We start from the raw sequence: 65,439 nt of genomic DNA, 5'->3' as shown, positions 1-65,439 counted from the left end.
GAACCACTCAGTAGAGTAGATCCTGTGCAGTGTTCTTATGTCAACGCCGTTGAACGATTTGTTATCATATTAAGCAAGCATCATCTACCATGTGTTTTACATGTTTTCATTCATTTTGAGTATGATACAATGAAATTTGTTAAAGTTATAAGGGAAATTGTGAACTTGTATTTTATGTTACCACCAGAAGGCGCTGTTTTCAAAATGTACAGTTTTTGCATAAGCATCTTCAGCAAGATCCCATCATCGGTCGTCACGAGTTTGGTTAAGATCTGACCTTCCATCGCAAAGTTATAAGAGTTTGTTGTTGTAGCCAAATACCAGACGTCATATTGTCTGCCGTCAACAGGGGGCACTGTTTTTGAAAATGAATATTTTCATATAGGCATCTTCAGGGATTGACTATCATCAATCCTAGCAAGTTTGGTTCAGATTGGAATAGCATTCGCAAAGTGGTAGCAGTTTGTTTTTTGTCGCAAATATCTGACTTTGTAGTGTTGTCATGGCAACACTGTTTAACAATTTGTTATCATATTAGGCACACATCATCTACCATGTGTTTGGAATGTTTTCCCAAATTTTGAGTTTGATACAAGGACATTTGTTAAAGTTATAAGGGAAATTGTGAACTTGTACTTTCTGTTACCACCAGGTGGCGCTGTTTCAAAAATTTACAATTTTTGCATAGGCATCTTCAGCAAAAGCCCATCATCGATCATCACAAGTTTGGTTAAGATCTGACCTTCAATCGCAAAGTTATAAGAGTTTGTTGTGTGTTGCGAAATACCAGACTTCCTAGTGTTTGCCACCACCAGGAGGCGATGTTTTCAAAATTTACAGTTTTTGCATAGACATCTTTAGCAAGGGCCCATCATCGATTGTCACTTGTTTGGTTACTATCTGACCTTCCATGGCAAAGTTATAAGAGATTGTTGTGTGTTGCGAGGAATCGTGATTTTCGCCAACTTTCCTGACCTTCTTCTTGTTCTCCGTGATACTTAATGAAAAGATTTTGATACCTTTGGATCCTCAACTTGTTCACAGTGACCTCACAAAGTTTCAAGGTGATCCCATGAAAGCTCTATGACAAGTGCGTTCACATACCATTGGTGCTAAATGGCCAAAATCTGCAAAAATGTACTTTCAATCCAAGATGGCGGCTTTCCCGTTCGTTTTAGAGCATAGGCTGCTTTGAATTTTTTGACCGTCCTGACCTAAGGAACGCGGGAGTACCAAGTTTAGTGCATGTACATTAAACGTGCTCCTCAGGAGGACAAGTTTTACGGGTTGTAAGAGTTTCGCCTTTTGTTGTGAAAAATATGAATGAACGCCAACTTTGGCGCCCCCTATCTCAAAAACCATGTGACATTTTAAAAACCTTTTAATAACTTTAGATCCTCAACTTATTCACAGTGACCTCAACCAGTTTGAAGGTGATCGAATTAAAGCTCTATGACAAGTGCGTTCACATACCATTGGTGCGAAATGGCCAAAATCTGCGAAAAATGTACTTTCAATCCAAAATGGCGGCTTTCCTGTTCGTTTTAGAGGTTCGGCTACGCTGACTTTTTTGACCGTCTGGACCTAACGAACGCGTGAGTACCAAGTTTCGTGCATGTACATTCAACGTGCTCCTCAGGAGGACAAGTTTTACGGGTTGTAAGAGTTTTGCCTTTTGTTGTGAAAAATATGAATGAACACCAACTTTGGCGCCCCCTATCTCGTACACCGAGCGACATTTTAAAAAGCTTTCAGTAACTTATGCTCGGCAACTTGTTCACAGTGACCTCACTAATTTTCAAGGTGATCGCACAAAAACTCTAGGACAAGTTCATTCAAATATCAGGTGTCATAGTGGCTGCTGTCACAAGGGGGCGCTGTTTTTGAAAGTGAATATTTTCAAATAGGTGTCTTCAGGGCCAGACTATCATCAATCCTAGCAAGTTTGGTTCAGATTGGACTCAGTTTCGCAAAGTTGTAGCAGTTTTTTTTTTTGTCACAAATATCTGACTTTGCAGTGTTGCTATGGCAACACCGTTGCGCCATTTGTTATCATAATAAGCACGCATCATCTTTCATGTGTTTAAAATGTTGTCACAAATTTTGAGTTTGATACGATTAAATATGTAAAAGTTATTACCGAAATTGTGTATTTGTTGTATTTTCTGTTACCACAAGGAGGCGCTGTGCTAAAAATGTACAGTTTTTCCACAGACTTCTTCAGCAATGGTCCATCATCAACCCTAGGTAATTTGGTTGGGAAGTGACCTTCTATCGCAAAGTTATAAGAGTTTTGTTGCCTGTGGCTAAAAATAAAAATTTTCACCAACTTTGCCGGCCCCTTTCTCGTACACCATGATACTTATTAAAAAGTTTTTAGCAACTTTAGATCCTCAACTTGTCCAAAGTGACCTCACCAAGTTTGAACGTGATCCCATGTAAGCTCTAGGACAAGTTCGTTCAAATACCGATGGTGCGATATGGCCAAAATCGGCAAAAAATGAATTTTCAATCCAAGATGGCGGCTTTCCTGTTCGTTTTAGAGCATAGGCTACGCTGACTTTTTTGACCATCCCGACCTAAAGAACGCGTGTACCAAGTTTCGTGCATGTACATTAAACGTGCTCCTCAGGCCCACAAGTTTTAGGGGGTGGAGCAGTTATTTGCCCCGCCCACTTTCATTTTTTAACGCACATTCCCCGAAACATTAATAAACGCAAATTTACACCAGGTCTGATGCACTTGCAAAGAATGGTGAGTTTTGGGGCATGTTCAGGGCCTCAAAAACGCGATTTATTTGGAAGGCGGAAGAATAAGAAGAATAACTCTTACGATTACAATAGGGTTCTTGCAACCTTGTTGCTCGAACCCTAATAATAATAATAATAATCCTTCCAGTTTCAATAGGGTTCTTGCAACCTTGTTGCTCGAACCCTAATAATGAAAGACTGGAATCTCAACAGATATTTTGGTCCAATCCACTGAAAGTGAACATGCAAATTGTAGCTATTCTGATTTAAATCACTGAAAATGAAAGTCCCCTCCAAAATGACCATTTCTACATTTGTTTTGTGTGTATATATATATATATATATATATATATATATATATATATACATATACATATATGTGTGTATCTTGTATATACAAACCCAAAGGACAAAAAACAAAACTAAGTTTGACCAAATTTCACGTAACTTGGTGGAAACATGTCGCAGCCCAAGACGAACAAAAAAGTCCATTAGGACCATGGGCTCTCTTCAACAGTGAGTCGTCCATTTTGAATTTAGCACCCAAACTGACAAACGATGTCTGATTGCGTCGATCGTACCAGCAAACAATCAAAAAAGGAATCGATTTGTACTGGACATGTCCAAGATGGAAAGTTACCGAAAGGTCTCGCAGAGTCAAAAGGGCGTGGCCACAGCAACCCTGAAACAGGAAGTGACCTGTAACCTAAATAAAATTAAATGTAAAAAATAACTTTTTTTTCCATGCATGTTCTGGATGTGCCTCACCTCTATCATTTACAATACAATATAAAACTTTGGAAATGGATTTCAGGTAATAATGATAAAAGACAATCAAATGAACTCTGGGAAAAAAAAAGAAATCTCAGTTTGTGCTTCTTCATCTTCAATCAGCAAATGAAAAGAAAAAAAAAATGGGGGAAAATTATAAAGACTTCCTGTAATTAACAGCACAACAAGAGATAACAAGAACTACAAGCCGTTCAATTAAAAGTTATATTAATTTTAAATTAGCTCCAATTAGGCCAGCAGTGAAAACGAAGGTGATAAGATGAATGAGTAATTATGAGTTTTCACCCCTCAAATATTGACACTGCGTTAATTGGAGGTGGAGAAGAATGGATGCAATCTCTGCTAATGTGTTGATTTTTTTTTCACGTTCATGTGTCACTCAAAAGCGTTTGTTATTTGCGTTTATCCAAAAAAGAATCTCTGACCAATGTCTCATCTTGAAACGCTTTGTCTACATATAAATACACAGTTATAAATGAATATACATTCAAAATAAATTACATCATTTTTGACAAACTTGTAATTGACATGGAAACAGATCTGAGTTGCCATGGTTACCGTGGTGAGATAGCCAAAAATAGCCAAGATGAACGACTTCCTGTCGGACTTACAATGCTCTTACTAACCTGATACATGTGCCTACAAAATGTAATATCTCGAGGTCTAACAGATTCCGGTCGCTGACTTTAGGGGGCGCTGTTCAGCCATTTTGGCAAAGGTTTGGTGAAATGTTGAGGGTTAAAAACAATAGAATATAAATCGTTTCATGACATCTGAAACCTGAAACCTGCTGATGCTTCCACTGACATCAGAAGTTGGAGTAATGGTTAGGGTTAGGGTTCCTTCGTGGATGTTGAACACTACGCACTATGTGGACAATTGATTTACTTAACTAAAGTAGCCGCATGGAACACCATGTACCCTCAACTTGGAAATTCCTAATTCTGGCTACAACTGCTTTGGGCAGTTACAATTGGGCAAAGTGTAATTCTTTATTTTCAAGTCACGAAAAAAGACGAATTTTCATTTTGGGTAAGGCCTTTGGTTTATCTTGTAGGCCATGTTTATATGTAAATATATACGAAATCAAAAATAAAATATTTAAAAGAAAACATCAGTGCCCACTTCACTATGTGCCCTTACTTTGTTTATTCAACTCCAACTCTGAACAAAACCAACAAACTTGACATCGTGTCCCATTGAAAAAGGGCTGAAACTGGTGATTGACACCATTAACTCAATCGCCCCCTAGTGGCTACTCAATATATTCTCATTTCCTGGATGGCTTCAGAAGAGATAGAAGGATGAAAGGTAGGTATGTACGTACATAGATAGATAAGTACTTTATTGATGCCGAAGGCCTGAAATCTTCATCAGTATTTTTCTATACGTTTGTTGCACAACTAAATACAGTGTATAGTGTCAGGTCAAGTTGATTCATAGGTGCATACATCACTAAAGGACAGGAGACACAGGCAGAACATGGTAAGTGGTCAGTATTTATATAGCACCACTTAAAGCACTTTGCAGCGCAGCTTTTGCCATTCATCGACCACCCGTTGAAGCCTCGACCTTCTGGTTTGTGAAAAATCCCATTGCGTGCTCTCGGCCACAGATGTCACATACAGTGCGTGTCTATTCACCGGGGTTTGGACTCTCACCTTGTCTGTTGTAATCCTCCTGTTCACGGTGAACCATGTCCTTGTGTCCCTTGGTCGTCCCGTACAATAACCTGTCAATCACAGAGGGCAGAGGTCACCAGTTTTGTGATTACAAAAAAAAAGAAAAAAAAAAGTCACATGACCACTCAGGTCTGTGCTGATGCAAACAGGAAGCAGATTCTTTCCTCTCTGGTTATTTGCTCCGTTATCCATAAATATGGATCTTTTTGTTTTTTACGGAAACCCAATATGACTGATCTGAGGAATGAGCTCATGCTCTTCAATCATTTATAAACCTGGTCAAAGGCAAATCAAACCTACTAGTTTGAGAAAACCTTGCAATTTATTTATTTTTTATGGCCTTATTTGTGTATTTAAAAAATACAGCTTGTAGGATTTGGCCTTCAGATTTCATTAAAGTCAAAAAAGTGTTCATTAAAAACCAAAATGGCAGCAGGAAACTGCATAATGGTTTCAAAATATCTGCTCATCTAGACTAAAATACTGCATTTTAAATCCTCAAACTCATCCTCTATTTTCAAGGCTCTAAAGTACCGCAGTACTGCAGCTGGAAGACGCATCTGGAGCAGAGTTTGTGTTTTTAAACTACAATCGAGAAGCCTGATTTCGACTGGATATGTCAGGATCGTTGTGATCCAGTTCTGACCTGGTCTGGTCTTGGTGCTGATCGAAGGCCTTGAGTGTTTCACTGGACGAGTAGGACTTCTGCGTGGGGACGCGGAGTCCGTGAGAGCCAATGACGCAATCTTCGCTGTCCCCTGATGAACCTAGCATATCACACATATTGTAATTCTTTGAACACAGCACAGCACAAAATATTACAAGAAACTGACCTGAAGACATAGCAATTGCACTAACCCAGATTTCCATACAGCGTATTTGCCAATAAACAATGAAGCTAACTTACTAAAAGTACCTTTAACGTTTTGACACTATTTTAAGCTAGCAGGGTTGTGGCTCACTACGTAGCAAGAGTTGTTAATGTTGCTAAAGTGACGTCTGCCATTTACGCCACTAGTTTGTCAGAAAAAACATCGGCAACAAGGAGAACAACGTTTTCAAAGAGGTCGGTTTGGGCTACGTAGCCGTTAAGCTAAATGCATAATTAGCTGGCACCGTGTTTTGACAGGCTAACACTCGAGCTGCTTCTGTGTGATTACTGAGGGACAAGAGCTGCCGCAGTTTACACTGTAAATGCCATCTCTGAATATTTCATCTTTTCAATGATAAATACAGAGTACCACCACCTGCTGGTTAGGAGAGTCATTACCTCTCACAGAGTTGGAGAAAATACTTGCAAGCATTTGATTGCATTTGATGTGTTCAGGCACTTATTATGCGCAGCAGTCAGTATATTTATGTCTTCCAAAATGTATGGACAGGACAATTTGGTTGACATCAAATTCAAGGAATTTCCAGGACTAATTCCCATCAAAAACAAGGACTGTCCATGATGGCGTCCACTTTTATTGATTTGCAGCACGCTCTGCATCTGGACAAGTGATGTCCCTGGGATCTTGGTCAAAGTCAGTCTTTGTAAATGTGTCTCTTCATTTACGTTTTGTAAACGTGATCTTTGGGAATTTTCATTTCCCAGACATCACGTCGTCATTTACTCTCTCTTGTTTTAATTTTACTGCACGGAATCTGGGAGATTAGTGGAGAGAGAGAGACAGTGGACAGTGTCCACAACACCGCTTGTGATTATGACTTCATACAAACACTAGGTGGCACAAACAAGGACGACATTTACCTAAATATCACTTCTTTCCTGAACAAAATTTAAGCACTTAAACTGTTAAGGACCCGTGGGAAACAGAATGAGTGATTTTTACTTTTGTATTCACTAAAAAGTCTGAGCTCTCTGACCAGTGTACGGTCCTTCCTTGTCCTTGCGGCTCTTGGTGAGTGAGCAGTACGGGCGTCGCTCTTTCACTTCCATAATGCTTCTTCTTGTGTTGGTGGCAAACATACAGGCATGCTGCTGCACAGCTGCATAGACAGAGGGACAGATGCACAGAGACGAGGACAGATGGAGAGAAGAGAGAGAGTCAGGCAGAGAGAGAGAGAGACGGGTAGTGGGACTCCACCTGCAAGAGACAAGAAAACGAAGAAGTTAATGTCTTCAATCTACATCTCGTCCCCAAAAAGGTGGCAACAAGATGACACACACAAAACTGATGCTTTGAGAAGGTAGAAAAGTTTCTCTGAATGTTTCACAGAAGGGAGGGAAATTAGACCAAACACTGGAGGACATTTATAAAGAGACAGTGTTGTCCCCTGTGCTGACGCAGCCGTCCACACTGTGACTGCAATGTGCACTCAAGCTCAGCTGCTGTGTCCACTCCCATCGCTTAAAGAATGAAGAAAGACTTTCTCGCACGTATCTGTTCATTACCACTTTGACACAAAGACGCAGAGAGGTCCATTCATGTGCGGCTCAGAAGAGGAATATTGATTTTCATACGCGTTTAATGAACAAAGACATTTCTTTCATTCACGCTTCTCTTATAAATTGATTCCTTATTCAAACAATTTAATGTGTTTCCCTCCTCTATTGAATAGCAATTCCACCTTGACAATTTTAATTAGTGCAGAGGTTACAGAGCTGCCCCTGTGCCCTTCAGTGTAATTACCATGTACCAGACATATGTTTCTGTTAAATGCTTTCAATGTATCATGTTAAAAAAAAGGTGAACCCTCTGTTAGAGCAGTAGCCTATTTTATGCCTCATTTCAACCCGGGTTTAAGAAGTCAGGATCGTCACTAAACCGGCTCGATAACGGACTAATGAAGGTACAAGTTTCTGGTTTGAGGGTCGACTGCGGTTGGAAAAGTCAAAGTCAAATGCCAGAATCCCTTAGCAGTTAGTTAGCTTTGTATGACAGTCAGTGGAAGTTAATTTCCCCCCAAAATTCCACACACCTACATGGAATAAAAGAATAAGTCGAATGTAAAGTACATTTTTCACGTACCAATAAAACAGCTTAAGGGTTGAGGGCATAGGGTCAATCAGTTATCATGAAACTTAGCATGGGTAGTATTGGCAAAATAAATGCTGTCAGCTTGCCACCGAGGCAAATAACATGGCTACTTAACGAGCTAACATCGGCTGGTTTCCCCCTTAAGTTGAGGTCGACCAATATTGTTTTCTTTTCTGATATGATGACGCTAATCTTTAGAAATTCATGAAACCAATGGCTGGGTTGATGCCATTGTTTTCCCTCCATTTTTGTAATTCCCTCCATCAGATAAAAGTCTTTTAATAGTAACAAATACAAACAAACATTTGCTTGACTTTAGCAGGTATTTACAGCAAAATTGGTACCTTCAATTAGTCAGTTTACTCTATGTGAATGTAGCTGATACGGCTATGTATGAACGGCAGCACAAAAAACAGTCTTTTGCCAAATTCAAGGTAAATCTATGAGGAATTAAACGTCTGCAACCAGCTACTAGAGTTAGCATGTGTAGCACTGGTGACATAACAAAGGCAGATGACTAATTAAAAAGCTAACGTCAGCTAGTTTCCCCCTTATGTAGAGGTCGACCAATACTGTTTTTTTCAGTATTTTTCTGATATGATGACGCTAATCTTTAGAAACTAGTGGAAACCAACGGTCGATATGATGCTGCTATTCTTGCCAAATTTTCCTTTTCCCCCTCTTTCCCACCGTCAGATACGATCATTTAACTGTAACAAATGTGTACGTGAGCAAAAGTCGTTTCAAATGAACACATTTTAGAGCTGTGATTTCAATAACGTTACGGTTATGAGTCCATCGGAATTTCAAATACGGAGCAGTAGAGCCGCCTACGGTGTCTGTCGACAATGACAACTAGTAAACACAGTGACACAGTGTTATTTATAGTAGCACTTAATTGTTATACAGTTGTAGCGATGTAATGATAAAGGCCGCTCACATGTAAGCAAGGTTGATGCTGGACAATTCATCTTAGTTCTTTATTTCCACTGATAAAGTGTGAAAAACGACTTCCCTATCTGCCTCGCTCCATCTGCCTGTCGTAGCTGTTTACCCCCCGATCTTATACCTGTGTTATGTTAAAGCACTTGCAGAGGTGGAACTAATTACCGCCGCACTTGGGTTCCGCACTAATTATTTACAAGAAAACACCATGTAAGAAAAAAACACTCACTCACAGGAAGCTTTAGTCCCGAGTTAAACACATTGAATTCGAGAAAGAAAACAACCAAATAAAGAGCGAGACTTAAATTTAAAGTTTAATATTGAGGCTGTAATTTGACGTGATGTGCGACTACAAATGGGAGTGTATGCAGTGTTTACGTTTCATAATGAAGTCATTAAAATCAAAGTTGGGCCTCTGGTTTTGCTGTGATATGTGGGTTACCTTATTCTGTCACATGCTGCCTGGTTTGTCACTGTGGGTGTATACATAAAACATTTGTATGCAAATGTGTTCACCACGTCTCTTATTACCTCCGTCGAGGAGGTTGTGATTTCATTAGCGTGGGTTTATCTATGCGTTAGTCCTTATGTTAGCGACTTCCTGTCGACAAGTTTTTGGACGGATCACTCTGAACTTTTTGTGACGGGTAGGTGATAAACCAGAGGTGGAACGAGTACTGAAATATTCGACTCAAGTAAAAGTAAATTTTACTTCAGTACAAGTAAAAGTAGTGGACTAAAAATGTACTCAAGTTAAAGTAAACAAGGCTATTTCTGCTTACAAAAGAGCTGACAAAATAAAATATGTAAACACATAATGTCCCCATCATTCACATGTCCTCATCGTTCACCTGTCCCCATCATTCACATGTCCTCATCATTCAGCTGTCCTCATCATATTCACATGTCCTCATCTTTCACCTGTCCTCATAATTCACATGTCCTCATCATATTCACCTGTCCCCATCATTCACCTGTCCTCATCATTCACATGTCTAATATTCACCATTTTTGTAACGTCACAAGAACGTTTGACCACAAAACTTTAAAAAAAATACTAATTCATATCTCGAATCTGATTAACAGATCTGATCCAGATTACAGCAGATTTGGTGGTAATTTGAATTTAACAGGGTTCAGATGTGTTTATCTCAGCGACATTTTAAGAGTACAGGATTAACTTTGTAATGTTTATGTCAGATGGTAAAAGCTATGAGCAGGTAAAGTTCTGTACAGATTCAAAAAGTTCTTCTGGATCCAGTGGATCAAAAACGTAAACATGTCCAGGTGCTGGTTCCTAAAATGCAGTTTATGAGCGTTGGTGGAGGTCTTTGCTCATTTTGTGGTCAGTCCTCACATGTTGGTTCTGTTTTGAATCAAACACCATTTTCATCATGACGACACACCGATTGCTAATTTTTTGGATGGAGCCACAGCTTCTCTCTCAGTTTCAGTGGACACTCAGATATGCATCACGTTTTCCTTTCAACACAGCTTAAAACAGATGAAAACAGAACATAATTGATCCATGTGAATTTGTACAATTTCAGTCCGAAAGTGGGCTTTGAATTACGACGTCGCAGCCTTCACTCAGAATTGCTAATGTTTATGTAACGACTGATCCCAAAGTGCGTAAGCTGCTGCTGGGTTGGATTCAAAGGCTGTCAGCACTTCTTCAAGTCATTTATGTGTGTCCGTGTGGTTTCAGTGTGGAGTTACACAACCTCAGCCTTGGGATGAAGGACAGAAAAATCACCACTGAGCAGCTTTAAAAACAACAACAAAAAAAATTATTCAAGTATTGGCCTTCAAAAGGGGGCTGTAGCTTTACATTTGGAGAGGGAGTTAGAGGTGCGGCTTCACAAAGACATGGGAGAGAGAGACAGAGAGAGCGACAGAGAGAGAGACAGCGAGAGAGAGTGGCTTTGAAGAGACAGGTGTGACAAAATTATGTGACTTTTTTAACATCGTGTTTGGCCAAGAAAGAGACAAAAAGCGAGACTAAGTGAAGCTGAGAGCGAAGCAAAGACAGTCAGGAGGGTTTTAGACAGTTTTATAAGCCTTCAACTTAATCTGAGACACTGAATCCTTAATCTTATACCTTCTGGACTTGCATTCGTGTGTGTGTGTGTGTTCGTGCGGTTGGCTTGTACTCAGATTTGTGCCTCCTCTCCCCCGTACTCCTCTCCGTGTTTAACTAAAACTTATAGAAATTAATCTCATCATGTATAAGCACATCTTTAATAAGGCCACAGCTGTTTTGGAGTAAAAGTGACTAATTATTCATCGGCTAATTTTTCAAATTAATCTGTCTATGCAAACAGAAAGATAACACGACCACCCTTTAATCACTAAATTCTGCCGTATGATGTCATGCTTTTATAAGTCCTTGTAAAAAATACTCCAAACTAGCTTGTCTCGTCTTATACCTGTCAACACCATCATTCACATGTCCTCATCATCATTCACATGTCCTCATCAACATTCACCTGTCCTCATCATCATTCCCCTGTCTTCATCATTCACCTGTCCTCATCAACATTCACCGGTCCTCATCATCATTCACATGTCCTCATAATCATTCACCTGTCCTCATCATCATTCACCTGTCGACATCATCATTCACATGTCCTCATCAACATTCACCTGTCCTCATCATCATTCACATGTCCTCATCAACATTCACCTGTCCTCATCATCATTCACCTGTCTTCATCATTCACCTGTCCTCATCATTCACCTGTCCTCATCATCATTCACATGTCCTCATCATCATTCACCTGTCCACATCATCATCCACATGTCCTCATCAACATGCACCTGTCCTCATCATCATTCACATGTCCTCATCAACATTCACATGTCCTCATCAACATTCACCTGTCCTCATCATCATTCACATGTCCTCATCATCATTCACCTGTCTTCATCATTCACCTGTCCTCATCATCATTTGCCTGTCCTAAAATGCGTACGATGTCATGCTTTAATAAAATCCCTGCTGGAAAATAAGCCAAATATTCTTAAATGTATTAAAATCTTCTTGGATTTAGAAAGAATCATCTGCCACTGGGTTAAAGCAAAACTTGCTTGGCGAGAAACCAAGAAAACCAAAGAGAAAACAAACTGAAAACTAGAGAAAACTTTGACTTTTCAAGTGCAATCGACCTCTCGATCTTTGGGACTTTTCCCCGTGGATCTTGATAAGTAATATGAAAATGGTGTGACGATGCAGGATTCAATGCATCAGTGTGGTGGTTAAATGTCTGGTTGTGCAGGTTTTAATAACAGCGTGTGCACCCGCAACCCTTTTTATGAAAGATTGTTGGTCGGCTGTTCCTCCATTGGCCGAGATTTGTTTTTTACGACAGTGAAGATGTCCAGACTTGTTAAGTTTGACTTTCAAACAAAGGCTGAAAACCAAATTTTTATGCCAGGGTTTGCTTAAATAAAAGCATAACATAGACTTGAACCTCCATGTTCACGGTTTTCAAGAACAAAAATACATGGAAAAAACAAACAATTAGACGTCCATCTGTGGACATGAGCGGCGTGGAAGTGGGAGCTTTCAGAGGCAAAGTGGAGATGCGCCTCTGCTCCCGTTAACCACCGCTCTCTCCATTGTTGTGTTGAGTGAACTGTCTCTTTTCAAGGACTCCTGAGAAAACATGTAACGAACCCAGTGACGTCCCTTTCGCTCCTCTCCCTCTCCTTTTTTCTTTTCTTAATTAAAATCCCCCATCTCTCTCTCCATCTCTCTGTTGTCCACCTCTCTTCCTACATCACAAATGATAACTGCAAATTGGAAAGTCACAGACAGACATGAAGGGTTTGTCTTTAACAACCAAGTCCTCTGTTCTCGTGAATTTACCCCCCGCATCAAATCCTGGAGTGAATGGACAGGAAATCCATTCAAGGAGAAATGAATCAACCTAAATTTCTTTGGTTTGGTTCTTGTGTCGGCAGGGATTCGTCGTCAGTCCTGGCAGGAAGCTCAGCTTCATCCTGCCTGACATATGCATGTACATGCTGTGATTATGTACCAGCAATAACAAAAATAATAATGATAATAATAATAATAATCCTGGAGTATATAGAGCAGAGGCAGGTGTTGCTATATATATGTATATATATATATATATACATGTATACATATATATACACATATATATGTATATATATATATATATATAGTCATATTCATACATTATTAAAATGTTTCCTGTAAACTCTGCATTGTTTCGCAACATTTAGAAAAAGTTCCCTGTGCTGTGAAGTTAGCAGATTTTTTTTCTTTATAACTTCTACACTGTGGTGCAATTATAATATAAACTAAATACTTTAATGTCAATGTTCTGCAAAGTTACAGTGAACTAAGATAAATTCTAAATGACTTCCTGTTGGGTCAAGTTAATATTTACAGACATGTATTGTTCGGGTTAGGTTTCCGTTCAGTTTCGAGCAGATCGGTCAATGTACGGCAAAAGTTACAGGGCACTTCCTGGTTGCAGTGGCCACACCCCTTTTGAATCTGCGAGACCGTTTGATAACTTTTCATCTTTGATGTGTCTGGTACGAATTGACATGTTTAAACAAAATAAAATAAAGTTACGATAAACGCGCTCGGGCGAGTTCGGTCGTTTACGAAAAAGGCCGACTTCCTGTTACGCACTCTGCTGTTCGTCTGTGGACTGTGGCGTGTTTTCACCAAGTTTCGCGAAATTTAGTGCAACTTAGTTTTGGTTTTCTCCATCTTTTCTTGGGGGGGGGGGGTTTCTGTCGGTTTCCACCAACATTTTATACGATTGAAAATTTCCAATGTGTGGAAGATCGTAAAAACAAATTCTAATTCAATTCTAATATATATATATATATATATATATATATATATATATATATATATATATATATATGAGCATATCTTGGAACAGCACTTTGTCACCAGATGTGATGATGATGATGCACATCTGGTCACAAAGACTCCTTTGTAGATGTGGCATCAACACCTGTTGGCAGGATCTCAATCACAGATGAATTAGATATGATTTCAACACAGCGAGACACTGAATCACAGGTGCAGAGCGACAGCAGCTCTGCACTCAGAAAGCGTTCGCCCGCTGCCAACAGGTGAGGCCACAACAACTGGCTGAGTCAAAGCACTCGGGGTAAATGACACGCGCCGCTGCCGTCGCTGACAGCTGCCACACACGCACCGACAATCAGTGTTTTTTTTTATTTGGCACAATGTGATTAGCAAATGGTAAAGGGTGCAACTTAAACTTTCTATTTTTTTCTCATGGCTCTATATTAAATGCTAATTAAAAAGCGTCATAAATAAATGTTAACAACAACTAATATATTCAGTAATAGTTGATATTTTCATGATATGGGCAAAAAGTATTACAAAATGTTAAAATAATAAAAAACTAAAATGACATGCATGACCAAAATGTTAAAAATAATGTATTGTTAAAAAACATAACTGACATTGTTAAAAACAATGTTACAAAAGTGATCTTATGTTACCAGAAAGCTAAGTTTTCTTCTGTAAAATGTTGCCAAAAAAACAAAAAGGTCTTAAAATACACAACAAAAAACTAAATGTCACAAAAATGCTTACATGTTACCAGAAAGGTTTTTTTAAAAAACAAAATATATAGTAAAATTACAAAAAACAAGACTGACATGAGCAAAAAGTATTAGAAACATTTAAAAAGTAATAAAAAACCTCTAAAAGTTAGAAAATAATGTATCGTTAACAAACACAACTGAGTACTGCTTTCAGAAAGTAAGTTTAGTCATGTAAAATAAATTTAAAAAAAACACTTCACTGGCGTTTCAAAGCGTGTTTTGTTTTGCAAAAGTTGCTAAATGTATCGTTACAAATCAGCGTGACCTAAATTGTTACGGCTGCAAATATGAATAAATGAATCACCAAGTTTTAATATTATAATAATAATAAGTTTCTGTGTTTATTTCCTGAATTTTCAGCTTTTTAAATGTGAATATTTTCTGTTTTCTTTGCCCAATATAACAAAAAAAAAAGGGACATTTAAGGACATCACTGACTTTGGGAAACATTGACAGATATTTTTCTTGCACCAAACGACTGATCACACACCAACAGTTTCCCTTTCTAAAAGGTTTGAATTAGCGTTCATTTTTATTTATTTATGATGCGTTTTTTCAGTTTTAAACTTTGCGTCATGAAAACTACAGAGAGCAAAGACAGAGAGAGAGCGAGAGACACTGCTGAGCAACAACATGTCAGGCATCACAGCATGAAGACAGAGACCGTGGACAGGACAGAGAAAGACAGTCGTCTTTTCATTACACTAAATGTTGAGTACATTGTAAACACATTTAACGTATAGAAAATAATGTTTTCAACCACGATGACAGAGTGAGAGAAAGAAAAAGAGTGGGAAAACAGACGAGTGAGCATGCAGTGGTCGTTTGCTGTTGTTTCATGAGTAAATTAATAAAGGCCTGATGCAGGTGCTTCGTCAATAATTAAACTGTTAATTAAGAACACTGTGCTTCAGTGAACAGTGGAGAGAAGCTAATAGGGATTAAAAGCGACGGCTCAGCATTCCTCTTGATTTGAGAAGATCAATTAAGTGTCCACTGCTGACGAGTGAAATCCACGTCACCTCCCATTTCCTGGTTTAATTTCCCAATATTTTTAGCAGTAAATAATAAGTCTCATTAGAGTTTATTATATTTAGTTATATCAAAGAGAGAGAGCTGTCAAACCTGACCCCAACCCCGGCACAGACTTTGCTCTTATTACGACGTGTTTGCGATAACGTGACAACCATTGAATGCGTCAAAGGTCGTTTGCACGTCAGGGTCACGTGACTGTCGTGGTTTCACAGAATGTTTAGTGAAGTATCGACCGCAAAGTTTAGGCTTTTTACGGATACATTTTTATTCTTTGTTTTGTCGCTCGACAAAAAAAACAAAAAACAACAACAAATTGTCCCAACGAATATTTCTTCACATTTGAGCTGAAGCTCATTGAGAAACCCAGAATATCAGCAGCAATAACCACAAAACCAAATTATAACACAACTCAATAACAATTGTTTCACATTTTTGAGGCACTAAAATGGATGGACGCAAATCAGAACTGGCCACAAATGTAATAAAAAAAGGCAAATATGTGAAAGTGGTGCAAAATGGCTCGATAGTGCCCCCCAAACGTGAAACTCGGTAGGACAAACCTGAAACTAAGTTGCACCGAATTTGTCGTAACTTGGTGGAAACATGTCACAGCCCGAGACGAACAAAAAAGTCCATTGGGACCATGACGTCAACTCAACAGGAAGTCGGCCGTTTTGAATTTGGCTTCTATGTTGGCAATTTCCACGTTTCATAAATGAACGGCTTCAAGGGGGCGTGGCTATGGCAACTATCGGAGAGCTCAAAACTTCACACATGAGATAAGAGACCCAGCCCGCAAAACATCTCGACATGAAAACTGAGTCACAGTGCCACCTGATGGCAGGGTGGTGGCTGTGAAGGTCTGCACAATTGCAGCACTAATATAAATGTCAGTTCCTAATTAATAGAGAGTGACTGCAGAGAGCATAGTTTAACTTCCAACACTTTTACACATCTATTTTTAACATCTGTTCTCACTTTCCAATTTTTAAATAGAAAAAAAAACTTTTAAAATTGTATTTTCCTTCTCTAAATCAGATTTCTAACATTTTTAGATACACAGTATCCCTTTTTTTTGTTCAGACGTCCGATCTAGAGATAGACGCTGCAATGTAGGAAGTGTACTCTCGGAGACATCTTAGAAAACCTGCGACAGACTCACCACAAACCACACCAACCGCTGACAGTGAGGGGAGAACACTGGTTGTTTACAGTGACCTGAGTCCTGACAGAGATCATATCACATTTCTGCTCTGATTGACTCCGACAAAATCCAGCATACTGATGGAAAACCAGAGAAGGAGCATGAAGATGGAAGATGTAGCGTGAGATGTTTTCTCAGAAAACACTGTAAAAAAAAACAGCCTTTTTCTCTTTGACAGAAGGAGCGGAAGAGTTTCAAACAGAAGGATTTTTGCCGGCGGCTCTGAGCATCAGTGGACGCGAGCGTCCGCTCGTTCAGTTCCTGATGTGTCAGTAAAAGCGTCAGTAAACTCAACGACCACAGTCTGTTTCGGCTGCTGCCGTCTGGAAAAAGTGGTTTCACCGCCTCGAGGCTCAAGATCTGCAGACTCTGTCACAGCCGTGTGAATTCAACGGACAACAATGATCCCATGAAATCACAACTTTATTTGTGTAGCGCCTTTCATGAGCATGATGAGATCATCACTGAAAATGGAACAGAAGAGGAACTTAACTACCTACCTGCCTACTTACGTATGTACCTACCTACCTACTTACCTACTGACCTACCTACCTACTTACATGCCTACCTACACCCACCTAGCCTTTGCGTGCTGCACCTGCCTGCCTGCCTGTTAACCTACCTGCTTACATGCCTGCCTTACCTAATGCCTGCGTGCGTACCTGCCTGCCTGCCACTGCGACCACCGGCCTGCTTTGCGTCCACCTGCCCACATGCCTACCTACCTACGCACATGCCACCCGCTACCTGCGTGCCTACCTCCCACTACCTACCTGCCTACCTACCGACCTGCCTACCTGTAACCTCTACCTGCTTACGTTGCCTGCCTGCGTGCTGCCGCCTACCTAGCCTGCCCGCCTACCTTACTGCCACCCCTGCACCCGCCTGCCTATTGCCCTACCCTACCCCCCTGCCTGCCTGCTTACATGCCTACCTACCTACCTACCTACCTACCTATGTACCTACCTACTTACATGCCTACCTATGTACCCACCGACCTGCTTACGTAAGTACCTACCTACTTACATGCCTACCTACGTACCGATCTACCAACCTACTTACTTATGTACCTACTTACTTACCTGCCTACCTACAACCTACATTTTTTGTTTCTGATTTTTGGTACTGTGTAAATCCCTGCAGAGAAATTCTTCTCGACGTTTAACTCAACCACAACCAGGAACTTTCCTCAAAGTAGAAGTACGCAGCCAACAGGGGCTCAGGTGTACCCCAGCCCTCAACCTTGCAAAGATTCAAACCTGCAACCCTCCTGTTACAAGCCAAGTTCTCCTTCCACTTGTCCATAGGCTGGATTTTTTTGGAGTTTTTGGTGCTGGCTGAAGGCGACATGGACGGGACGATTGAGGTGAGGGACTTTCAGCTGCAACAGATTCACCACTAAATACTGGCCAGTTTTACACACTTTACCTTTAAAAATAGAATCATTAAAAAAAAAATTAAAAAATTAAATGCTAAAGGTGAGAAACATTACATTTCTGTAAATAATACCGGAGAGGCTGAAATATAAACAAAGGGAAAAGTAAGCAGACAGAAATTGAGTTCAAAGCCAGACTACAAAGGTCGATGTCGAGTCTGCTTTTAAAAATATCAGCGCTCTGTTCTGCCCTCAAATACGTTTGGGAATGCTGAGTCATCGAAGCGTGTTTGAAGGGAGAAATTTCAAAGAAGTATATGAAAAAAAATACCTGAAAAAGTGCAAAAATGTCCAGAAGGAGCAAAATATGATGGAGAAAGTGACCATGGACAATTATATAATAACAGTAATAATAATAATATTACAGAGCGGCTCACACAGACCAAATAATCCAAAACTCTGACGATGTTACGATACGATATACAAATATACATATATATATATGTATATGTATATATATATATATATATATATATATATATATATACATATTATGTGAGATATAAGGGCTTATTGGCAGGAACCATGACTTGTGCTCGCTCTCAGTCTGGACTTCCTGTCCATCTGCCCCCCAGCTGCAGAATAATCACGTCAAACTTCAGTGTTCATCTGAAATAATAATCCACCCATTCCCTTTTTCTTTATCTACCTCCCCTTTAATCACCTCGCCCTCCCTATTCTCCCTACATCTCTCTGTTTGTCTTATTATTCCTCTTCCCCATCCTTTCTCCGCCTCCTTCTGTCCGTGTAACGCCAACATTATCTGACCTGAGTCTCAGCGAGTTCACAAGTGCAAATCTGTGGGGGATAATCTCTCTCTCTCTCTCTCTATCTCTCTCTCTCACTCTCTCCCTGTCCATTCTCCACCTTTGTGTTTCTCCCACCTAATCCCTTCTCTCCTCCCGGATTAAAAATAAACAGCGGGATGACAAAAAAGAGTGACAGTTGCATGGATGGCAGTGGACGTGAGAGAGCAACACACTAACATGAAGACCTGAAAATCCAAACTGTCAAAACATGTAACTTATGTTAGATACTGGATGTTTTTATCAATATTTACTCTCCCAACCCATAGAACCTGTTGCCCGTGGACATTTCCTTTCTGAAACTGATATTAATAACCCTTTAACACCGAAGGCATCGCAGATGACACGTTTGCACACTTTGCGTTACTGCAATTACGCAAAGGTTTGGCCGATCGGAAAAAAATTGCAATGGTTTCTGAAAGCTGAGAAGTTGCGCATCAAAACCAATATGTGATTATTTATGTTAATTTTACTTGCGCCGTTGCAGGAAGCCGGCGAATCAGCGTCTTTATCTCCAGAGAGGAGACAATTGGATTCCAAAAAAAAGCAGTGTGTCGTCTGCATAGCACTGGACATTTATGTTGTGTTTTCTAATAATGCTGCCTAAATGAGACATGTAACTTCTGAATGTGTCCACGTCAGAGTTTTCAGTTAGAGTTTTCATCAGTATTTTCAGAAACTTATTCCAAATTAAGTTATTTTTTAAAATCCTAGGTTAACGTGTTTTATCAATGTTTACTTGCCCCAAAAAAGTAGAATCTGTTGAAACAGGAAATTAGGCTTTTTTTTTCCCCCAAAATGAAAGCTTTTGTTATTCTATTTGCAGAAGTGTTGTGTCACAGAATCATACAATAACATCCCGTTTGTTTGTTGATTCAGTGAAACATTGCTGAGGTTTAGCCATGTTAATTGTCTCATCTGTCCACATGGATACATAAATACATAAAGTCATCTGCATAGCAATTGACATTTATGCTCTGTTTTCTAATAATGTTGGCTAAAAAAAAACAAAAAAAACATGGATAATAATATAAAGAGTATAGGTCCAAACAGTGAGCCTTGTGGAACTCCGTTTTTAATTTCTGTGATTTTTGTGCATATGAAGGAATTTTGGTGAACTTGTACAAACTGGGATCTTTTAAATAAGTAATAATAAATAAGATACTTTGTGTGCAGACCCCGCAGCACTTTATTTTGGTAAATACGTGCCCCGCCCCTTCACCAAATGTGATCATGAAGTGTCACAAGGAGGTATGAGTGGTATGCTGACAGCAGCAACTAACTAAACGTTTTATTTATGAGGCAGTTTTCTTGCCAACAAAAGTAGATTAAAGAAATGTTTGAAAACGACAGAGAGGCAGAACTGAAAAAAGTAAAAATAAGGATAAACAACACAATGTTGCCTCGTTTAGGTAAAAACATTTAAGTCTAGATTCTAAAAGTGTTTACAGTTTTATAAGAGTGAATTGAGAAGGACTCGTGGTGTCCCCCACCAGCATCTGTGGAACACTCGGAGCTGAAATGTGAGGACGGTATCTCACTCACACACACACACAGATGCTCTCGGACTGAGGGGACGGTGGCGAGTGAAGGTCTGAGTGCTATCGTCGCTAACAATGAGACCATTGATTTCAAGTCCACAGCTTCTCCTCAATCATCAATCCTCCTCACCTTTCTTCTCACTCTTCTGTCTCCTCGTCTCCTCGTCCTCTCTGTGCCTGACGACGTTTTATACCGTTTTCACGTGTGGACACTTCGGATTTTATTTGCTTCTCTTACTACTACTTCACTCTTTTGCCCACATACTCTATTTTGTCCCCCTTGTTATCTTGCTGTTGCCTCGTGATCACAGTACTCGTACGAACGTCTTTTCCTCATCAGGTTTCATCCTGTGAGACGACGGCAACACAAAAGCCCCTCTGTCTACAGCTACAGTACATCCCGGCATGACTCGTGGATACATTCTACGACACTTCCCAGATGATTTTTGTATATTTGTTTTTTTTTTGTCCTCAAAAGTTTGAGAAACTATGAGCTTTTAACCTCTGATCAAGTTTCTTATTGTTTTTAAGGACGCTTTTATTTGAAGTCAAGTCCTCACCTTGCCAAATTTTATAAAAACAGCACGTTTTGTTTCAATGCTGCGTTTCAGGGCCTGTTGAATGCTGAGCAACCGTCCTCATCTTCTCACACACACACACACACTATGCTGGCGGTCCTTCGGGCGGAAACAGCTTTTCCTCAAGTGTCTGCCTTCCAAAAACACTTGACAGGGACAAAAATTGGCAATTCATTCCCTCACTTGTTCATTTTTTCTTCTTCTTCTTATTCCAACTCATATTTTTTTTTTCTCTCTCTCCTTTATTGATCGCAATCACTTGTTCGCTGCACGTGTTCAAATTGCAAAGCGGGCGTTTTTTTTTTTCTTCTTCTTCTTCTTCTTCTTCTCTTGCTGCCAACAAGAGAGAAGAATGGCCCAATCAGGGGAAATTGGTGCTAATTCTCGCTCCTTAACAAGAGACTTGGTAGCGAGAGAGAGAGAGAGAGAGAATAATTTTTGATCAAAAATGAACAGGGAACTGTGGTCGCAGGCAGACACGGTAATCAGTGATCCTCTGTGAGCGAGAGAGAGGCTGAACGTACCGACGTGAGTGGTTTCAGCAGTGAAGAACGGCTGCTCTCAGGAGACGTCGGGTCATCGTCTTCTGTGCTCCCAGAGCTAAAGGAAAAGAACACAAAGACGGAGAGAAACATACGATCACATACAACAACTGCATCAGTGCCTCAGTCTCACATGAAGAGGGAGAAGAAGACAGGAATCATCTACAATCATGTAGAAAAAACACTAGGAGAATTTAAAATAAACCAGCTACGCGTTTTGCAGCCCGTGACGACCGCGTGTCGCCAGCGCTCAAGCGTAGTCTGAGAACGTTCGCTCGCTCGTTGACAGCGACGGGAAAACTATGGTCTGTTTGAAATGGCGCAAGGTTGACACAGAAATACGGGCTTCTAATCCGGAATGGACCGGGGTTCATCCTTCTCTTGAGGTCCTCTTACGTTTGAAACCGAAGCTTGAAACCGCTGTGTCTCATGAGACGCTGGCAGCGGTTAAAACGCAAAAGTGGTCAGTGTCCAGTTCCCTGTTCATTAGGTCACTAAAAGTCTAATGAATATTTCATTTTTTCATTAATTTCTGCTCCGTGTCAAGGTCGAACACACACACACACACACACACACACACGCTGGTTTCCATGACTTCCTGCTGACTTTCTCAAACTAACCTGAACCATAATGACTATTGACCTAATCCTAATCCTAACCCTGAGCTCAGTTTAACTTTAAAACACGTTTTCACCTTAAACTTTACTTTACGGGGACTTGATTTTTGTCCCCATGAAGAGGACAAGTCCCCATGATGTGACTGTGTAAACAGATTTTATACCTCAGTGAGGACACATCATTGACATAAGACATGACCTAAACTTAACCGTCACAACTAAGTGCCGAACCTTAACCCCGAACCCAAATCCACGTCTTAAACCTGAAAAAGCACTTTCAGGAAGTTGTGGGGCCGGATTTTTAATTCCAGATTATGTGAACAGTTTTACATCGGATTATAACACGCCGGGGTCTGACCACCAGGTTGCGCTGACTCACTTCCGGTTACCGCGGCAACGCCGATGATGGCCTCGCACACACACACACACACAAATTTGCGGCTGAATTTGCAGATGAAAAGTCAAGATGTTTTTTTTCTCTTTCACACACACACACACACACACACACGAGGAGGTCTAACTCTTCAATGTGACATTGAGCTAATCACATTCAAGGGAGGGAAGTGTTTGATAAACAACAAACAGTCTCTCTCTCTCTACTTTGTCACTAATCAGCAGAAGAGCTTCCAGAGAGCAGTGCGCACTAATGCATGTCAACAGCCACGTCGACTCCATGACGACGAGTAAACAGCTATTTACCCCGCCCCCTCCCATCCGGCACACAAAAAACAACATTTCAGCATCAGGACGTCGCTGCCCGTCTAAAGACACTGAATATGTGATGAAGGAGGAAAGAGAGAGACTTCTTCTCTTCCTCTTTTTACCTGTTTCTCCCCCTACAGTTCACATTAGGACACACACTCCATCCTCTTCTCCTCTCCTGACCACGTGCATATGTTTCCATGTCTAATCCGTTTTATATGCTTCTGTTTTTCTTTCAATTCTTTGATTTCATTCCACTGCCTCGATCTTCTCGTCGGTACCTGGATATTTTACAGCCGGCTGTTCCCTCACAAGACCTCCTGATTCTGATGACTCAAGGCTGCTAACAGACCGCAGGGGGCAGTGGAGACGGGTCTCCAGTCTCATTTAACCATCACGACGACTGTGAAGATGTCAAATTAGGGTCGAAATCCCACAAGTCTGCATTTGCACACACCTGGACCTGAGATGATTGCATTTTGATGGATCCACTGGATCCAGAAGAACCTTCTGGATCTGTAAAGAACACAACTATAGCTATAACGGTCTTGCGTGAACAAGATGTCGCCCAGATGTTCACATCATGAACCGCGTTCCAGTTAAATTGTTAAATTTGATGTCTGATGCCACTTGTTCGTTTGCAGAGTTTCTGTAAGAATTTATGTGTAAATAATGTTCAAGGGTGTAGCTTCTTACCAGGATTGACGTGGATTATCACCTGCAAGATCAGATTGATCTTCTGGAGACTAGAAGTTGCTAACAGAAGAGCAAACTCAAATCCCACGCTTGACGAGACGTACGCGTTTTGTTACCGACAAGAGTTTCGAATGAAGCTTTGACGAGAAATGCAGACGCAGCAAAATGTGAGAGAGGGAGGGAGAGAGAGAGAGAGATGAAAAAATCATTTTAAATTTAAAAAACAAAAGAGATGCTTCGGATCCTTATCTCGCATAATATCGTTCATAAACATGAAAATGTGCATAAGTCAAGAAGCTTTCGTTGCGACGGGATTATGGAGTCGCTTTAAAACGCGATAAACTATTCAACTCCAGCGACGAAGAGTGTTTTTCTCTGTTTCATTAACGTTTAACACGACTTTGACAAACACATTATCTTACATTTAATGTCACAGCCGCCGCAATAAAGAAGAAAATCATAAAAAAACTACTTGAAATTGAAACAGATTCTTGGGAACAATTTCACAACAAAGTCAGACTTTCCTTTACATCCGTGTCACTCAAATCCATTCATGTGTTTTCCTGCGCTCGCCGTCTTTCTTACAGTGAGAGGTAGTTGTTGTTTTTTGTTTTACCCCTCTGCCAAGGAGGCAGAATAACATTCTGCTCGTAGGAGGGAGCTGGCTGAGCCGAGCCGTGCTGTTCCTTTTCCATATTTATGACTGAGAGGTGTGCGAGGAATGGCTTCCACACCTCTCCCACTACGTGTCTTCATCTTCCAACTATCCATCCATCTGTCCGTCGTGCCGCATCACCTGCTGATCAGCAGATTTAATCCGACGCTGCTGTGAGAAAAGTTCTCGACAGCTGTTGATCCCCCCCCCCGTCCGTCCTGTTCTCTCCTTTCATGACCTGTCGTCACATTGTAACCCGTATCGGTAGATTTGTATCCGCGGGTTTTAAAACAGACGTGAAGAAGTGAGGAGAAAACTGCTTAACAGACACAAAACCATCCGAAATCACTGCGCTAACAGAACACGTACCAAACAGCTGAGATTAAGTCACGTCATCGTTCCGTAGCTACGAGAAGAAAGAATGTGAGGGCGTATCGCTGGTGCGTTCCATTAGTTGGAAGTCGGAAGGTCATGCGGCGTTCCGAATCTCGGAGTAACCTCACCGACCCTGACTCTGACTCTGACATTCCATTAAAAAACGCGGAAAACTGTAGGGGGGAGAATCACGGGGTCACCTCGCGATACGATACGCGCTCCCCGCGACAAAGCGATTCTGTGATGATCGACCTATTGCGAGACGATCACGATATCCGCCTTGAAGTCTCTGTTTTGGACGCGGAGGGAGCGTCATTCACCAAAGCATAAGTCTTTTTGGATGAACGAGGATGGGTCCTGGTTCTTCACGAGAGAAATGTTTCTCAGCACGAGACTGCAAAGAATTTAGGTTTGTCACCATGTGCAGTACGTCATATATATATATATATATATATATATATGTCTATATATATATATGTATATATATATATATATATATATATATATATATATAGATATGTATATATATCGTGAAAAGAGTCAGGGAGTGCTGCTGCGATGGACAGAGTAAATCAGGGGTGTCAAACTCATTTTTGTTCAGGGGCCACATACAGCACAATTTGATCTCAAGGGGGCCGGACCAGTAAAAATAGCAAAATAATAGAATAATAACCGATGAACAACAAGAACTCCTTTGTTTTTTCTCCTTTGTTTTACATTTAATGAAGGATAATTTTACAAAACAAAGAAATATAAGTGCAATTTCACTATTTATATCATGCCTAAATGTACTATTTACACAGCACACTGGATCTATAAAGGCACAAACATTTAGTCACGGGTATCTGGAGCATTTGACATTACATTTAGATTAGTGTGAAATTTTAACAAATTCATCCTGTGGGCCGGATTGGACCCTCTGGCGGGCCGGTTCTGGCCCCCGGGCCATATGTTTGACACCCATGGAGTAAATGGTCGTCATCTAAGAAACCGCCAAGTTCTCCAGGTCCCAACGTATATATCTGAGACACAGTGTGCTGGACTGCGGTCCACATCTGTCCCCTGCTGAGAACAGTGGACAACGTGCCGTCGTCCCTGCAGCAACTATGGACAAACGTCCAATTCCATGTGAAAAAAAAAAAAGAAACTTCTTTCAGTGCCCATTTACTTTAAATTTGAAAAACAACTTCTTTTCTCTAAAGGCATGAAGTGTTTTCTCAATTAAAAACATGTTCACAGATCGTAGATATTAGGAAATCTACACGTCGCCTCCGACTCACCGAATCATTTCCCCGAAACAGAGAGCCGAGGTAAACTGTTGCCATTACACTGGGAAACGATGCTTTCCAAGATTTATAATAGGATCAGAGTGAACTGCACTGTTTTTGTGCGTCAGTCGGAGCCTAAAATTAAACACGCGGCTCAGTCTCATATCGAGTTTCGTGTGACTGCGATGTTTACTTTCTGTGTCAGTCAATCAGCAGAGTTAAGAAAAAGAATCGTCTGTCAGGGAAAACCTGTCCTTTGTTTGTGAATCAAACAAACTACAGGTTTAAGTTTGCAGTGCACTTTTAAAAAAGCATTTCCAGCATTTCTGCAAACGGGATTTGTTGGCGACGGCGCTGACGCGTTCAGGAAACCAGAGAGGAGACCGTCTCCTCTGAGTTCAGCCGCCGCGGTCGTCCACGGATGACAGAGACCACCCGTTAGGCACCTCGTTATAAGACAACCACAACTAAAGGCTTTGGCCAAAATGTGTAATTACTGCTGCTCCGGGTTGTAAGAAATACTACACTGGGACAGAGAAGTGCTGCCATCCATGAAACCAGTGGACACAATCCAGAGGACGGTGTAAACACTCCGGCGTAAACTTCACTGTCCGTGACGCGTTTCGGGGAGAAATCTGCGGTGGAAACAGCTGTTCCAGTGACATGTGAGTGCGGCTTTGAAGTTTGAATCACACACACACACACACACAGAGAGGGAGGACGTCTTTGAGCACTCGTCCCCTCGCGAGACGGGAGATAGTGGATGAAGGACGATCTGCATCGTCCTCTGCTGACGTTTGGCTCTTTGCGTCTTTACAGCGACGCTTGAGGGACCCAGATTTCTGTCGTTCATTTTGTTTGGACTACTTGATTTTACAGGAGGAGGGGGCGTGGCCGGTAACTATAGGAGTCCACGTGTAAAACGAGACTGGACGACGTCAGTGTGGACGCACGCGAGATCTGATCTGATCAATATCTTATTGCATTATCATTTTATGATACTGAACGATACGATACTTTCACCCACTTTTTCAGTACACAGTACTGTGTATGTACACGTGTACAGTACGAGTACAACGTATTTTTTAGATATCTATGACCTCCAAGAACGAGAATCTACCCAGACGTATAATCTGACATTCAGTTATACCCAGCAGAAGACTTTACACAGACTTGGAAATGACAGTTCACTGATGCTCTTGCCTTTAATCTGGTGGATCTTTAGAGGAAGTGTCAGAAATGAAATAAAAAAAAGAAGAAAAAGAGATAAACGGCGCAGACTTATCCGAGGAAACTCAAAGCTGTAAATCTGCTACGAAAGGTTTTTTTCTGGCTGAACTTATTCAGTCTGTGAGTAGAAGTGGTGGAACTTTGTTCGAGTTTTCCTTTACCTTGTTTACCAGTTTGGGAAAAAGCAAAACAAACAGAAAAAGGCGAACACAAGCGAAACAAAGCCGGGTTTCCCCCCCCCCCTCATTCATTTGAGCAGCGCCACCGTGAGGAGACACGAAGTAGTGAAACTAACAGAAAATTTGTAATAAAATAAAGTTTGGAAAACTAAGGGTATTTCGGTCAAAGAAGCGCTGGATACCACCGGTGAACGCCTGACGACCTCAGAAGCAGCGGCTGTGCGTGACCTCGCATGACCCTCAACGTTGCCGTGGCAACGGCAGCCTCTTTTCTCTCCCTCCTCTTCCTCCTCCTCCCCTCAACAACACCACACTGTTCCATTACGGGGGCAAAGTAATTTATTCATGAAACCATTACTTTACAGGCTCGCTGTGCGTCTGAGAGAGAGCGAGAGGCCTTTGCCTCTCGACACGACACTTTACGTCGCTCTCATGTGAGCGCACACGCCCGCGTGTGTGTGTGCGTGTGTGTGTTCAGACGCAGCCTCTAAAGAAACACGTGTGAAGCCGGCGCTGCGCTGCTTTCATCCGTCTATCCAAGGAGCATGGGAGGAAGCTCGCACTGTTGCGGCTGCCGTTACTAAGGCAACCGAAACTCCCTTGTCCAATTAGTCGTAAGCCTTGCTGACTTTAAGGTCCAATATGCAACATTCTGTCTCACAAAAGTTTTCAAAAAAAAACCAAACAACAAAAACAACAAGTGCAGCTCTGAAAATAAATCGATGTTTTCAGAGAGAGCGAGAGAGAGATGAAAGCAGGTGCTGCCGTTTTGCACGACTTCTTTGTAAAAGGGCAGAAAAAGTTGGAAAATTGGAAAAAAGTTTGCTGTGTGCTCATCTTGCAGGTTGCAGGATCCAGATCCACTTTCAAGGCTATCATTATTATTATTATTATTGTTGTTGTTGTTATTATTATCATACATAGCATCACCGTTATTATTATGATGCTACAATTAAAAGTAGATATCAGTATAACTCTTATCAACAATGCCTGCTGCTGCTTATATAAATGACGTTGTAGTTCTATAAACATGTCATCACTGACCTGTCTAAACTTAGAACTGGACACAATTGTTGTATATCTGCTCCTGGTCTCTCTCTTCTGTTTCTACCTCATCTCCCTCTTGTCCTTTCTCCCACCCCCATTTATCCCCCATCTGTACTTTCACCACAACCTGTCTTGGCACATCTTTGAGTCTGGTTCTGGCTCCTCTCTCTCTCTCTCTCTCTCTCCACTGATGCCGAAAATGGAATCAAAATACAACATGACCTAATTCTTCTTCACAAAGTAGGTTTTGAAAATTGGACGTCGCCGCCCCGTGCGCGCGCATAAAAACTGCGGATGGGACGTCCGAGGGGACGCGCGCAGCTTCGGTTTCACTCGGGTTTTAAATTATTTAATGCACAGGAAGTGATTAAGAACAATAATGTATCACGGAGCATCGGATGGAACCTGGAAATCAAGCCGCGGTGTGGGTGTGCGTGTGTTTGCTCCCTGTCACTATCAGAGGCGCCTGCAGTCTGAAGGAAAAGCATCTGGTTTCAGCATCTGGACACACACACACACACACACACACTCACACATTCTAATTTTAAGGACTTATGACAAACCTTAACCTTAACCACAATTCAAATATTAGTTCCTACATTTTAACCAGTTCCTCTTCTGCCTCATTGGGACCAGGTTTTGAGTCTCCATGGGGAGTACACACTCCTGAAGTACACACACACACACACACACACAGTGGAGGTGTGTGAGAGTAAGAGTCAGTGAGAGGACACCAGGAAGGTTATCTGTGATCAGAGCCCGCAGTTATAATATAACATAAACATGTATATACACGGAAATACACACACACACACAATACAGAGACAAAAAAGAAAGACACGCACACGCGCGCGCGCCTCACACCTGCCACACTTTGTTTTTTCTCTCTGCGTCTTCACACATACAGGGCATGAAAGGAGCAGCAGATACAGTGCGTATCATCAGTGAATCAGTCACCTCAGCAGCAGCAGCAGCAGCAGCAGCAGCAGCAGCAGCAGCAGCAGCAGGAGTGTGAGAGTGCAGACAGATGCTGTTCATGCCTCCATTTACCTCGCTGGTATTACACGGACTTAGAAAGACTTGGTTTTTGTTGTAACAATGTTTCTTGGCAACAAAAAACACGTTTGTTTCTGTTTAATTCGATTCAACGGCAACAAAACAAAACCCTGTGAATATTACGAAACATTTGAATGAATGAATATGAATAAATATGAAAGTTGCAAAGTTTTTTTCTGTGTCGAAGTACGAGGAACTAGCTCGCGGATGAACGCGGCAGAATCAGAAGAACTTAATTTAAGATAAGATAAGACAAGGTAAGGTGAGGTAAGGTAAGATAAGGAACTTTGATTTGAAAATAAAATGAAATAAATAAAAGGAAGTCCAAAAAATGCATTCAATTACACATTAAAGACTTTAAAATTCCTCAACTAGTCCTCTCTCAGAGATTATCTGGTTAAGAAGTGAGAGAGGAATGATCTGTTCCTTCTAAAGAGGTGAAGGTGTTTTATTTCTAAGGGAATCGTGTCAATCACGTCACCTTTCACACACAAAGCAGGTTCCTCTGTGTCTAACGTTTCTATGGCAGTTAAGATTATGAGGATAAATGGACATAGTATTGATTTTTCTTCTTCTTTCTATTCAAACTAAATCTGCTCTGAGGCTCCAGACTGGAACATTCCATCACCGCAGGAAGATAAAACAACCGCACACACCTGCTTTAAGAGTCTGTGAGGGACAATAATCATCTTTCATGTAATTCAGTGAGTCTGGTGTGGACGTGGACATTTGACGCCAACAGCTGTCGCAAGAAAATGATGTCACTTCTCGCCTGCAGCAATAATTGGAGTTAATAATCCTGTGGTTGTAAAGACACTTTAGAGATTTAATTGTGCACAGATTTGACTGTTCAGAGTGTGAATGAACAGCTGTTTAAGAAGACGAAGAAGTCGATTTTGAAATGACGAATCACGTTCTGATTTATCTGTTGCAGCTTTTCCACTTCACAGTTCTAGCACCACTCCGCTCTACTCGACTCGGTTTGGTAATTGAAACTACTTGGCTTTGACTCTCGCGTCGGACGTCGCACTCATGACTCTTACCAGTGACGACACTCTCTGGACCAATCAGGGGCCCGGCAGTCTGTTGACGTCACATTTTAGTGATGGAGAAGCAACAAAAAAGACTACATGTTTTTTATATGAACGTCCGTAATCAAGGGAAAACGAACATGCGACAGTGTGTCAGGTAAATGCCGGAAATAATGGAGCATCTCGTGAGGAAACTCTAAAAAAATCTGCCTTCCATCCTGTGTTTTTTCTTGATTTTCTTCAAGGAGACAAATGCTCGGCTCCACGCGTGATTACAATAGCGACAAACGCTAGCATCTGGTTTAGATGCAGAACTGACGACGAGGTGAAAAATGATAATATTCCTAAAACAAAGAGTGTGACACGCTGGAGCTTTGTGATTAAGTCAGTCAGCTACTTGCTCCCAGATGGTGAAACGTTGAGGTCGGTCGCTCGCTGCAGCCACAGTCTGTGTTTACACGCAGACGGTGAGACAAGTGACTGAAGTGACTCACGCGAAAATTGTGTTTACATGGAAAACATGATTGAAGCTCGCGCCGGTCGCACCGGACTCCTGGTTTCCTGGAATCGCGACAGCAGAGGTGACTCATAAACACACACACACACACATGCACTAAGAACTGTTCTTACTTCTGAAATGTGCTGAGCTTGTGATTTAACACGGACAAAAAATAAATGTGTTGTGACAAATATCTGAATATAAAGAGCTGCCCAGTCCCGTGAGACTCTGAAGTCTTACCTCAAGGCCCATTTGTTTGCTTTGGCTTTTAATCCCAGCTGAGTTTATCTTTTATTCCATTCATTTATATTAAAATTACGGCACAAATAATATTGTTCCCTTATTTTACTATTAAATCTTGTTTCTCTTGCTGTGTTTTACTCATTTTATTTGTTGATTTATTTAAAAACACAAAAAACATGTGGGTCCCCAGAGTGTGGTAAACCGCATCTGCAGACGCACCTGGTTTTTGGCTTGCGTTGGGCTTCTGAAGGCTTCTAACGCTACTGAAGACAAACTTAATTGAATGATGACTCGGCTTTGTTGCACTCACATTATCCTCTTATTTATTATTTGAGGCAATAAGACAATAAATCAGCTCTCTTCATGTCATGTCAACACGTCGAGCTAGTCGGACTTGGTGTTCTGTGCATGGATCAAAATATCCTCCACGGTCTGTGCCAGAAAAGCACAATCCATCTCACCATCCAATTTGTTTTTCTGTCACGTAAAGGTCCACTGGAAACTGATTCAAGCGTATAGAGAAATACGAACTACTCAGGAGTCAGACGTACCATTCGGACAACCAAGTTGTCCGATTGTCTTAGCCGGACTATGACCATAGCTCTATTAAACTGTGAAAATGTGTCAGTGTGTGTTTGTAGACTCTAGTTTCGGGCTTGTTTCAAGTATGTTTACAACTCTCCACTAGATGGCGACATTTGGCCATATTCGGCATGTGGAGAAAAAACATGGTATCTCCACTAGATGGCACTGTCACAAGTGCTGCTGCTGTTTTTAATGAAAAACATGGTGGCATCATGACGAAAACGTGGCATTTATAGGGTTAAAATCTTCAAATGTTAATTGGTATTTGATATCAATAATTAGCTAAAATGTAGATGAAAGAAAATCAGATCAGTGACGGTCAAATATAATTATTTAAATAATATTTTTTATAGCTTGCTTTTTTGTAGGACATTTTTTGCGCTTAGTGCTTTAAGTGTGAGTATTTGACACATAATATAATAATGCAAAAAAGAAAAAAAATGTGTAGCTGTTAATTATTGACATGGCCCAGGCTGTAATAATTAAAAATAAAAAAAGATGTTACTTTGAATGTAGTTTATTGAAAATAATTCATATTTTCTGGTTAAATCTAAAAAGGAGGGCATGAAGTTACACACTGGAGCTTTAAGTGAAGCACTTAAGCCTCAGCGGTAAACGTATAGACGCTGGTGGAACAGGAACATAAGGTAAAGACTGTTTAATCACCGAGCGCATGACCGGCGCTGCTTCACAGGTGCATGCGTGTGTGCGTGTGTGTGTGTCCTGCTGTAAACCACAGGGACCAGCGACAGACTCCCTCTCCGAGCAATTTGAGCCCATGAGGATGAACCACAGTGAGGAGGTGAGAGCTAATTAGAGCAGCAGAGGAGCGCGGGGACTGCGCCGCTGAACTGGGACATCACGTCTAAATACCTGCAGTGGATCTGTGATTCATCTATTACAAGCCCGGGACCCGACGTGCCGGTGCCCCGCTTTCCGTGGGTTCCAACCTGACGAGCCCATTAATACGGTTCAATGAGCATCAAGTCCCAGGATGCAGCTGAGAGACTTTTTTTATTTTTTTCGTTTTTTGGTTGAAATGGTATTATTAAGCATTAGTATTAATAGAACAACGACAGAACTGAGATATAAAAATCTTAACTTTGTCGTATCATCACTTTATCCCTGCTCCTCATACAATACAATATCCACTTTGCAACGAACGCCAAAATCAATGGAGGTCAAGTTTCCTTCAAGTGCGTGGGATGCAGGTTTATGTGATGACTTGGAGGCGCCTGCACGGGCCTCAGGAGGAAGAGAGCAGGTCCTCCACTAATCTGAAGGTCGGAGCTTTGACTCCCCGGTTCCTCCGGTCCACATGTCAAAGTGTCCTTGTGAAGGAGCCTGAAGGCTCTCGCTGGTTGTGTTTGAACGGAGGCAACAAGCCGAGACACATACGTGTGTGTGTGTGTGTGTGTGGGCTGTCGAAATGCCCGTTTTTGCTCAAATAAAGAACAACAACAAATGTTTCCGGTCATAGGCCACGCGGTGGTTAGCGTTGTTGCCTCACGGCGAGAAGGTCACCCAAGTTTGCCCGTTCTTCCTTTGCGTGTGTGTGGGTTTTCTCCGGGTTCTCCTCCTCCTTCCTCCTTCCTCATCGCAGTCCACAAAACATGCAGAGGTTAATTGGACACTCTGCGTTGTCTTTGGGTCCGTGGTTTCTCAAACGGGGGGTACGTGTACGTCTACTGTATTTATCAGGTGTTTGTGATCTAATGTCACTCCACCAGTGTGGGAAATATATGTGAGGAAGAGGAGGAGGATGAGAGAATGCACCATTGTTGTGTTTCGTCCACACAGAAACAGAAAACAATGACGTCGTAGCTCCACCTCTACCTTGCGCTTTAATTTGCTTTTCTTTCTCCTTTCTTTAAAAATACACTTTAAAAAGATTTAAAGATTTTTCCTCTCTTTTTAATTTTCTTTACTTCTACTACTTTCATTGAAGCTGCTGAACTCTTTTGAAGTGGAAACGGAGATATTCACAAACAGAGAAAAAGGACGTTTCTTTCGTTTCTGGACATTTAACAGATATTATTGGGAATAACTTTTTTTGTTTCTCCAGAATAACGTTCATTATCTGGCAGTTATTTACAATTTACTGCATGTAAAAATAGTGTATGAACAATTTAAAATGAAGAAAACAATACTGCAGCTCGGTGTTAAAGGGTTAAAAATATTTAACTTTAAAAAGAAACTGGATTGGGTGTCATTCACTCATTCATTCATTCATTCATTCATTCATTTACTCACTTTTCTTTGGGCGAGCAGGAGCTGAGTGCAGGTGGACGAAAAAAAAAACCCAAACACTTATCTTTACTAACTTATTTCTGAGTTGGTAAGTAAATATCACACACGTGTGCCTGAGGGACACTTTTGTCCCCGGTGTCACACAGTCCAGTTTGAATCGGGCTTAAAAGGTCCAAAATGGAACATGTCATCATTGTGTGTGTGTGTGTGTGTGTGTCAACATTTTTTTTCGCACACAGAAATTGCAATTTCATTTCTAGAACACGAGAGTTTCTCGTGCCTTTGCCGTGACGCTAATCAAATCCACATCCAAACCGAGGGGGAGAAGAATAAAAAGCCGCAGATTTGTCCTCTTTTGTCAGTGTGCTGTGGCGTAACGACATCAGGGACACGCGTGAGACTACTGCAGCAGCAGCAGCAGCAGCAGCAGCAGCAGCAGCAGCAGCAGCAGCAGCAGCAGCAGCAGCAGCAGCAACACAAAAAAAAAAAAACCTGCCTTCACACAATAAACTGTCAAAAAAAAATCAAAATAATGCAAAGTGGTCTGTTAGTTAAGTACAGCAGTGGTTCCCAAACACCGGGTTGGGGACCCACGGATGGGTCGTGGGTGATTTTTTTCGCGGTCCCCAAACAAACTTTTTACATTTTTTATTCATGTGTTTATGTTTCTGTTTATGTGTGGATAAACCCTTAACCTTAACCCTTAACTTATTATCAGTTCCCAGGACCGAGAGGTGACGGAATGTTCCAGTGTGTTGACTTTACTGAACAATTAAAGATGTTTTTATTCAAATAACGGAATGAACTTTTTTCTTTTTATTTCTTTCTTTTTTATTGGTACTTGCTTTTGATATTTAAGATTCTTTAAGAGTGAAAGGTTTTATTATGAATAAATGACTGAGAATTCATCCTCAGTTATTCAACCCAATGTCTGACGTTTCTGCTTTCACATGTAACTCATATTTTAGTGTAATATTTATTCATTATTGATAAAATATTAAATGCCATCCCAGGATACTTGATGAGGTTTAGAAAGAAATTCTCTTGTTTTACGGCCCTGTTCATATATAGAGAGCATATAAGGAATCGTCTTTTTAGTAAAATGTCTACTATTGTTCTACATTATATTATATTAGTTCTTTATTTATTATAATAATGTCTGTTTGTCTCTCATGAGACTTGGGTTGCCAGGCCTGGGAAAGAAGGAAGACTATTTATTTTATAGATAATTTGTTTAGAATTATCCATATAATTATTATTAGTTATTATCATGTTTTTTTTCTTTCTTTTTTACGACATTATAATGTCATTAATATAAAGCGTTTGTTGATGGGCCACCGCCACCTCACTTTTGACATGTTGAGGGTTCGGTGAGTGACACCAAAATGAGGATAAAATCAATAAATCATATAGATTTACAGTGTTTGTGTGTGCAGTCACGCTGCATTAACTTCACTTTCTGTATTTATGTTGGAGCAGATTCCAACATTTAACCATAGACAGTATATACATATTTATGTTTATATATACATGTTTATATGTTACTGTACAATTCTTCTTCTCTTCTTCTTCTCTAAGTTTTCCTGATACACTAACTTGACCGTTTCTAATCGATAAGATATTCATTTCGTACAGAAAACACAAACAACCTCAGTTCATTTAAAGGGTAATTCTGTAAAGACCTCACTGGAAATATTCATTCAAATGAAAATAAAATAGCTTCTGTTCTCAGGGATTAAAGAGCGTCACTTAAATAATCGGCTTCAAAGAAAAAAATATATAGAGTTTAATATGTTTGACTAGACTTTTATTTATTTAAAAAAAAAATGTTGATTAAATATTTAAACTCTGACCTTTCCTTCATGTTTCTACTGTAAATCTCTCTGAAGAATTCCGTTCACTTACTGTAAAGCTTACATAGTGCTGGTATCGCCACGGCAACCAAGGCTGAAGAAACACACAACAACATCTACACAACAAAGCACTGACCCCATCCCCCCAACACACACACACACACACTGAAGTCCTAAGTGGCAACAAAATACTTCAAAAATAATAACAAACTTGAAAAAAGTGAAGCCATTGTGACTGGAAACACACACACACACACACACACACACAAACTCCACAACCAAATTAAGAAAATCACCAATTACACGTCCAATTAATGCAATTAGCAATTAGCCTCGTAATTAGCAATAAAGCATACAGTTGCATCAACAATACGCTAACAAGACGCCGCCGCTAATAAGTGACTGCGCTTGTAGAGCTGTGATTACTGCGGAGAGAGAGAGTAAAGGAGAGTAATGACTGTTTCAATCCTGACAACACTGTAACTGTAACTGTTGCAGTTACGAAGGAGAAGAAGACGACGAAGAGTAAGCAGAAGGCGAAGGTGAAGAACGTGCTTTGCGTCGCTAAGCAGACGCTCTAATAAAAACAGAAGCCTCGACATCTTCGCGCGTGTCGCTGCAGCGGAGGGTTGTTTTGTCTGCGACAGAAAGAAGGTGGTGATTCATGTCCAACCAGAGGATTCCTCATCCTCCAATATTTCCTGGCCACTGTCGTGGTCTTTATGGCCCCGCAGAAACCACCTCCCCACAGTTACAGCCACTTGATTGACTTTTATGCCGCCTCGGGGTCGACCCCCGGGGCCCGAGTCAGGAAGTAAAGAGAGAGAAAAGTGGATTAGGGGGTGGCGGTCAACCTTTAGGAATTCGATCAAAAGCTGAGAGATACTATAAAGGGAAGAGCTTAAAGGAGAGGAGGTCGCTGGAAACTCAGCTGCCAGGTTTTATGGCTCGTGCTGTTGTGTCGTAAAGAACAAGGAAAAGGTTCGTTTGCTCCGGAAACTCTCGTTAACTTTTATCTACTGCGCTGATTTTGACCAACGCGGGGAGAATATGTGTCGAGATCTGAGGCTCCGCTACGTCAAGACAACAACTCCAACTCCTCCAAATAAATCCAGCCTTTGTTTGGTCCATAAAACGTCAGAAAATGTAGAAAAAAAATGTGGAAATAATGACTGTGTTTGTCCATAAAACCGAAATGACTTCGTTTGTGTGATTTCTTTGTTTTTACGGAGCAAAGAAACAGATTTTGTCGCTAAATTGTCCTGAATTCACATCAATGTGAAGTGTGTTTTTTATCATTTTATTCAATTTCAAAAGAGTTTGATTCACAACTGCGGACGTTTTCTGCCAAATTCAAATAAATTATAAATAATAACTTTTCTTTTCTGGGATAATTTTTTTGAGAGGTTTAGCAATTTATACAAAAAAATAAAATGAAAAAAAAACAAAAAACCTGACGTAACTACTGCATTATTAAAAGATTAAAAGCGTCACATGAAGGCGACGTGAGTTCATGGCCGGGTTTGCAGAAGCTTTACTGGCTAATTCAGGAGAAAAAACAAAAGCAGACTTTCACGGGTGAAGACCTGATTGGAAAGGGTCACAGACTTCCGCGTCCTGGGAGTCCACATTGACGAGACCCTGACCTGGGGCACAACAGAGACTCCACTTCCCAGAGACCGCTCGTGTCCTTCTACCGCCTCCACCATGGAGAGCATCCTCAACAGTTGCACGGTGGCCAACAGGAAGGAGCTCCAGAGAGGGTCAAGACCCCACCCCCAGAGGACCTCACGAGACCATCACAAAGGACTCACTTCGAGCCTCTAAAGACTGAAAAACAGCTTCTATCCGACCGCCGTCAGAGCTATGAGCGCCCATTGCCGTGACTGTAAATAAGGATCCAGTGCGATATCGCCGTAAACGCAGCTTTTCCCACACACATTATACTTCTGCATACACTGTTAAGTCCGGCCTTTCTTTCAAAAAATCCCTCTTTTATACTTATTTTATGACTTCCTTCACTAAGTCCATTTTTATAGACTTTGTAAGTAAAGATTTTTCCTTTAATAAAAAGGTTTTTAGGAGGGTTAAACGTCATGTGATACCACGGAGTACGTTACGTCTGGTGAGTGTCTTCACGAGATGAACTACGCAAGAATGTGTGTGTGTGTTCTTGTATTTGTTACCTCTTTTGGCCCTTGTCAGGACCAGTAGGAGACCAAAACCTGGTCCTAATGAGGCAGGTTTAACTGGTTAAAGTTCAGGTTAAGGGGCTACGGAATGCATTATGTCTAAGAATGCTGTGTGTGTGTGTGTGTACAGGTATTACTGATGTTGTGGGGACCTAAATCTGTTGACACAGTCACATTATGAGGAAAAGCAAAGTCCCGACTACATTTTAAAATGAAGACATGTTTTAATGTGAGAATAAGTCTCCAGGACATGAATCCAAGCCAATGCACTGTAGTCATGTAAACCAGTGTGTGTGTGTGTGTGTGTGTGTGTCGCGCATCATTACCTGTGCTGGCAGGTGTGCTGCAGGGCGGAGTCTCACACCGAAGCGTCAGAGAGGTTCAGGAGTGGACAGCAGCTGAAGTCAAACAAACAGAGAACAGGAACCATCAGGTGAGTCACTGTCCCTTTAAGTGAGATTCGGATTAGAATCAGAACTTTTGCATCATCATCATCATCGTCACTGTTGATTGATTTGCTTCAGATTCAATTTTTAAAATCATTGCACTTGTTTTTTTAACCTCTTAATTGTCCTTTTTTTATCTTTCTGATTTACTTTTACTCTTTCAGCCGTCAGGACAGGAACTGTCAGGACTTGTGGAAGTTTTAACGTCAGAACAAAGAATTTTTTATTTTTATCACATTATTTAAAATTATTTTATTTGACCGTGCTTATATTTGTATTCAGTATTTATTCATATATGTATGTATTCTACCCACTTTACATTGATTTATTTTATATCCTGTAAAGCCCATTTGACATTTAATAAATTATTGTGTGTGACGTCTCACTGTGACTGTGTGTCAGACGCTGCACCGAAGCGACAAAACGCCAAACGTGAGCGCAAGTCAGTGACGACGACGGCGACAGCGGCGCTCCCTCAAACCTCGGCATCGTGGAGGGACACTCGACGTGAGTGATGACACCACTTTGGCTGAGACAGACAAAGACAGCGGCCGAGACGGCGTGAAAGGGTGAAGCAGCAGGTGCAGGTGCAGCGGAGGACGGAGACGCGTGATGTAATCCGATAAAAGAATGACCCCAAGTCGCTGCAGGTCGATGTCTTACAACAGAAGAACACGTGGACTGAACTCCCCAGATTTACACACCAGGACCAGGACTAGGATCAGGACCTGCGAAAACCGTGATGGGACCAAGTTTCTCTCTGACCCGCTAATTTTTGCAGCAAGTATAGTTAAAAAAGTACCTTTTTATTCATGTATTCATCTTCTTTTTTAGGCGGCTAATCAGGTCCACAATGATAACATGGAAAGCCAGTCATTGTGCCACCTACTGGCAAGAAGAAGTACAACTTCAGTCACAAGCTCTACAGCTGTTGTACGCTGGAATTACTGGTGGCTTCTCTCTAGTGCCACCCAATGGCCAATGTGGTCAATTCACTTGTTGGTGAAAATGGACAAAAATTGGCAGGCAAATCAGAAGTGGTGAAAAAAATGTATAGAATAAGGGAAATTTACAGAATAAGGGAAATTTATAGAATAAGGGAAATAAGTGAAAACTGGTGGGACATGGCAGAAACTAAGTTGCACCAAATTTCACGAAACTTGGCGGAAACATGTCATGGCCCGAGACGAACAAAAAAGTCCATCGGGACAATGACCTCAACTCAACAGGAAGTCGGCCATTTGGAATTTGGCGTCCATCTTTGGCGATTTGCGCCAATTCTCGCAAATGAAAGAAATCGTCTGCGCGGCCTGTAACTTTGCCAAAACACTGATCGATCGGCTTAAAACTTCACACGTGAGACAAGAGACCCGGCCAGAAAACTTCAGCACGTGAAAAACGGAGTCATAGCGCCACCTGCTGGGAGGGTGGCGGCTGCGAGGGGCGCACACAGTCATAAATCATAAACAGATTCTTACTTACACACACAAAAACATACCACATGAAAAATGTGTGGAAGACATCAGAAGTGTTTTTTTTTTAATTGAGGCACTCGTTGGGGTCGCGCTGGCTACCGTCGCGTCCCTCGTTGCTTAGCAACCGAGACCCGAGAGCTGCTGACATGACCAGTGTCACTGACTTAATTAACACATACCAAGAGGAAAAAAATCTTGAAATGAAGACAGAGGATTATCAGCACGTCGCAGTGTGTCTTCTCCACCAAAAATACAACTCTGACCTACTTCTATGTACAGTATGTATATAAAGAGATATTTCCATCTCAGTGTGACACTGACGTGTCCAGAAAATCAATACATGGACATATTCTCTGGTTTCTTTGCTTCTTATTAACAAAGAAAGGATTAAAACTGGTTTGTGGACAAACGTTTTATGGACCAAACTGTTACGTGATTAATCGAGACAATAATCCAATCAATCTGGATCAAATCCGGATTAAATTTGGTGTGCCGGAGTGTCGAGTGTCCGCTCCTGCATACATATGCCAAATTTTGTTTCTCGTTTTGACACGAGATATGAAAATATGGATTTATCCCATAATTTTAACGGGAAGAAAACCGTAGAACGGAAGTTGCTCACAAAAGGACAGACTCACAGATAAATCCACACCCATGAATTCACCCAAAAAAACACAATTCTCAAATTTCAAAAATGACTCTTTTCAGCCATGTTTGTTAATTATGAACTGATAAATGCACGTATGTGATAAAGTTCTCCACGCATTTCAAAATCAAAATGTCAGGCAGCAACTTCTTCTTTATTTTTCCAAACGTCTCCATTAAACGCTAAATGGACGGCATTTACGTGGCACTTACTCAAATCACTTGACACGGCAGGTCGCAGTCACTCATCCATTCATCCATCCTTCCACACAGAGCTATAAATAGTGCCTGCTCGTCAGATCATCCGTTCACACGGCGGCAGAAAACATCCCATAAACACGGACGTCAGGTGTAAACATGGGCAGTGACAAATTCAGATTTGACAGAGCAGTGACTGTTTAACGCTTTGCTCCTCGTCCTCGTCTTCGTCACGTAATACGTCGCACGCTGGTTTATTGACATGAGATGAAGATGGAGCGAGTCCCTCGGCTCCACTCACGATCACATAGCCTGGTATAAACCAGCAGAGGACGCTCCCGTACCACTGGTGGCACTCGTACCCCAGGTTGAGAACCATACAAAACGCAACGATATGGTAGTGATTTTTTTTAAATAGAAATTTCTGCATAAAATTTGTTCCGTTTTATTTGGTTAACGAACATTTTACACATTGCGACAGGCGAGCTATACGTGACCAGGGATTTACGCCGCGAATGATGGGATGAACGAGCGAATTATGGGATGGAACGATGAATTTTACACAGATAAAAACCTTTTTTTAGAGTGCACAGGTACATTTCCAGATCAGAGAACAATATTGATATTTTTTATTTTTTTTATGAATTTATTTAATTTTGGTTAGCAATAAGGCTAAAACTATCGCTCAATTATTAATCGATTACTAAATGAATCGTAAACTATTATCAGATTAACAGATCTCTCGGCTTCTTAAATGTGATGTTTTTCTGTTTTTCTTTGCTTCACATCCCGAAGAACTCATCAAGACATCCTCATTTCCAGGTTTGGGAGACACAGATCGAGACTTTTGAACAATAGGAGTACAGCGTCCGAGCTCCGTTTGAGCTAAACCCATAAATCTGTGGTGCCCATGTTTGTATATTTCCTGACTGCATGGAAACTTTCTTCACTGACCCGCAGTGCGGCTCAACAATGCCTGACGCCGCTGCACTCAAGGAGAAGGATGGTGCGCGTCCGCTGTGGACCCTCCGAGACACCTGCTTTACTTCATGTCCCAGCTGTGGTCCTCGGGGACGCCGTCTTCTCCTCGCTGGCTCGACACTCTGGAGCCCCTCGAACGTCGCCACTGGCTCCCCCGTCGCAACCGCCCCACACCCACTCACCCACCCACCCACCCCCAGACCTCATTTCTGTCCCTCTCTGCCTGCATGTCTTGTCAATAAAAAGGAAAAATCCTCCGGGGCAAATAATATGTGCAGCAGTGTGTTCTGATTTCCTTCTACCATGGCACCTGCTATTTATGTATTGTTCCCTGCTTCAAGGTATAACAGTGAACAGGCCAATCTATCATCCACAGAGAGGGGGGGTGGGGGGGGGCTGACTTTTTCAATAGACCCTGTTCATGTGACCAGCAGTGGATAAAGCCATAAAAATGCTATTAAACTGCACATCATGCTGTTTCTATTCAGTCCATTCTGAACAGTATTGAACGCACGTGTGTGTGTGTGTGTGTGTGTGTGTGTGTAACTGCAAATAACACGAGATCGGATATAATCCCAACTTTCACTCGGTCTGCTCTGTATAAAATGAAATAAAACATGATTAACGTACACAACTGGGCCACAAACAGGTCGCATACATGATCATCCCATTTTCTTATTGAGGACCCATGCTGGTCTCCCATTGGTCAACACCAAAATACTAATAAAACACCTGGACTATGATTGTGTATTTATGGATATGTGTGTCAACGATTGGGAAAATCAGAAAAACAACAACCAGGGTCTGTGACCAGGGTCTGTGACCGGGGTCTGTGACCAGGGTCTGTGACCAGGATCTGTGACCAGGGTCTGTGAACAGGGTCTGTGACCTGGTTCTGAATCACAGTTTCCTCCCACATTGGGAGTGATGACAGTGAATGCTTGTTTGTCTCTATGTGGCCCTGTGATGGAATGGTGACCCGTCACCTTATGTCAGCTGGGATTGGCCCCAGCGACCCCCGTGACCCTCATGTGGAGGATAAAGCGGTAGAGGATGAATGAATGAATGAATGAATGAATGAATGAATGTTCATCCAACTGAAACTGAACTAAATAAAATTTCTCAAAGTCAGCTGGACCTAAACTGTTCTCCTGGCCCTTGATACAGATATAATAATAATAATAACAATAATAATAATAACAATAACAATAACAATAATAATAATAATAATAATAATAATAATGCTAATAATAATAATAAAATAATAATAATAATAATAATAATAATAATAATAATAATAATAATAATAACAATAACAATAACAATAATGATAATAATAATAATAATAGATAATGGGCGAAAACTAGCTGCTAGCTAAAGTTGTTTTGGTCTGTGATGTTAGGACATGGGATTCCGATGCTAACCGCGGCTAACCAGCGATATGTTCGCGGTGAACTCTGGGCTGATTTCACTCCCAGCTCCGACCTCTGAGTTCCGGTGTGAAGAGAACGCAGCGCCACGCTAACAAGCTGGCGGAGTCCGACGCACTCCACTCAATAAATCAATTCCCTGCTAGCGCTCGCAGACCGGGACAAGGACAAGTCCAACTCCTACATGGAAACATAACCGAGTGTCACCTTCTGCCACTCCCCAGCGTCCCGCTGTCTTCAGCCACTGAGGCCTCTGACCTTTGTGTGTCCAGCAACTGGGTAAAATGTGGGTCAATGTCAACCCGCCGCTGCGGTCCGTGCTGTAAGTGACCTTCCTCTCCTGCCGCGTGGAAATCCCTGCACCACCTACACGGCACATGCAGTCCAGCCTCGAGGGAAACCACGACAAACACGGGCCGCGCCCACGTCATTTTCTACACCGTGTAAATTGTGTCTTTTAAAAACTCCTCGTGGTACCTCCTATATATATATCTATATAGATATATATAGATATATACTCTTTGATTTTTAAGGAGGGCAAACACATTCTGACACAACGTTCAATATAAACCATGACAAGAGACAAATTTGTGCATCATTTTAAAAATGACGGTCCGCCATTTTCATTTGACGTAGGTTTGATAAATCAACCCTAACATGTTTTTTTTTGTCAAAGATTCAGCTTCAGCGAAAAAAACAACAAAAAAACAACCGCAAACAGTTCCCTGAACCAGCTCTGGGTCTGGACCCAGACTCTGGGATCTGACCTCTGTTTACTACACAAAGCCACCAGGGACATTTGTAGCATTCAGTGTCTCACCCAAGGACGCGTCGATGACCCCGCCCACTCCTACCGCCTGATATTTCAAAGTAAAAGACCTTAAACCTTCATAAAATAAAAGCTCAGTGGAGTTCACAGTTCGTGATGTCGGGTGTTTTTTTACGTCCCCGTCAGGAGGAACGAGGCTCCACAGGGAGTGGAGGTGCGGTTCATGTTCACATGAAGGAGGCAGCAGCAGGAGAACGAGCAGAGAGAGAGAGAGTGAGACAGCGACAGAGAACGAAGGCAGAAACGTGCAGAGAGAGAGAGACAGCGTCAGAGAACGAAGGCAGAAACGTGCAGAGTGCAGAGGGCAGGCGCCGCATCCGTGTTGACAATGGATTATTCATGTGAATCCATGTGATCTGTGGTCCCGCGTTTGTTTTCTGCTGCTTAACTTAACGTCGAGTGTTTAAAAAAAAAAAAAGGCGTCTTCCTAAAAGTGTGAAGTTCAGCGTTAAAAAAAAACAAACAAGCAAAGGCACGAGGTCGCTTTTTAAAAAAAAAAACATTTGCCCTTTAATCTCAGAGGTGGGAACACTGATAACACACACACACACACACACACTTGACTGAGCACCAGTGAGACACAGTTTAATGTGTGTCTTCTTGTTTTTAATCAAAGTCATAAACACTGACCTTGTCAGGACCAGTCGTCCTCATGGAGACCAAAACCTGGTCCTAATGAAGCAGAACCTCAGATGTCTGAGGGACTGGTTAAGTTTAAGGCTAAGGCTTGTGTGTGTTTCATGCGTTCAAATGCATTTAGAAACTGTGGTGCCCGTACCACCAGTGGTACGCGAGCTTCCGGTGGTGGTACAGTGGCGCGTGATCGCAGTAGAAAATGGAACAGATAACAAAACGATAATAATACTACTACTACTAATAATAAATGAAATAAATAATAATTTATTCACCTGTAATTTTATGTTTTACTCAGAGAGAGCTATGTTTTGTCGAGAAAAGTGACCGATTCCAGCAGTAACTCTGTAGTTTTTTATATTTTCTTATATTAAAAAAACAACGTGAAAGATGAAAAACGTACTAAAATGTCTTAAAGAGGTCATGACCCGTGGACTATCTATATATATATATATATATATATATATATATATATAGATATAGATATATATATACATATATACATATGTACACACAGGGAGGGGCGAGGGAACAATTATTATAATTTGAATTGTACTCCAACAACAGGAAATACTGTACGTCTGCATAATCTCAGTGTGCTAATCCTCCACCGTGGCCCCTAGAGGTGGGAGAAGCCGAAATAAAAACAACAACAACGAAAATCAGCTAAATTTACAGCAGGGTCAAAGAAATCGGCATCAATGATCAGACGACTGCTGCCCTGATTTCTAAAAATCGACATTGGCCATCAAAAAGCCGATATCTCCTTTATTTAGCTGGCTACAGTCTCTACCTCTTCTTTTTTCGACCTTCTCTACCGCTTCTCTACTCTATCTTGTCTACTTCTCTTTTCTTTTCTACCTTTTTCTACTGTTTTCCCCACTGCCTGGCGACAGGACGCGAGTGTGAACGCCCTGAAACTGTGCGCGCAGGCTTCGCTCCTCGACAAAGGGCCCATTTATGAAGCTCCAGGTAGCTTTCATCAGCTGGATCTTCAGGCTGAGCACTCCCTGGATAATACACACACACACACACACACACTGCGGATGAATCTTCAGTTTGAGGGCTCTCATGGTAATTATTGAAAATACGCACACACACACAAACACACACAGGTTTGTGCAGCTGCTCTTCTGAGGACTCTGCATTGAAACTAAACACACAACATTAACTTTAACCATAAACGTACTTAATTACTCTGTCAACACTAACTTTGACCACTTCCTCTTCAGAAATGAGCTTCTGCCTCATTAGGACCAGGTTTTGGTCTCCATGAGGATTTCTGGTCCTGACAAATCAGTGTCTATGACACAAAAGTGTCCTGTAAGAGTTATTCTTGTGAGGCCTGATACTTAACTGTATCTATAGACAGTTACATACCCATTATTATATGTCTAACTTAGCCTCAGACGTGAGGTTCTGCCTAGGACCAGGTTTTGGTCTCCATGAGAGAAAAAAAAAATGTTTTTCAGGTTTGGTTATTTTTTAATTGTGAAAGCGAGAAAAACAGTATGGAATCAATTTAGACTACACATGGTTTTAGATGATAACAACATAATAATAATAATAATAAAAACAATAATAATAATAATAATAATAATGATGATGATATCTGCTTGCTTCTGATGTTCATTCCTTTAGTGTAAATACTACAGAGATGATTCAAATCATCTGTTCAGCAAATAATCCACAGTGAAGCCAAAATTCATGCAAAAGCCGGCTTGATTTTATTTATTTACTTATTTAAAATACAAACTTTACAAGCAATAAAACGTCTCAAAATTTAAAGCTGAAAATGTCCCTAAAAGCCGCGTTTGGCCCAAATAATTTCAACATTTCAGATAAAATAAAAACTTCACGGCTTCAAGGAAACGCAGAGATTCTCAAATGTGCGTCAAATTTGTTGTTTTTAATAATTAAAAGAAAATATTCTTAAATGTGAATATTTTCTTCAAATACGTGATATAAATAAATCGTTAAAAGTGAGTCATTTTGCTTCATGGACAAAATGAGACGTTTAAGATCATTATTGTTTTAAAGTTTTCAAACATTTTTTCAATATTTTCTGGAGTTCTCTAAACCCAACGAGCCAACGATGGATTGAGAAAAGAATGCGTAGTTTCAGGTTTAAATCAAAAGAAATAAAACAGACATAAATGTTTTATTGTTGCCTTAACCTCGGTTCACGATGTAAACTCCGCCTACGTGAACTTGTGCTTCATGAAAAAGATCTTTCCATCGCGTCTCTTTATTTAATGTCTTCGTGCTGCAGCTCAGTCAAGTCCACACTTCCTCACTTTGCCTCAGCTGGGCGTCGCCACGTACTGTAAATCCACTTCCTGTATCCGTTGTTTCAAATTAAAAGCCCTCTTTTGTAACCACGACCTCCCGACATTGCAGCAGCAGAGACACGCGTTACATTGCCCTCATGCTGCTGTGTTACACCTACAAACCGTCACGTTTGAGTTTCTTAATGAACGCAGACTAAATATGAGTTTTTCATCGTTGCTGGTGTTTAATGAAGCGCAGCGTGAACCATGTGTGAAAGTCACTAAAGTCATTTTCAGACTAAAGACTCAAATATGAGGTTGTTTTTCTTCCCTTTAATGTCTGATAGATATAGTTTGGTGTGTCTTCTTGCATCTGTTACCGCTTTTCTGTCATAAACACTGACCTTGTCAGGACCTGCAGTCCTCATGGAGACCAGAACCTGGTTCTCGTGAGGCAGAACCTCATTTCTGAGGAACTGGTTAAAGTTTAGGGCTAAAATTGTGGTGACATTAACTGGTTATGGTTAACACTTTCACAGTCAATGTCGTATCCTTAGAAGAACAGCTGCACAAACCTGTGTGTGCATACAGTCCATAATATTACGATTATGTTATTATAAATCATTTTTTACATGACATAAATACTTCTACTTTTATTTTATGGCATATAAAAAGATTCAACGCTGACATCTATATATTTTTTGACTTGGTCCAGACGTGAAACAGTGAATTAAAAATAAATGAGAAGTTTATTTTATGTGTTTATGTTGAACTTTGACTGTTGCTTTTGTCTTTTTCTAGACTTGTTGTCAATTGTCTCGCAGGTCGAGATGCACACGTAAGAATTTGTCCTCACACGTAACAAACATCAGACAAAAAAATGTCCGACAAACATTTAAAAATTGACAAAAACCGGAATGATTTGTTTTTTGTTTTTTTTTTAATCTAAATTCACAAAGTGACATGAAGAACCTGCAGTAAGATTATCACACATTTGAAAACACACACACACACACGCACACACAAACACACACTACAGCCAAAAGTGTGGCGCGTGTCATCACACACACTCTAACACAGAAGTACGACTGTATCCGGACTGAGATTAGCACGTTACTGTTGTACGAACGCACCGGCCTGTCCTGTAATAATCTCTGAATTAAATACACTTATGAAGATTAACTACAACTGCAGCCGTCTCAACTGTCTCAACTGACGCTGCCACAACTAAACAAGCATTAAAATATAAAATTAGCAGAATATACACGAGCAATTCTCTGAATAACTCACCTTTGACCCTTGATATTGATCCTGTGACATTTGACTCATTGAATATTGTGTCTTAAATAATAATAATAACAATAATAATAATAATAATAATAACAATAACAGCCACAGAGAAGAAGGAGAGGGAGTGGATTTAAATTCATGGATTAAACATGTAATTTGTATAAAATAATTACAAAATGAAGGAAGAAAGTGAGTGAATGAGAGGAAGTGTTTGGGTTCAAAGTGGGCCAGAATAAAACAGGAAACACAGATTAAGATTATGATACCATCTCAGGTTCACCCTTATGGTTGAAATCCCTTATATTTACCCTTTATTTCCACACACACACACACACACACACACACACACACACACACACACACACACACACGCCTCTGCCAGTGTTTACATCTCAGAACTGCAGATTAAAGGGAGTTCCTCCTCTTTTAATGTGACAGAACAGCTGTGGAATGTAAATATGAGTCCGGAACATTATAATAATCTCTATGTCACTCACAGGGTTGAGGAAAAATAAAGACTTCCTCAGAAACTGAAAACGTTTGTTTTTGGGATTGAAACGAGTTCCAAAAATACGTTTCAATGGCATAAAAGCAGCACTTTATTAATGTATAAATGTAAAAGTGGGAGAAATTCAAAGACATGTGGAGCAGATTAAGATTAGATTGTAAAACGATCTCCAAAACAAAACTCCTCTCATGTGACCTTTACATTTCCCTGCACATAAACTAAAAAACAAGACGCGTTTCTACAAAAAAAAAGCAGAATTTTGTTTTAATTTGTCTGCGTCTCTGCGTCTGGAATATTAAAACACTCTCTGTATTTATTTATTGTTGTTAGAATAAATAAATAAATAAAACATGGGACGCGTGTGTGTGAGTGTTTGTGTGCGCACGTGAGCGTGGTTTAAAGATTAAAAGAGTGTTATCCGGTTCACGAGCGTCTTTAATCTGAGAATCAAAGAAAAGTTACTCGCTTTTTGTCTGCGCGAGACACATTTGGACTGTTTTTACTGCACACGCGTGGACGCGTATGTGTGTGTGTGTGTGTGTGTTCTCCGTGCGTCCTCCTACCTGTGCGTCCCGGCGCGTGGATCCTCCGCTGCCACAGTGCGCGTGTTTGCGGCCACTGCCATGCAGCCGCGTGTTTCCCTCAGAATAACAACAACAACAAGTCCACTTCCACTTTGTAATCTTGTGTTGTTGATGTTGTTGTTGGAGATGAAAAGCGAAAAAGCACGAGAGGAAAAGGCGCGTTCGCAGCCTCGCGCTCAGTGACGCATGCACTGTCTCTGCTCACTTTCCTTCACCGTGTTATTCCCACTGAGCAAGAAGAAGAAGAAGAAACGTGTTCTCGCGAAGCAGGTTGACACAGTTAAAATGTAGATATTATAAATATATGAGGGGGAGAAGGAGAGCGCGAGGTAAGCGCGCCGCGCGCCGCGGCTTGTACCGGATCAGCACGCACACGTGAAATGGACACCGTGATGCTGATGAGAGTCCGCGCGCACAGTCAAGCCTGTTAGTCCAGTTAAAGTGGTGGAAAAAAGATTTCAATGAAAAGCTCCGGTGATGAAGCAGCAGCAGCTTTATCTCCTCCTCCACCTCCGCCGCTCCTCGCGCTGTCCCGGCGGATACAAGCAAACTGACGCACGGAGAGAGAGGGGAAGAGAGATGGAGAGAGAGAGAGAGAGAGAGAGGGGAGAGTGTCTGTCTTTCTGCTGCTGCTCAGTGAAAGTGTGAGAGCTCATCTCCCTCCTCCTCCTCCTCCTCCTCCTCCTGCTACAGATGATGATACGCCAAGCGAGGCAGAAACGGAATGCTGGGGATCCCCGCTGTGTCCAATCCTGACGTCTCTACCGGTGTGTCAGTGTGTGTGTGTGTGTGTGTGTCAGTGTGTGGCTGATTGCTGTGGGTCAGCCGTGACTTTGAACTCCGTGGCTTCATAAGTGACAGGTGACGGTCACGCAGTGCCGGCCCCAGCCTTTCTGGGGGCCCTAAGCAGAAATAGATTTTGCCTCCACCCACCACCACCATTCATTTCATATGACAGGGGAAAAAAACAAAAACGTTATATTATTGTACATTTTTTGTACATTGTATATTATTGTACGAAAAATGACGTTAAATTAATAAAACAAGTGACAGAAACTACTACAGAAAACTAGAGGGTGAATTGTTTTGGGGGCGGGGACAAACTGTGAGGAGAACCAATCAGAAGGGATCTACTTGGAGGAGGAGGAGGAGACGAGAAAGAATGAGAAGAGACTTGATTTCACGTACGATGTTACTGAAGACGAAACTCATTCGGAGACAAGGTCAGAGGACAAAAACCAAGACACGTATGGAGACGAGTCGTCGAGACGTCCACGCAAAGCTTCAGTGAAGACACAGACGCACACGGTGGTTTAAACGAAGCGCCGACGCTGCTCAGGTCGGATTTTAAATAACAAATACTAATGTGTGATGATTCACTCTCTTCAAAATTAAAAAAATAAAATAAAACAAACACGTGACAAAGAGACAAATTAAGTAAAAATGTTTCTTCTCAAAAACGGTTCTAAATTCAAACCTAACTTTACAGATTAAAACTGAATCTGATCAGAATCAGCCGTGTTTGACAGACAATTAAAATAACAAGTGAATTATTATCTTTGTGCCACTGCTTTTAACATCAGCGCCGAGTGAAATCCCAAAAGTGGCCTCGTGTTCATTTGCACTCTCATATTCACAGTGAAGCTCTTCAGTGTTCTGACACTGAACTGGAATTTAAAATAAAAAAATAAACACAAAAAGCAACCGCAGGCTTTGCTGTGAATTTACTGTAAACACGACTTTTTAAATATATATTTACATTTATTTAATATGTTAAAGTGTTGTTTTTTTGTCGTTGCTGAGAGAGCCTGCGCACACACACACACACACACACAGGTTTGCCCAGCTATCCTTTTAAGGACTCTGCATTAACATCCAGACTAAACAAAACCCTAAACGAGTTAACGAGCTAACCCTTAACCTTAACCCTTAACCACAATTCAAAACTTAAACTTTAAGCAGTTCCTCAGAAATATGAGGTTCTGCCCTCATCAGGACCAGGTTTTGGTCTCCACAAGGACCTCAGGTCCTGACAAGGTCAAAGTTTATGACAGAGAAAGGTCCTAAAAGAGTTAACAAATACAAGAATACACACACACACACACACACACACACTAAGGGAAAATACGGCCTTGGCACACAAATCAGAACCGCCCCCAAAGGCGGAACCCGGCATAGGACAAGGTCGAAACTAAGTTGCACCAAATTTCACGAAACTTGGCGGAAACATGTCACAGCCCAAGACGAACAAAAAAGTCCATCGCGACCATGACCTCAACTCAACAGGAGGTCGGCCATTGGCGAATTGCGACCACTTGCACAGGAAACAGGAAGTGACCTGTAACTTTGCCGTACGTTGACCGATCGGCTCAAAACTTCATACGTGACACAAGAGACCCGGCCACAAAACATCAGCACATGAACACTGAATCAAGGGCATAGCGCCACCTGCTGGCAGCACGGCGTCTGCGAGGGCCCCCGCACAGTGACACGTTCAGCTTCATGGTAATATCAGAATTTTAAAACACAGAAATTAATTTTGTATTTGACAGCACTTTGTTGTTCAGCCTAAAACAGACTGCGATTCAGGTTTGACGTCTCATAGATAATCTGTGATTTGGGTTTGATTGGGCGGAATATATATTGTGAGATTATGTGCGAGCTCTCACTAAGATTTAGTTAAAGATAATCTGTACCTTCATAACGGATATCTGCAGTGTCATTTTGATTAGATATAATCCAGTTTTGAGTCGTCAACACAAAATTCTGGCTTATTTATGCATTTTTGTGTCGAATTCAGAGATTGAACTGACTTTAATCTCAGAAAAAACTACGAAAGACAGAACTCTTCCTTTTCTTTCTCAGAATTCTGGGATTAAAGTAAAAATGTGGCCCTAATCCTCTTCCGTAGACATATATTTAACCCCAAATAATTTGATGGTAGCTTTGATGAATTGAATCATATATGTTACATTTTCAGTTTGAGATGTCAACAACATACATGTAACTATTGTTACAGTATCTGTAACAGACTTTGTGGCCTATTACCGTGTAAATTTCCTTCATCTCTGACGACACATGGTGGTCATTTCATGACTGAACGTAAATACATCAACGTGCTTCACAGGCAGTGTTTTCATGGACGGATCAGACGAGGAGGAGTTGCACCGGTGACAGCTGACCTACATGTTTGTTTGACAGCATCATCGGCTTCACACGCCGCATAACTGCACTGGAGTTCTGCACACTTCTGCGAAGTTAGGCTCAAACCTGCAGCGTTTCACGCGGCGCTGAATCTGACAGCTCATTCAGCGTCTGAGCACTCCAACCGGAGGAGACATGAAAAAAATCCCAATATTTTATCTGAAATGAAGACAAACCAACCCTCGTATAAATAATAACACAATCTACGTCCTGTTTTACAGAGTTTGGTAAATGGAAAATAAACAATTGCACCATAATGCTAAAGGTATTTATGCTCTGACACATCTTTGTCTTCATTGTGAGGCACAGGAAGTTTCTTTGTCATGAAACACATGTATAAACAAAGTTTTCCTTGTGTATTTTCAGCATAAAAATTATAATTTCCCTCGTCAGTTGACTCAAACCCCCGCAGGCAACTATGATGCCAAATTATTTCACATTTTTTTCCCCATTTTTATAAAAGAGCGTTTGGCAAAATAAAAAGATTTTTACTTTTTTATTTTCCGTGTTGAAGTCGTCGCTGTTGATTCGCACGCACACACGCGAGACACACACTGACACGGGACTCGCTGACACTCTGACACATCATATCTGGGGACTTTACTAAAGGAAAATCATGCAGATTTATTCCTCCGATGGGTCAAAAGCGAGAGAGAGAGGAAAAAACCCTGAGGGGAGAAAGAGAGAGAGAGAGAGAGATAAAAGGAAGGGAATAAGAATGAAAAACGAGGAGGGAGAGAGAGAGAACAGAGGAAAAGAAGTTCAGTACAGGGAGAAAATCGATATTAAAAAGGAAACTGAAGAAATGTGTGTGTGTGTGTGTGTGTGTGTGTGTGGGGGGTTACAATGTGCTGCTATTGTACAAGGACACACACACACACACACACCCACAGAGGGAGAACATGGCCTGTGGTCAGGCTGTGTGAAAGGACAGGTGTGTATTCAAGCGGAAATTCTCTGTCATTGTCACTGTCATTGTGTGTGTGTGTGTGTGTGTGTGTGTGTGTGTTGCTCGAGCTAAGGCTAATATATGTGCATATGTACATTCAATGCCAATGTGCATTCAGCGGTGTGCACAAATCCCACCCCCGTCACTCTAAAACAAACACACACTCACATGTGTGTAAAAATAAAAACCCCACCGTGGTGTCAGTCATCTTCACACACACACACATACACACACGTATACTGTACATGTGACACACGTGTGCACACGTATGTGTTCACATGTTCACAAGTGACGGGATGTGAGCTAACGACGACCATATGTAGCAGCTGCGAGTGACTTTGTTCATCCCGAGAGAAAACAAGCAGGGATATCACTCCTAAATCACACACACACACACACACGCGCGCGCGCACACACACACACGCACACACACGCGTGTGAGGGGGAAAAATCCTCTGGGAATTATCCAGCATATGTTTCTTTATACTGTATACAAGATCAGTTTTTTTTTCGACATTAATTTAACTAGTTCAAAATATACAGACATGAAGTACAGCAGACTGTCTGAAGGAATCGCCAGCAGCATCTAATCACGCTTTTCATTCTACAGTTCTAACTTGACTCGTGTTCTTTTTTGCATCTCCATCAGTGATAGAACCTGGTGTGTTTTTAGTACCTGCTCTGACGAGTGAGTCACAGTGAGCTGAGCCGCTACTAAAATGTGACGTCAACAGACTGCCGGCCTCTGATTGGTCAGACAGTGTCTAAATCTACTTATAATTCCAAAATCTACTTATAATTCCAAAATCTACTTATAGTTCCAAATTCTTCTTAGAATTCCATATTCTACTTATAATTCCAAAATCTACTTAAAATTCCAAAATCTACTTAATTTTCCAAAATCTACTTAAAGTTCCAAATTCTACTTATAGTTCCAAAATCTACTTATTTTTCCAAATTCTACTTATAGTTCCAAAATTTACTTAAAAGTCCAAAATCTACTTATCATTCCAAAATCTACTTATCATTCCAAAATCTACTTAAAGTTCCAAATTCTACTTAAAATTCCAAAATCTATTTATAATTCCAAAAATCTACTTAAAGTTCCAAATTCCCACTGATTGGTCAGAGAGTGTCGACACTGAAGAGTCACGAGCGTGACGTCCGACACAATAATCAAAGTGAAAAGTGCTGAACTTTGTAGATCAAAGTTAAAAACACTTAAAAAACTATCCCTGAAAACATGACTGTTAATCTCCAACATTTAGCTAAAGGAAATGTGTAAAATGTCAACATTTAACAGAGGAGTCTGTTGTATTTAGAGACAGCACTGCTGAAAGCCGGCGATCGTGAGCCCAATCACGACCACCTTCAGTGGTATTTCAGTTCAGTGTCAGACGGAGTCACAAAGTACTGAACGATTCTGTGAACAAATCTTTTTTCAATCAAACTGATTCTAATGATTCAGTTTCACACAAAACAAGTGCTTTACAAGTCACTCGCTTGTGTTTTTGAGTCGCGTACAAAACCACGTCACGGCAGTTTCGCGCAGCCGTGATATGACGACTCCGCCCACGCTGAGGAGGAGGAGGAGGAGCTATGAAGCCATGGAGTTGAGTCGAGCTGGAACAGCATAATGGAAAAGCGATGTTTTTTTTCCCCATTCATCCACTCACACACTCACACAAAGCTACAGCCACCAACCACCTGCCAGCCTTCAGGGCTCTGCTGCTGTTACATCATCACCAGAGCAGCAGGGCGGATGAACATCAACCTGCTGATGCTCCATGATGTAGAAATTGCCAGGGATTTGTCTTATTTTTTTTGTTTTTCACTTTTACTCAACCTACATAATCTGACCACTGACTGAATGGCATTTCTGCACATGTGACACATTTGGTTTACAATTTACAAAGTGAGTCTGAGACTCGCACTTCCTTTTGTGAACAGGAAGTGAAGCGGCCTGAAAAACGAAGCGGCGTACGTATCCGGCGGCCATCAGACGCGCACCAGCGAAGCGGAATATTAGGTGTGAACGCACAGCCTGATTGTTTCTGTGTGAAGAAAAGGCATCGGGAAATTTTAAAGTCAACAGGAGAGAATAGGAGAGGACAGGAGAGGAGGGGAGAGGAGAGGAGGAGAAAAAAAATAAAGAAACCTCAGTGACCCCAGACTTTACACTTAAGAGCAATGTACACACCCACTCGGCAAAGAAAATACATTTAAGCCACCCCCCCAAGGCAAGTTCATCTGGCACTTAATGTGTAGCCACTTCTGTGCCGTGTGTGTGTGTGTGTGTGTAGGTGTCTGACCTCCCTGAGTGGTTTCAAAGTATTTTCATAGCTGTTCACATGCATGTCCATTTTCCTGTGAGCAGGAAATTCCCATCAATCAAGCCAGAGTGTGTGTGTGTGTGTGTGTCACAGTCTAACTTTGACATTTAATATCAATCAAATGGGAAAAACCTCTAGAGTTGACATGTCGCTGCCACTACGACAGTATCTTTACTGGGAACTTAACGTAAAACCCCTGAAACAAGTGTCCATTTAATTACCGTTTAATTTCATTATTTACTCTTCAATAGCTTGGTATGTGTGTGGATGTGAAGTCGTCAGGTGACCTCACATTTTCTAATGTTTTGGTCGGCGCAGAAATCGTTAAATGCACAAGGGTCACTGAATGCATCTTGTAGCTGCAGGTGCCAGGTACTATCACTAACGGAGAAGCAAAAAAAAACAAAAACGAGTTGAGCTGAGTCGAGCTCGAACTGTAACATGGAAAAGTGTGATAAGAACGATGATCTGAAAAAGCTGGAATCAGGAAGGAATTCTCTTTCCGTGTGGGTAAGGCTTCACTTAAAAGTAGACGCAGGCACTTTTACTACTTTTGAGTTTTGGACATTTAGAGAAGATCTCTTGAGACCTGTCCAGAGTGTGACCCTGCCTTTCCCTGTCAGCTGGGATTGACACTGCTCCCGACCCTCATGTGGAGGATAAAGCCGTAGAGGACGACTGGATGGATGGAAGATCTCTTGATAATGACATTGAGATCCTAAAACTGACACCTCTTACTTGTAGCCTTAGAGTCTCGGCTGAATTTGAATACACACAAACTCTTTTAGCACCTGTGCTCATACATTCTCTCTCTCCTCGTCTGAGAAAACAAAAATCGCGGCATGTTTTCCGTCAGAGATAAATCAGAAAGTGAAGTGAAGAGTGAAACAGCGGCCGAGTCAGAGAGAGACTTGACCCCGTCGCCTCGCGACCTCATGTCCTCAACTGTGTCGTTTGATGTTTGCGGTTTTTCATAATTACAGTGACACTATTGATTCAGTGTATGTTTCTGTGAGGCACGCCACATGTATGGCTATTTATATTGCACGCCCTGCCATTGATTTCAGCTCGGGTTCGTATATCAGACGGTGGTCATCTGGTGCCACGGAAAGGTAGGACTTGGCCTGGAAGACTCTGCAAAACTTAATACAAACCCACCAAGGACACCCGTTTATTTATTTATTTATCTTATTTTGGCAGAATGCTGCCCGGTGGAGATTGAAAAAGTCGCTTCATCACTGCGGTGCTGGGTTGCAGCAGAGGATCAATCCGATCACGAGATAAATGGAAGAGGCTGCTTCTGCAAAACCTCGGGAATATCTTTGATATTTTATTTTCATCAGTATCCCTGCATGGTGGCCGATGTTCTTTTGTCAGTTAAAACTCACTCATAAGTCAGTGTGTTTACATTCATGTTAAAAGTTTTAGTCAGACTAAGACAATGATTCTGTTTTCTTAAAGTCACGTAAACACGTCAGTCCGACTAAAATCAAGTTGGTCTTAGTCGGACTAACAAACCTGGATAATGTCATTCATAGTCCGATTACTCCTGCATGTATGCGGTTAGTCAGACTAAGACAATAATTCTGTTTTCTTAAAGTCACGTAAACACGTCAGTCCGACTGAAATCAAGTTGGTCTTAGTCGGACTAACAAACCTGGATAATGTCATTCATAGTCCGATTACTCCTGCATGTATGCGGTTAGTCAGACTAAGACAATAATTCTGTTTTCTTAAAGTCACGTAAACACGTCAGTCCGACTAAAATCAAGTTGGTCTTAGTTGGACTAACAAACCTGGATAATGTGATTCATAGTCCGATTAATCCTGTATGTATGCGCTTAGTCGGACTGAGACAATAATTCTGTTTTCTTAATGTCACGTAAACACGTTAGTCCGACTAAAATCAAGCTGGTCTTAGTCGGACTAACAGACGTGGACAATGTGATTCACAGTCCGATTACTACTACATGTATGTGCTTAGTCGGACTGGAGTCGGACCAAGACAATAATATTGGAGGTGGAGTCAAGCGTGGTCATGGGTGTGGTCGCGCCATAACCGTCTTTTTTATGTACTTTCTTCTGGACGAATGCAAGTATTTTATGTTGAAAGCGCGACGGAAAAATTACAGTATTTGCACAGTTTAATAGGCGCCCCAAAATATTTATGCTTCATGTGAAGAGAATGAAGAATCATGAATATCATGAATAATTATGGTCGTAAGAATACAAAAAAAACTATAAATAAATAAATAACTATAGTATATAGTTATAATAGCAACTGAAGGAAGCCAAAAAATAAGTGATCATAAAAGAGCATGTAATTAAACCATTTATTTAATTACCTCATGTACTTTAATCCCTGATTCTGTAACACATCAACAGCTCAGCCGAGTTTCACAGATATTTATACTTATTTAATGCCGCAGTGCGTAACTTTTAATGATATATATATATGTTGTTGTTGCTGTTGATGAAAATGTCTTTTTCTTTCAAAATACAAGAGATTTTAATTAAGGATAAGCAAATATATTTGTCTTTCTATCATTTGATGTTTTTATTGTTGTGTGTTTTATACGTTGCTGTTACTTTATTGCACTTGTTAGCACGTGTAGCACGTTGGGCAACAACCATTGTTTTTAAATGTATATAAATAAAGAAATGCATTGATGAAATTAGTGTTTTTTTTCGTGTGAAGTCCTTATTTATGGCTACATAGTGATACATTGTGGTTACAAAAAGCTAAATGTAAAGCGTAATCACACACAGACACACAAACAATATTTTGTGTTGCATCGACACAGAAGAGCGGAACTTTACATTCACATTCATAAACGTGTAAAACGTCTGAAATCGCGTCACCGGTTCTTGGACGAGGACGGGGACAGATGGCGAGTGTCTGCCGCGTTAATCTGTCTCATTATTTGAGTAATTGATTTGTAGCAGGAGTTACAAAGTGCTATCGATCAGCGAAGCCGGTTTCAGTTTGCAGCGGTCGGTGTTTTACGTGTGATGATGAACAGCTGAGGCCGTCAGTTCTTCTTCTTCGCGCTGGGATTTTCATTGTATTTAATGACAAGCTCATTATTTTATTTTATTTTTTTATAGCTACAGTGCGTTACAATATTTACAGTATTTACAATTTTTTTAAGAAGGGTCAGTCAAAGAGATTTTATTGGCAGATAATTAAATATACTACATATCTTTGCATACATGTATAATTTCTTTAAAAAGACGTTGATTTGACCTGTTTTTATTTCTTTTTATTGCATCACTTAGTCGTGTTTTTTACATTTTATATTGTTTAGATTTTCTGCAGCGTTTTATTGTTTTATTGCCTTTTTAGGTCTTGTAGGTCTTATGTTTCCATATTTTATTATTATATTTATTTGAAAGTGAAAAGGATTTTTTTTTTTGCTGTTATGTGTTAATTATGTGGGCCTTGCTTTGTGGAGGCCGCCATCTTAGATCGCAATATTTTTACATCACCAAGTGCAACGGAACGGGGTAGAGTATTTTCATAACCGAATAATCAGTTTGAAGCTTTTTTCATGGTTAAAACAGGATTTCTGATTGTTTAGGCTTCTTAAAAGTCAATCTTTTCTAGTTTATTTGATACCAAGGAAATCATTTCCAGGTTTGACAAACACTGATCGTCATTTTCTGACATTTTATGGACCCAACGATGACTCGATTAATCGAGGAAATAATCGACAGATGAATCGGTTATGGAAATAATCGTCGCTTGCAGAGGATCACTGTTTGGATCCCGGGACAAGTCAAAGGGCTGGGATGTCCCCGAGCAACCCCCACTGCTGACCAGTGTGTGTGTGTGTGAAAATAAAACTAATAAAATGAGTAAAAAAAGAGACACAAAGAGGGAAACAAGAAGAAGAAGATGCCAGAAAAGTTGAGCGTTTAGTCTTGTGTTAAATCTGTGGACGTGGAAAGAAAGAAAGAAAGAAAGAAAGAAAGAAAGAAAGAAAGAAAGAAAGAAAGAAAGAAAAAGATGTGTCAGAAAAAAAGGCATTCACATGAAATATGACCAACACTGTGCGTGTGTGTGTGTGTGTGTGTGTCCTGCTGATTGTGCACTTTCACATGGGAAGTAATAGTAAAGGCTGTAAGCCATTTACTCACACACACACACACACACACACACGTCTCCTGCTAATGTTGTCACATGTTTTATTTTCAGAAACATCACTTTGAACACGTTCATGTTCATGTTGTACATTTTCTGCTCTTATTTTTTTTTAACATTTTCTATCAAAAATAGCTTTTCCTTATTTTAAATCGGTCCTTTTTAAAATCTTTCGTTTGTATTTTTTTGGCGACATATCGTCGCCGTCGTCCTTCCTCGTGTAATACGATAAAGGGCAAATACTGAAATTAATTTTAATTCATAAATGAAGTCGCTCTAAAGTAAAACACTGCTCAAATAAAGGAGGGAAGAGGGAGTTCACAGCGGGGGATAACGTTAAGAGACGCTCCATCCACGTGCAATACCTAAGACTTTATGACCTTTGACCTTTGCTCTCTATGTCGAGAATAAACAGAGAAATCCTGCACTTTTAACGTTCTTTTTTTGAACCGTTCTTTGTTTTGTTTTTCTTCACTGACACAGACAGTTAACGCCTAAGCCTCAAAATGTCCGTGAAGTGTTTTTGACCAATTTTTTCCAGAATTACTTTAAATATCTGGCAGTTTACTGCGCGTTAAAATAGTGTTTTAACAATTTAAAAGGAAGAAAAACACTGTCGTTGTACACAAACTCCAGATTTTGCATGTTTTACATTTGAAAAGTATAAAACAGCTCTCAGAAAGCGCACAAACTGTCGCGCAACGACGGCGACGCGGAGGCGATCACAATGTGTCGCAGAAATGACAGAAAAAGACCCCGATGACACATATTTGTCACTTTGTGTCTTAGTATTATACAAGAAAAACAAGGTGGCGACACGTTTTAATGCTGCCTCTGCAGAAAAAGGATGAATTCAGGGCTCCTCTCCTGCTGAGTCACTCACTGAAAGGTGGAGTGCCGCCGGATATCTCTCACACTGTTTTTAGAAGTATTTTCTACTCTAATAATGAAATATTCATTCAAATCTCTTTCAAATTCACTGCACAGAGCGGGTTTTTTTTACTGGAGGGCGTGATCGTTTCCCGGCTCAGCTGTCAGTCACAGACACACAAAACCAAAACACAAAAACACGAGAAAATAAAAGAGGATAAAAGCGGAGAAATGTGTAACAAACACGTGGATTAAGTGAGTTACGCAGATAAAGATCGCTGAGTTAACGACACGACAGCAGATCAACGTCACAACTTCAGCGATGGAGAGACAAAGACTCACAGTCAGTCCTTTTCTTTCTTTCATTCTTTCTTTCTTTCTTTCTTTCATTCTTTCTGTCCACTCTCAAAAAAACAAACTGAGATGATACAGAAACTACTGAGCTTTAAAAACCCCAGTGTGTAACATTGAGGAGAACTTATTACCGGCAAAAATGGAAAATACCTTTATTTATAAATGTGCTTTATTGCTTTAAAATAAAGATAGTTTGATCTTAAAACCCATTTTTATGTTTTATTGTTCCACCAGTTTATTAGTTTTGATATTTTTTTTGTATATTTTCTACAGTATTTTATTGTTTTTTTGTTTGTCTTTTAGGTGTTTTAAGTAGCATGTTCTATATTTATGTTATTCTTTGTTTCCACTGCTGTTGTCTTTGAAGTGCTTTATAAATAAAGTTGGATTGGATTTTGTTGCCTTAATTCACGTGGGCCTTGATTTATGGAGGCCGCGATATTTTGACACCAGCACACTGACGCGTGTTTCACGTTTTAAGGTGGAAACCTTTGAACGTGAGTTTGTTGCAGTCTGCGGTCTCACCACTAGATGTCACTAATTCTTCCACACTGTAACACTTTTAAGTATATGTGTTTAATTGCTTTAAAATAAAGATAATAAAAGTAATTACACTTACATTAGAGGTGAGATTTGCCGTTTTGTTTAATTTTTTTATGGTACCACTAGTTTATTAGCGTTTATAAATATATTTTGTAGTTTTATTATATATATTTTCTACAGTATTTCATTGTTTTTTTTTTACAACTTTAAGGTAGTATGTTTCTATATTTGCACTTTGTTTCAGCTGCTGAGAACTTTATAAATAAAGTTGGACTGGGTTTCGAGGTTTAAGGAGTGCTGTGTTTGTTGCAATCTGCAGTCTCACCACTAGATGTCTCTAGTTCTTCCACACCGTAACATTTAGGAGAATTTACCGGCAACAGCGAGTAAAATAAGTACATTAATATATGTGTTTCATTGCTTTAAAACAAGTGTGTGAAGTGTAAAGTGCTTTGACTGCTGATATTTTTCATTTCCTCCACCTGCGTCAGATTTCACCTCTTTTTCCGTCTTTAAAGATTTCACTTTTTTTTTTACCGCCCTTAATTTGCATGAACGTATCGCGTTGTTAAGATCACTTTAATTACTCTCAGCTGCGTTTTTTACGACGCCAGCCGTATAAAAAAAGGCCATTACAGTTATTTATTGGGATTGTTATTGCACAGCTTTAGCCATTAGCTCCTCATTGTCTTCAGCCTGTTCTTTGTTTTCTGCCCTTTTTGCCCCAAGTTAAAACTTTAAAAAAAAAAAAACACTTCTTCTTTTAATTCTCGCCACGCAGGCAGACTTTAGTATGCACGAGTTTCCTGCCCCAGGCACAAATAAAAAATAAGAGCTTGCTTTGTCCACAGAAAAAACTGAAATCTCCTCTAGAGGGCGCCGGTGGGCGATATGACCTTAAATTGATACCACAATACACCATTAAGATATCGCAATAACAATATTTATAGCTATTTTTCACCAAATTTCAAAATAAAAGCATTCATGATGCATGATGAATTTTAAAAATACTAAAAACACATTTTAAAACACTAAACAAGTTGTGTATACAAGTTAATATTGAATTTCTTTCATTTATTCACCTGATAAATTTGTTACTCTCTTCAGGAAATTGAGTTGGGGGGGCCTCATGTGGCACATGGGCCGCGGGTTGAAACCTCTGCTCCACACCAATGTTTTTACACACACACACACACACACACAAATCTACTTTTGATTTAAATTATCTTCAGCAGTTAAAACAACTGTAAAAAACGTGCCCGTGATAAATCACAGCTGCTGCGGCCTCAGGCTCCACTTCACTCTCCCTCTCCTAATCTGTGTCTAATCTGTGCCGTATATTTTCCATACATGCAAAGCAGGATGTGGGAGGCCTTGGTCTGGGATTGGCCTGGGATTGGCCTGGGATTGGCCTGGGATTGGACTGGGATTGGCCCGTGTCCCGTATCCCCCTGACTCTGATTGGTGCAGTTCTCACTGAGCTTGTGCCAAAAGCTCAAGATGAAGCTTTAAGAATTGAAAATTCATTCATTCAGACTTTCTTTATACACTTTATATATATATATATATATGTACTGTATGTATACACATGGTATATGTATATATATATAGATATATATATATGTATATATATATACGTGTCCTCAGCTAATCTTGTAGTTGTGTGTTTTTCTTGTCGAGGTCTGAGCGACAGAAGGACACGTGGAAAGAACGACGACGAGGAATAAAAGAAACTAATCTGCTTGTGTTGATGGGAAACAGAAAATCTCATCTCTTGATCGACTCCAATGACTTCCTTTTGTGCCCCCCGCCCCCCCTTTTTTAAAAAAAAAATTTAATAGTTGTAATTTTTTTTGCTGAACAACAACTTGACAAGTCACAGAGGTCACGGCGACTCGAGCGAGTCCAGTCGGACGCCCGCAGTTAACCACTGAAGACGACGATGACCTGCACCACTGATGAGAACCTTCACTGAGAAACACACAACGTTTTCACTCAAACACACACACGCGGTGACATGAAGCTAGGCTGAAAAGAAGGAGAAAAACAATGTCACACACACGTGTGTATATATATACATATATATGTATATATATATATATATATACATATATATATATATAGATATATATCTATATATATATATATACATATATATATAGATATATAAATTTACTGCAAAACTTTTGTTATAATAATAATATTAGGTTTCACAAATCGCCTCTATATACACATCTCTAAATCAGGGCTGCAATCAAACATAAGGCCCACAGGCCAGAACCGGCCCACCAGAGGGTCCAATCTGGCCCACAGGATGAATGAATTTGTTATGAATTAGAATCTAATCATAACGTGAAATACTATATTTTTCACTTCATACATCCACGGTGATCTGTAGGTTGTAATGCAAATGTGTTATTTAGTCATTTTGGTGTATTATTTAGTGTAAATTGCACTTATTTTTCTCCAGAAATGTCACATTTTGTAAAAAGAGAGGTTTTTATGCTATTATTTTACTGCTCCGGCCCACTTGAGATCCAACTGTGCCGTATGTGGCCCCTGAAACACCACTACTCTCAATAATAATAATAATCATGTGGTGTTCGCAAGGCTTCACGATATTTAGCAAAGTGCAGCGTTGTAGACATGTTGGGACCAGAAGAACAAGCAGGTCAATCTGGGATTTAACAACTCAGGTGAACAAGAACATTTACAAAAATCACAAAACAGGACATTCACAGCTAACGACTATGAAGACTGATGAGCTAAAATAAGCTAAGCTAAGCTAAGATAAGATTTTGTACCAGAAATGACAGGAATCTGAAGAGCTGCCAAAATCAAGAAGAAGAAAACCAATAAAAAAAGTATTCCTTTGACCCGGAAGTGAACGTCCTTTCGCTAAACTCATGTTTGCTTCCTGACCGGAGGCGTAGACAGAAGTGGGCGGACCAAGTGGCTCGGCCACACCTTCCGCTCTTTGACTGAGCCTCATCGCGTCATAACTCATCGCGAGTTATGAGTTATAAAAACACATTAAAATGTCTTTTTGAGTTAAGTTAAATGCACTGTTTTATTGTTTATTCCACTTAGTCACAACTTTGGTTTCCCATAGGAAATGAATGGGTACGACGATGTTTTGATGGAAACTGTGCAGTGATGATTTGTGGCTTTGTGTTTAGTATTTCATTGTGTGTGTTTCTCGGTCTTTATTTGGTGTAGTTATCCATGACGTAGAGCTGCTGCTGTTTTTACAGTGCTCCATAATAAATAAAGTTGGACTGGATTGTGTTTTCAAGGAACATCCTGGGACGATCCATACTCGGATCCTTCCTCGTCTTCTTCTTATCGCG

At 40.7% G+C, this 65,439-nt stretch overlaps 1 protein-coding gene and 1 long non-coding RNA gene across 2 annotated transcripts; both read right to left on the bottom strand.

The window, feature by feature from the left end:
- Positions 1–5,177: 5,177 nt before the first annotated feature.
- LOC122770937 (teneurin-3-like) lies at positions 5,178–7,263 on the bottom strand. Its single transcript, XM_044028171.1, has 3 exons — positions 7,094–7,263; positions 5,871–5,991; positions 5,178–5,274 (listed from the first exon to the last, which is right to left on the bottom strand). Exons 1-3 carry the CDS (start codon positions 7,194–7,196, stop codon positions 5,178–5,180), a joined length of 321 nt encoding a protein of 106 aa, XP_043884106.1. The 5' UTR covers positions 7,197–7,263.
- A 19-nt stretch (positions 7,264–7,282) lies between these two features.
- On the bottom strand, positions 7,283–50,298 carry LOC122770907. The gene is made up of 4 exons (XR_006360567.1): positions 49,672–50,298; positions 38,730–38,801; positions 21,908–21,983; positions 7,283–7,314 (listed from the first exon to the last, which is right to left on the bottom strand). It is a non-coding gene; the product is annotated as an uncharacterized LOC122770907 (long non-coding RNA).
- Positions 50,299–65,439: the final 15,141 nt, after the last annotated feature.

This window comes from Solea senegalensis, linkage group LG6 (assembly GCF_019176455.1).
Source record: "Solea senegalensis isolate Sse05_10M linkage group LG6, IFAPA_SoseM_1, whole genome shotgun sequence".
NCBI classification, from domain to species: Eukaryota; Metazoa; Chordata; class Actinopteri; order Pleuronectiformes; family Soleidae; genus Solea; species Solea senegalensis.
Note: the sequence above shows the minus strand (reverse complement) of the source record. Positions and strands in the feature narration are given on the sequence as shown.

Coding starts and splice junctions, on each gene's coding strand:
- LOC122770937 (XM_044028171.1), bottom strand. CDS start 7,196: ATGTTTGCCACCAACACAAGAAGAAGCATTATGGAAGTGAAAGAGCGA. Junction 5,992..7,093: donor CAAGGAAGGACCGTACACTG/GTCAGAGAGCTC, acceptor GTGATATGCTAG/GTTCATCAGGGGACAGCGAA. Junction 5,275..5,870: donor CAGCACCAAGACCAGACCAG/GTCAGAACTGGA, acceptor TGTGATTGACAG/GTTATTGTACGGGACGACCA.